At 40.3% G+C, this 58,212-nt stretch overlaps 4 protein-coding genes across 6 annotated transcripts; all 4 read left to right on the plus strand.

Annotated features, from left to right (window-relative positions):
- Positions 1–9,341: 9,341 nt before the first annotated feature.
- Positions 9,342–10,835, plus strand: LOC108668841 (mucin-5AC-like). Its single transcript, XM_018156096.1, has 2 exons — positions 9,342–10,658; positions 10,831–10,835. Exons 1-2 carry the CDS (start codon positions 9,365–9,367, stop codon positions 10,833–10,835), a joined length of 1,299 nt encoding a protein of 432 aa, XP_018011585.1. The 5' UTR covers positions 9,342–9,364.
- Positions 10,836–10,847: 12 nt separating this feature from the next.
- Positions 10,848–21,575, plus strand: LOC108668845. The gene is made up of 10 exons (XM_018156100.2): positions 10,848–12,760; positions 13,221–13,352; positions 14,662–14,895; positions 15,533–15,620; positions 15,815–15,901; positions 16,305–16,467; positions 17,654–17,771; positions 17,964–18,096; positions 18,633–18,877; positions 19,281–21,575. The coding sequence occupies exons 1-10, from the start codon at positions 11,225–11,227 to the stop codon at positions 19,638–19,640; spliced, it is 3,096 nt and encodes a 1,031-aa protein (XP_018011589.1). The 5' UTR covers positions 10,848–11,224; the 3' UTR covers positions 19,641–21,575.
- A 3,422-nt stretch (positions 21,576–24,997) lies between these two features.
- On the plus strand, positions 24,998–33,044 carry LOC108668843. Its single transcript, XM_018156097.2, has 7 exons — positions 24,998–25,073; positions 27,899–28,162; positions 30,496–30,648; positions 31,043–31,161; positions 31,348–31,492; positions 31,765–31,982; positions 32,835–33,044. The coding sequence occupies exons 2-7, from the start codon at positions 27,904–27,906 to the stop codon at positions 33,042–33,044; spliced, it is 1,104 nt and encodes a 367-aa protein (XP_018011586.2). The 5' UTR covers positions 24,998–25,073; positions 27,899–27,903.
- A 7,396-nt stretch (positions 33,045–40,440) lies between these two features.
- Positions 40,441–42,555, plus strand: LOC108668844. 3 transcript variants are annotated; one of them, XR_001930625.2, is made up of 6 exons: positions 40,441–40,586; positions 40,833–40,972; positions 41,213–41,307; positions 41,548–41,685; positions 42,214–42,408; positions 42,443–42,555. XR_001930625.2 is itself a non-coding variant. In XM_018156098.2 (5 exons), the coding sequence occupies exons 1-5, from the start codon at positions 40,522–40,524 to the stop codon at positions 42,268–42,270; spliced, it is 495 nt and encodes a 164-aa protein (XP_018011587.1). In that variant the 5' UTR covers positions 40,441–40,521; the 3' UTR covers positions 42,271–42,461. The 3 variants fall into 3 exon arrangements, 1 of the variants encoding a protein (XP_018011587.1); XR_001930626.2 differs by having other exon boundaries at positions 42,214–42,374; XM_018156098.2 differs by having other exon boundaries at positions 42,214–42,461.
- The last annotated feature ends 15,657 nt before the right edge of the window (positions 42,556–58,212 follow it).

Consider the following 58,212-nt stretch of genomic DNA (forward strand, 5'->3'; position numbering starts at 1 on the left):
TGCCTTTACCCTCTTTTGAAGCCTCTCATTGCCTTTACCCTCTTTTGAAGCCTCTCATTGCCTTTACCCTCTTTTGAAGCATCTCATTGCCTTTACCCTCTTTTGAAGCCTCTCATTGCATTTACCCTCTTTTGAAGCCTCTCATTGCCTTTACCCTTTTTTGAAGCCTCTCATTGCCTTTACCCTCTTTTGAAGCCTATCACGGCCCTTACCATTTTTTGAAGCCTCTCATTGCCCTTACCCTCTCTCTTTTGAAGCCTCTTATTGCATTTACCCTCTTTTGAAGCCTCTCATTGCCCTTACCTTCTTTTGAAGCATTTTATCGCATGTACCCTCGCTTCCCTCATTTTCTCATCGCTTCCCTCGAGCCCTCGTTATCGTTTTAATTTTTTATTTCGGCTAGCGGTATGCACATTTGCATTCTTGTGACCTTGAAGGCTGTATGTTCTGTTTCAAGGTCAAGACGCGCCCCTGCCTTACGCGTCGCGCTTGACTTTACCCACATGCGTGTAGTTCGTGTTGTTCGTGTGTAGTTCGTGTGTAGTTCGTGTTGTTCGTGTGTAGTTCGTGTGGTTCGTGAGCCACGAACGACGAATGCAACAGCATAACGAAAACAATTGTAGTTTCGCAATAAATCTCCCCCTCCCCTCACACTTCTCCCCTCCTACTCCCCCTACCCATGCCTGCTCCCCCCTACCCCGCCCCCCAGTTCAAGCTTCCGCGTTGACGGCGTCTCGTTTCCTCGTCGACGATCAGGGCCGTCGTATCGGCGGCCAACCTTCGCCGCCCCATGGCCGGCCAAACGCCGTACTAGCTCCCTGCAGTGGTGGCAGTCACTGCATGTGTGCAGTGGTGGCAGTCACTGCATGTGTGCAGTGGTGGCAGTCACTGCATGTGTGCAGTGATGGCAGTCACTGCATGTCTGCAGTGGTGGCAGTCACTGCTTTTTTAACGTAAACTAAAATTTAAACTGAAAATTTATTGAATATCAAATGCAAGATGTGGACCAAGCACCGCATTATTGCCAACAAGTTTCCTGCCTTCAGGTCTTCAAAAATTTGTTAAGTTGTTAAATTTATTTCTTTAATTTAAAGCCTCGTAATTATTATCAAAAGTTCAAGCGCTGCACTCTCTAAAACCAATACGCGAACGTGCCTGCGTAACATTATTTAAGCGTATTTTTGTTTGATGTTCAGGTGTGTATGTCACCGTAATGACTGACTTATATTTGTATTTGTGTCAGTTTTAGACTCAACTGAGCTTTTTTAAAATTTATTTTGTCATTTCTAGTAAGTTATTAGCTTACCAAGTTCTGAATACAGCGGTTTTATTATTTCATTGCAATTGTCAGCAAAGCTCCTGTGGTAAAGTCTTTCAAATTTGAGTGTAATTTGAGCAGTAATTTCCTATTCAATTAAATATAAATTTCATTACCATTCATTGGTTACTTTCCGACGTATCCAAGTAATCCACGTTCAGAATGGTATTTTGCGTATTAATTACAGGATTATTATCATTAATGCGGATTATTTTGAAGCGCATTTGCATTTGCAATTTCCTGGTGACCCGAATGACATTAAGACTTCCGGTCAATATTTTATTAATGATTTTTTTTTAAATTTTAGTTGATGAATAGATGCAATTGAATAATTTAAAGATTTGCATGGGATAAAGATATCATGATTGTGCGAGGTCCATGAATGGGCACGCGTCATTGGAATGATGCTTCTATTAATAATTAATATAATAATAAATAATAATAATAATAGTTATTATAAATGGGATGATTATTATAATAATAAAGAATTTTTGGGGTTATAGATACGCAGGACCATTAAGGTTATGGATGATTGGTCCCGTTTGCATTCTATTGTCTTACAATGTCTAGTGAGTGAAAATTTTTACTACTTGGAGTGTTTGGGACAACATAGATGATGTCGTAAGGGAATGGAGGGATGAAGAGGGATGTTTGACATCCCTCTTACTCCCCATGTCATGATGACATCCCTCTTACTCCCCATGTCATGATGACATCCCTGTCACTCCCCACTTCATGATGACATCCCTCTTACGGTACTCTTCATCTCATGATGACATCCCTCATACTCCCCATGTCATGAAGACATCCCTCATACTCCCCATGTCATGATGACATCCCTCTCACTCCCCATGTCATGATGACATCCCTCCTACTCCCCATGTCATGATGACATCCCTCTTACTCCCCATGTCATGATGACATCCCTCTTACTCCCCATGTCATGATGACATCCCTCTCACTCCCCATGTCATGATGACATCCCTCTTGCTCCCCATGTCATGATGACTTCTCTCTTGCTCCCCATGTCATGATGACATCCCTCTTACTCCCCATGTCATGATGACATCCCTCATGCACCCCATGTCACAATATTCCTAAGTTCCTTCGTGGTCACTTCACTTGTAGGTTTAGGTAGGTGAACGGTTTAATTTATGCTAACACTCGAAATATTATTTTGCTATTTTTTCTCTTTTATATAAAGTTTCTGAACCTTATTCATCAATAATGATTGGACAGGAAAATTTTGCGCATAGGCGTGAAAAAATTGAGGGACTGTTGTACTTTTTAAAACGTATATCGCTCTTAGTTGTGGGTATTGCTACACCACGCGTATCCGACCGTTCCTCACACCAGACATTCCCCAATCAGACTCCAAGTTGATGATGTTTCCGCCGAATCACTTGGCAATTAGTTGATCCAAAATGGCGTGCCTGGTTCTATGATTAACGATGGTTGATTTCTGTTACCGGCAACAAGGGCTTGCGTGAATGCGTTGACGCGGACTATACTGGGATGACCATTATCCCAGTATACTGGGATGATGGTCAGTATACTGGGATGATAGTCAGTTTCTTGGTTGGAAGTTTCTTACTAAACGCAGTGAATCTTGGACATCCAAAAGTGAATAATTTTTTTTTCTTGTTCCGGCCGACCGCTGGCCATCCTTTGGCCGCATGTAAACCGTCCATTACTTTCAAACCGCGTAATGAAGGAGGTCTGGTTGAGGGCAGCACGAAACCGAGGGAAGGGGCGAGGGAAGATGGAAGGGGTGAGGAAAGATGGAAGGGGTGAGGGAAGTTGCCGTGGGATGAGGAAGAGGGTGAGACCGAAGGAATAGGGCGAGAGAAGAAAGAAGAGCCCAAGGATCAAGAAGGGGACGAAGGAAGAGAGAAAGGGGTCGAGAGGAGAGAGAAGGGGACGAGGGGAGAGAGAAGGGGACGAGGGGAGAGAGAAGGGGACGAGGGGAGAGAGAAGGGGACGAGGGGAGAGAGAAGGGGACCGAGAGGAGAGAGAAGGGGACGAGGGGAGAAGAAGGGGACGAGGGGAGAGAGAAGGGGACGAGGGGAGAGAGAAGGGGACGAGGGGAGAGAGAAAGGGGTCGAGAGGAGAGAGAAGGGGACGAGGGGAGAAGAAGGGGACGAGGAAAATTGGAAGGAGAGGAGGGAAGAGTTCGAGAGGCGAGGAAGGAGGTAAAAGAAAAGGGAAGAAGCCCAGGTATAAGGAAGGGGTCGAAGGAAAAGAGAGGGGGCAAAAGAAGAGAGAAGAGGAAGAGGGAAGGCGGGCGAGGGAAGGGCACGAGGAAAGAGGGCGAGGTAAGGGGCGAGGGAATACAGAATGGCCGAGGGAAGATTTAGAGACTCCACCCGTGAGTTATTTGTCGCATTTACTGAACCCGTGAGTTGGTGTCTCCACGCCAGCCTCTGCGTGACGTCTTAAAGAGCAAGGCCGAGGTCATGCGTGCTCCCACGTGTACGTTCGTCGCGTGTGCATACGTCGCGTTTTCGTGCGTCGTATGTGCGTGCGTCGTGTGTGCGTGCGTCGTGTGTGCACACGTCATGTGTGCGTACGTTGTGTGTGCGTGCGTCACGCACTGCACCCAGTGACCTCTAAGATTTTCAATTGATGAACCTTCGCTTTTCACGCACCGCGCGTTGTTTATTTCCCTTTGCCATCAGCCACCGCACGCTTCATTTCCCTCTGCCATCAGCTGCCGCACGCTTCATTTCCCTCTGCCATCAGCAACCGCACGCTTCATTTCCCTCTGCCATCAGCTGCCGAGTTTATGTTTCAAGCTCTTATTTACAATTTGTAGAACAATTATTTATTTACAGTTTGTAGAAAAAATATTCATTTACAATTTGCATCATCCGTCATTCATGTGATAGATGCATTCATATATGCGGCGATCTTTGGTAAATGCTCTCCAGCGACCTTGAGACGCTGATCTCAAGGTCATAAATTACACCGTGGGAAAACGAACTCCAGACGAAATGCTGCCAGACTTACCAGACTTGCCCTCAGCCTGCCAGACTTGTCCTCAGACTGCCAGACTTGCCCTCAGACTGCCAGACTTGCCCTCAGACTGCCAGACTTGCCCTCAGACTGCCAGACTTGCCCTCAGACTGCCAGACTTGACCTCAGACGGCCAGACTCATCACAAATATCAATGATGATACCATAATATGTGTATAACAAATAACAATTACTACGAAACCCACTTTAATAATTCAAATTAATAATAATGATAATAAGCCTCATGATCATAGTGGTAATAATGATACTAATAACACATATTTTTTACAGGCCGAGCTGCCAGGATGCACTTCAGGGACCAGACGCAGAGTGAGTACAGTTACTGTGATGTGCTGTGATGTGTTGCGATATGCTGTGCTGTGATGTGTTTTGATGTCCAGGAATTTAAAAGCAAAGAAAATACCACAAAAATTCACCATATCTTTATAAAAGAAAACGTTTCGGAGTCCAGCTCCATCGTCAGTTCAAACCACAAAATTCTGTTCAGAAAAAGTTCAGTCCTAGAAACACAAATAAATCAATTAGTAAAGTAAATGCACTAAAAATAAATAGATAAGACACATGAAAATAATGCTAGTAAACGTAAACGGCCTATCTATTTACTATTTCAAGAGGAAAGGAGCTAAAAGCGGCATTCAGACTAGGCTTCTGTTTGAATATAAACAGGGATTCTAAAATTCGTAGATCACTAACACCGGATGCGGAAGCTAGAATTTTGAAATCACTATCAGATACAGAGGTGTTGCATTGCTCGGCATGAACACGTACAGCTGAATGAGGTGGATGTGCAAGTAGGTTCCCTGTTCTATAACTCCTGCCCTTATGCTCAGCCAGCCTAGTATAGAAATTGCGTGCCGTCATACCGACGTACGCTGATGCGCACTGCGCACAACTATATCTGTAAACTAGTGGCGATCGCATAAGAACAGGTAGGGTATCCTTATACCTGAAAAAAGAGCCGATTCTAAAATTGTTAACCAGCAACACATGAAGATTTACATCCGGAAGATATTTGGCAAATAAAACTTTTAATTCCTTTGACATAGTCTCAGATGCGGGTCCAAAGTAGGGAAAAGAACAGTAAACAACTTTCCTATTAGTTGTGATGTTTTGTTATGTGCTTTGATGTGTTGTGATGTACTGTGATGTTCTGTGATGTGCTGTGATGTGCTTTGATGTGTTGTGATGTTTTGTGATGTGCTGTGATGTGCTGTGATGTGCTGTGATGTTCTGTGATGTGCTGTGATGTGTTGTGGTGTGCTGTGATGTTCTGTGATGTGTTGTGATGTGCTGTGATGTTTTGTGATGTACTGTGATGAGCTGTGATGTGTTGTGATGTTCTGTATTGTGCGCATCACACCCGTATTTGCAAGACACACAATACGGTTCGTCAGCTACGACAAGAATTGAACTCTTCACCCACTGCTTAAGATCACCGCATAGTACGTACGATCCCCGTAGCAGCACACACCGTGACGTGTACCGTGGTTGCCACACACACACAAGGAATTTAACTGAAGTGTTTTTCAGTAAGTTTTTCGACAAAGATCATAAATGTCAAGTTTTTTTAAACTGATCGTTGGGTTGAGAATCTCAAATAAGGAGTGAGGAACTGTTGACATTCACAGGCATCATACGTCATCACGTTTAACTATCGTCGCCGTATGCACGGCCATACATTCCGCGGCCGCCGCCAGATGCGTTATATTAAGGAAATTTCGACGCTGCATAGGGAGTGATCTTTTGGTTTGTCGGCCATGTGGGATCAAGGGTTCCATCAAACGGCCGAGTGTGACCAAGTGCCTGATAAAGAGTTAAACTAAGCGGTCAAGTGGGATGAGGTGCCTGATAAAGAGTTAAACTAAGCGGCCAAGTGTGATCACATGCCTGATAAAGAGTTAAACTAAGCGGCAAAGTGTGACCACATGCCTGATAAAGAGTTAAACTAAGCGGCCAAGTGTGATCACGTGTCCAATAAAGGGTTCCATCAAGCGACTAACAAGCCACGTTCCACCAGCCAGAAAGTACGTGCGTCTGCCGCATACATTATAGAATTACCGCAAATTTAAGTCACTGAGAAGTGTATGTTACCACGCTTTGCTAATCTTGCGACGGGTAATACTGCAAATGCTATTCCAAACACTTCTTTGTTTCTTAGTGCCGTTCCATTTGCGTATTATTCTGCGGGCCTAAAATCGGACCGCATTGTGGACCCCGCTGCGGACTCGAAAGCGGATCCTGTTGGGAACTCAATAAGGAGGACCTTACAATGGACCTAACCTAAGGAGGAGGTAACCAATGGACCTAACCTAAGGAGGAGGTAACCAATGGACCCAACCTAAGGAGGACCTTACAATGGACCTGCGTAAATTAAAATCTAACTAACGCATAACTGATCAAAGCTAACCAAAAGTAATAGACCCAACAAACGACTGGTAGCAGCGTTTCGTACGAGGAATAGTAGCTAGGCAAAACTCAATCGTATCCTCTATTAAGCCCTTGGCTTATGCGAAGGTTACATATTGACGGTCTTTCGGACAACATAGTTTCTGCTAGTCGTAGTACAGAATTTTACCAAGGAAATGAGTGTTAAAGATTTTGATAAAGGATATAACCAAAACTAATTTCATAAATTATGAACGAAATGAAGCTGTAACGTTTCGCTCGTAAGGCACATCTTAACTACAGGTAAGACATGAACTGCCAGGTAAATCTCACCCCAAACAGAACGAGTGACTGAAGGTCTAAACAAAATGTTACTAGGAGAGTTTGAAATTTCGATTAGTCTCTCTTCTATGCTGTCTAGCCAATGCAAAACCATCTGCGATCTCTCACGTATCTTGCACTTGGCACAAGGTACCATTTCCATTTATTCCGAATATATAAGCTGAAGTTGTCTCTTATGAAAAAGCTCAATCAATGCTAAAGATTTGTCTTCTTACATGAAACGAGTTTACGGACTACAGTATTATGGATTTTGAGCCGCTTACGGCTGTTTTTATACCACTTAGTCGCGTCACGTAAACGCATTACGTTTGACGTAATTTGCTACGCCATGGTAAGAGCTCTGAGCTTACGCAGTGTCTAAAACGTAAAACCTAACGCCATCTGAAAATTAATATAATGCACTTTGAGTGTCTTTTGTCTGAGGGGGCGTTACGCTTTGTGCTCCAGTACCGCAGAACAACGTTGTGTCACAAATTTCGTTGAAAATAAGACGTATACGTAACGTCACTCAGTGATGTTATAAAAACAGACTGCAGCTGCAATTTTGCAGGAGTTAACCTTAACATCGCGCCTGTGACGCCACTAACTCCGCAAGCGACAGGCTCCTAGGACCTAGAACAAACACATGGGCGGCTATGAGCACAACAGCGTATTGTTTAGGTTAGGTAAGTTTGGTTAGTTAGGCTAGGTTCAGATCGCTGCTCGACGCGGCTAAAGTTGCAGGAAGGAGCGTCCGGGCAAATCATTTTGACGGTGGAGGTTGCGTTAAGGTTAAATCAATGCGCATGATTTATTCAGATGCGTCAATCATGCATCACACATGATTCACGCATGCGTTAAACGTGCGTCACAGATGCGTCAACGATACACATTTGATGCGTCTCTCATGTGACAGATGCATTCCTGAATCGTGACAGAGGTATGCGCCGTTGATGCGTCGGATATGCGCAACATATTTACGTTGCGCACGCGTTTCTTTCGCCTCGTGGTTATTGGAAGCATGAGCGCAGGAAGGCAGAACCAACCCACGGGTCAGCGCTGACTCAACATCTTCGTCTGACTGTGCCGGGAAAATTCCCGGCGGCTCAACTGGTCCCGTCATGGTACTTTACCACTGCTGTTGGCTGGGAGTGTAAGCTGCAGAAGAGTTTACCGCTGCTGTTGGCTGGGAGCGTAAGCTGCAGACGAGTTTACCGCTGCTGTTGGCTGGGAGCGTAAGCTGCAGACGAGTTTACCGCTGCTGTTGGCTGGGAGCTGGCCTCATATAGCGCGGCTGCTCATCGACCAATGTCTGCTCTACCGCAAATGGATTTACTTGGTTTTGGTTTAATTTTATATTAATTTTAAGCTCATTAAACCACTAATTGGTTTATTGAGCTTTAGATTTATATGTTTTCGTGAAATAAGCTCGAGGTAAATAAACTTGATAGGAGTGAACATACCGCAATTACCTGCAATTTACCACATACCAAACTAACATACCGCATTGCCATTTACAAACTCAAGCATTCATTTGTTATTCAGATCTCCATTATTCAGGAACATTCACGTCTTGTTATTACTCTTTTTAATACCATTTCCCTCACTATTATTCCTGCGCGGTTCCCTCCCCCCTTGCCTCCCCCCTTGCCTCCTAGCCGCAACCCCTGACGGGGGGAGGGGGGTGGGGGGGGGTTGTCTTTGATGCTCTGACCTTCGCGTTGCCGACTTCGGAGAACGCGAGAAAAAGTGCAAGAAAATTCGTCGCAAGCTGCGGCGCTGCGCTGAAATGCAACGTCGCGCTGGAATGCAGTCCTCTGCTGATATGCAGAATTGCGCTGAAATGCAATGTTGCACTGAAATGCAGCGTCACGCTGGAATGCAGTCCTTTTCTCTATGCAGAATTGCATTGGAATGCCGCGTCGCGTTGGAATGCATTCCTGTGCTGATATGCAGAATTACGGTGAAATGCAGCGTCGCGCTGATATGCATCCTTGTGTTGAAATTCAGCCGATGCATGAACACGTTACTTCATGCCTCTGTCAAGCTGCTGCTTCCATCACTGCCGTGAAATTCAACATTTCATTTCATTTCTAATGCGTACTTGAAAAAGTCACTTATGGCTGTACATCTATCCTGTCCATTTTTTGTTGCCCACTCGTTGGTTATCTTAAAATTGAAAAAAATATCACCGTGTAGTGCAGACTACCTTCAATTTTAGTCTTGATAAGTAGAACATTTGTATTTGTTTTTCTAATATTAGACAATTTTCCAGGCTACGGAGTGGAGTCAGGAGCAGCCACAATGACGACAGAGGAAGAAGAAAATGGCGACAGGTCTCCCCCCGCAAGATACATCCTCGTCTTTATGGCTTTTCTTGGCTTCGTTAACATCTACATGATGTATTTAAACTTAAGTATATCCATGCCCCTGATGCTCAACCACACCGCCATCCACCTCAAGTATCTCAACCGCAGTGCGTTGGAGGATCAAGCTGGCGTGTTCTTCGACACAGCTTTGCTCGATGACAATACCATGCCCGTCGATGGCATGAAATCCATCAAAATATGGGATGGAACGGAGATATTATCTAATGGGGAGGTGAAACTACCCACAAAAAAGCATAAAGGTCGGAATAAAAGTAGCGATGACGATTATGTGACCTTGGTCGACGAAGACCTCGATATTGGAACTAATATCTCTACTGTTCGGGTCACCATGTTAGATCATGCTTCAATATCCAATACATCAACTGACAAACACAAACATCATCATCATAATCGACATCACCATCATCACACAGACCAGAAATATACAAAAGATCGTGATTCAAATGAAACTAAAACCTTTCCAAGTCTGGAATCAAACAACAGACCAACCGTCATCATCAGCAATGGTGAAGATGGTAATTACCTTGAATTGACCCGGAATGAATCAACTACGAAGAGACGTCGGAAACGAGCCGAAGGTTCCTCCATAATAGTACCTGAGAACACCAGGTCAACAACGCTAAACCCCGTAGTAAGCGAGAACTCATTAGTAAGTGATACCGCAGTAGTAAGTGAAATGCCATCCGTAAATGATACCCCATTGATAAGAGATACCGCATTAGTAAGTGATGCCCTATTAGTAAGTGAAACCCCATTACACAGAGACATCCAAAACGTTTCTACTGGCACATCCAGTGCCTCAGTAGAGATTATTTCTGCATCCACAGACCAAACCAACGCAGGAGAAGCTGAACCAAATACTCTGACGATGCCTGATACGTCAGAGAAGACTGATCTAGAAGAAGCAACAGATATTGAAGATAAGACAACAGATAATCCGATTAGAACAGTAGATGACAGTACTCCTCCGACCGCCACAACAGTCACTGCTCCATCGTTATTAGACTCGACGCCCACCACGACTAACACAGTGACGGAGGAAAAAATCCCATCTAACAATAAAGTTGACAAAATTTTACATTCTTCTGCAGTGGTTTCAACCGAAATCAGCGCTACTTTTCCAAGTGACACCGCATCCTCTGTGGTGGTGCCAGAAAATACCGAGTCAGTTATTGGTATCGATGCCAAACCAGAACTCGCAGAGTCAAGTGGGACCTCTGGTAGGGTTAACGCAACAAAAAAATTAATTTTTGAGGACACGAACAACTCTGAGATTGAAAAAGAAGTTTTTCGAGAAGACAATTCAGAGACAAACATCGGAGTGCCTCTCGAGGTAGGTCTTGTAAATAAAACTATGTTCGAATCTAACGTTTCGCTCAGGTTAGACTCAGAAAATAACTCATCCAGTATAGATCATTTGAAATCGCCGAAGTCAATACCGTTTGAAAAATCGAAAGACAATTCTAGTCAATTAAACGTCATCACAACCAATGCTGCTGATCAGACTACTGACTTCAACCCCAATTTTCAATCGACTACACTTCCGACTTTGATCCTGGTAACCAAAAAATTTCACGTTATTCCTAAAGTTAAAAACGTTGGATTGTTCTCAATCCACGCCTACAATGAAAGCGATGATGACATCATACACACTGGCAACGTCACTATCGGCATCGATCATGACCTCTTCAGTTTCATTTCAAACGCCACGAACGACACATCGCGTGGTCCGGACCACTCTCATCTCGAGAGCTTTTGGTCTTCGGTGCAAAAAATGCAGGAAATGTTTTCACAGAGCAATGCATTGTCCAGCACACCACGCACAAGATTAAAGGATTTCTTCCCTACCACAACACCTGTCCCAACTTACGCGTCTGATGTGAAAGTCAATATTTCGGAAAGTTTGAAAATCATGTACATCGAAAAAATCTTCGCGGAGCGTTTGAATCACAAGTTAAAAAGACGAAGGCCCATTTTCACCAATTCAACTAACATGACGATTTTCGATTCTAGTAACCGTGTGTTACTTTTCAACATGACAGGGAGTTTATTTTTGTCGAACACAAGTACTAATGCAACTTTCACTACATATGCTAAGAATGAATATACTTTCGCGAACAATAGTGGCGTTCTCAGGGTAGTTGAGTTAGGACTGGTAGAGATCAACAACGTAACTGGAAACCTCGCTATTCACGACACCATTAGGAACTTGACTTTGACCAACATATCTGGAAATTTGACAGTGAAAGATGTACGTGGTAACTTAACTTTGAACAATATTACGGGTAATGTGACTATCACAGATTCATGGGGTAATTTAACGGCGAAAAATGTCATTGGTGTTCTTACAATTGACGATATTTTTGGATCGGTTATAGTTGATCAAGTCATAGGCAACCTTAGTATCGACGAAGCCGGCGGTAGCACGACGATTATGAACGTTACTGGTCATGTAATTGTTGACGAGGTGTCCGGGGTGATGTCGATTGTGAACGTCAGTGGTAACGTTTTCGTGATCGGAGTTAGTGGTCGTTTACACGTCCAAAACGTGACGGGTAATTTAACGGTTATCGGTGTGCGCCATCGCGGGGATTTGATCGTGGATGACGTAAAAGGTGATCTTACAATTAACGACGTTATCGGCAACGTTCAAATTGGTCACGTTACAGGAATGTTACGTCAGTTGAACACCATACGGAGGGGAAAACAATGGCAAAGAAGATATGGTGATCACCATCATTATCAAGTGCGACACTCCTACGAGTTGGAAGAGGATGATGAAGAAGATGAAAAGGAAGACGAGGATGATGAAGAGGAAGAAAATGAAGAAGATTATGAGTATGAGTACGAAGGAGCAGAACAGGAGGATGAAGACAGTGAAGAAGAGGAAGAAAGCAACGAAGCTCATGAAGATCTTCAGAAATACTTATTTAAAAACAACTGCACCACAAGATTTAACGCGACCCCAGAGGATGTCGACATTTTGTGTTACGTAAACGGAAGCTTGACATCACGACTGCTCTCTGATATTGATTTAGGATCAAGTTCCAGCTCTAGCTCAAGTTCCAGCGAAGAAGGAGATGGCAAGTCTGAAGATGATAATTCTGAAGAGGACCAATCTGGTGAGTTGGAAAGAGACTCCGCCATGGAGGACGACCGAGACGGGAACCTCATCAGCGAAGAAGGGTTATTGTCTAATGAACGTTTGAGTGAATTGGGAAACAGAACCCGTCAGGCTGGCGACAACTCAACCAACAAACTCCATTCTGATGTCTACGACACAGGCCTGTCTGAGGAGTATAGCTCTGAGGTACGTGCGGTGGGTTCGCTATTGCGGTTACGTACGAGTATTCGAGCAACAACTCGGAGGTATAAGTGCAATGGATACTAGTATAGGGTTATTGGTACAATGGGTACAATATGCAAGGGTTTATCCATTAGATGGAGGTGAGTAGTAATATGTACGGTAAATCGGTAATTTGACTTTCAATCGACTTCATAGAGTATGATTAGGTTGACAGTAAGTTGACACCTCTATGTAAGGTTAGGTCTTCGAAAATATATATCGAGCTCCTTTGCTATAATGACTCTCTATTTAATGAGGTCATGTTAAGAGGTCATGGTCATAAGAAGAAGTATCGAAGCCCAAGATTGATCCAAAAAAATTTCTCCTTTAATTTTTTTATATTTTTTCAATACTACTATTTGAAAATATAGCACTGAATTTGAATTTTTTCACTGTTTCAATCATTAATCTTGATTTAATCCAGGAACTGAACATTATCGGTGGTATCGACGTTGGGAGCGCCCCCGCCACCCACGGGGAGATCAGACTCAATGATGAATTCCCGTCCACGGTGTGCTATCACCCACGCATGGTGGAGCGCATCACCCACCCCCTGGTGAGTGCCCTCCACGGTGTGCTATCACCCACCAGTTTCCTGTGCTCATGTGATGACTTATACTCTTCACCCGCTTCTTCATGTGAGACGGTACTCTTCACCCTCTTCTTCATGTGATGACGGTACTCTTCACCCTCTTCTTCATGTGATGACGGTACTCTTCACCTTCTTCTTCATGTGATGACGGTACTCTTCACCCTCTTCGTCATGTGATGACGGTACTCTTCACCTTCTTCTTCATGTGATGACGGTACTCTTCTCCCTCTTCTTCATGTGATGACGGTACCTTCACCGTCTTCTTCATGTGATGACGGTACTCTTCACCCTCTTCTTCATGTGATGACAGTCGTCTTCACCCTCTTCTTCATGTGATGACTTATACTCTTCACCCTCTTCTTCATGTGATGACAGTACTCTCCACCTTCTTCTTCATGTGATGACGTTATTCTTCACCCTCTTCTTCATGTGATGACAGTACTCTTCACCTTCTTCTTCATATGATGACGTTACTCTTCACCCTCTTCTTCTTGTGATGACGTTACTCTTCACCCTCTTCTACATGTGATGACTTATACTCTTCACCCTCTTCTTCATGTGATGACAGTACTCTTCACCTTCTTCTTCATATGATGACGTTACTCTTCACCCTCTTCTTCATGTGATGTCTTATACTCTTCACCCTCTTCTTCATGTGATGACAGTACTCTCCACCTTCTTCTTCATGTGATGACGTTATTCTTCACCCTCTTCTTGTGATGACGTTACTCTTCATCCTCTTCTTCAAGTGATGTTTTATACTCTTTACCCTCTTCTTCATGTGATGGCAGTACTCTTCACCTTCTTCATGTGATGACGTTACTCTTCACCTTCTTCTTCTTGTGATGATGGTACTCTTCACCCTCTTCTTCATGTGATGACAGTACTCTTCACCCTCTTCTTCATGTGATGACAGTACTCTTTACCTTCTTCATGTGATGACTTATACTCTTCACCCTCTTCTTCATGTGATGACAGTACTCTTCACCCTCTTCTTCATGTGATGACAGTACTCTTCACCCTCTTCTTCATGTGATGACAGTACTCTTTACCTTCTTCATGTGATGACGTTACTCTTCACCTTCTTCTTCATGTGATGACTTATACTCTTCACCCTCTTCTTCATGTGATGACGGTACTCTTCACCCGCTTCTCCATGTGATGACGTACTCTTCACCCTCTTTTTCATGTGATGACGTTACTCTTCACCCTCTCGTCACCCACTCATCACCCACTCATCACCCTCTCATCACCCACCCTCCTCCTCCCCCAGGACGGTCAGCTGTTGTGGTCACCCACAGAGCAGAAGCAGATGACGTCAGCGTACTACTGGGGGCTCCTGGTCTCCCAGCTCGCGGGGGTGCGCCTCGTGGGTGTCATGGGAGGCAAGATGCTCATGCTGGGGGGCGTGATGATGGGGGGTATACTCACCCTTCTTCTACCCCCACTCGCCACCCTCGGCCCCTATTGGGTGTTCACCCTGCGGCTGCTCATCGGCATCACCCAGGTTTCCGGAGACCACCTCATGATCCTCGCTTGTCTCTACGTTGCCATTAACTTAAAAATGAAGTACATTGTTATTTAACTTAAGAAATTAATATATTGTTATTAACTTAATAATTTAACTTAATAATTAGGGATATAATAGTTCGCTTGTAAGGATCTAACAGTTCGCTTGTAAGTATCTGATAGTTCGCTTGTAAGGATCTAACAGTTCGCTTGTAAGGATCTAACAGTTCGCTTGTAAGGATCTAATAGTTTGCTTGTTTTAATAACTGCTTCGCGCACCACACATAATGGTGTTCACACAAGGCGTGTGTTCACACCGGCACCTCCACGCTGTTATTAACACATGTGTTCACACAGGGTGTGTGTTCACCCCCCACACCCCCACGCTGTTATTAACACATGTGTTCACACAGGGCGTGTGTTCACCCCTACACCCCCACGCTGTTATTAACACATGTGTTCACACAGGGCGTGTGTTCACCCCCACACCCCCACGCTGTTATTAACACATGTGCTCACACAGGGCGTGTGTTCACACCCCATACCCTCACGCTGTTATTAACACATGTGTTCACACAGGGCGTGTGTTCACCCCCCACACCCCCACGCTGTTATTAACACATGTGTTCACACAGGGCGTGTGTTCCCCCGCGGTGCACGCGCTGCTGGCCGCCTGGGCGCCCCCCAGCGAGAGGAACAAGATGGTCGCCTTCACCTACTCCGGTGGGTGCTCACGTTTCCTGTTATCCAATTGTCCTAAGTATTTCATTGAATTATTGTTCAATTCACATGATTTATCAAGTATTCATGGTATTTGATAGATTCTAGGATCAACTATTATATTTACTTTTGCTTGCAATAAATAATTTAACAATAATGATAACTTCTCATTGATTAACACCATTGATTACTTGCAGGCATCGGCGTGGGGGCGGCGGTGGGGGGGCCTGTTGCCGCGTGGCTCGTGCGCTCCATCGGCTGGGAGTCGCTCTTCTACCTCCAAGGTGAGTGCACGTCGCGTGTCCGCGCTCCTGTCCCATGCTTTGCGTGGTTGTCATTGGTATTTAAGTTATTGGCCACTAACCGCTCATAAAATAATATTTTGTTTACTTGGCTCTAAAGCCTAGCGGTGTTACTTTGATTCATAAAAGCGTCTTGTTTATAGGACGACACTTATATAAGTACTATAGCCTTCATCAGGCCGTTAGACTTGCCACCGATTCAGAAGATCGCAGAATTTTCACAGTTTGTTGCGGGTCTCGCACATTCAACTCTTTGGCTCAATTTCGGTATCCTGAACTGTATCCTGTTCAGGATACATCAGTATCCTGAACTGTCCGAGTATCCTGAACTTTAACCACTGGCCCACGCTGCCACCCTATGTACTAACAAACCATTACGACGCAGGCGCTCTGGCCGTGCTGTGGTGCGGCGCGTGGTACATCATGGCGCACGACACGCCGCACGACCATCCGCGCATCGGCGCGCGGGAGCTACGGCGGATCTCGGCCGCCGTCGCCCACCACCACGCCGGCCGCTCCCTCCCCATCCCCTGGGGGGCCATCATAAGGTTTGTTGTGTGGGGCATGTTGGGTGCCGTGATGCCATGCATCGGTCGGGGTGTGTGGAGGTCGTGTCACTTAAATATCCTTGGTACCAGTACCGCATATATTTCGAACGTAGCTGTCCCAGGCCTCAGTATTCAATCGAGCTAGGCACTGACGGGCAAGATGTTCTCGTCGCCGAGGTCTTCGGGGCCAGTTCTTGACTACCGCGCATCTACCCTCAGTTCGATCTGCTGATACCCTCAGTTGGACCAGCTGATACCTTCTATTTGACCAACTGATGCCCTCAGTTGGACCAGCTGATACCTTCTATTTGTCCAACTGATGCCCTCAGTTGGACCAGCTCATGCCCTGAGTTGGACCAGCTGATACCTTCTATTTGACCAACTGATGCCCTCAGTTGGACCAGCTGATATCCTCAGTTGGACCAGCTGATACCCTCAGTTGGACCAGCTGATACTCTCTATTTGATCACCTGATGCCCTCAGTTGGACCAGCTCATGCCCTGAGTTGGACCAGCTGATACCCTTAATTTGACTAGCTGATGCCCTCAGTTGACCAGCTCATGCCCATGGTTGCGCCAGCTCGCGCGCGATGCTGTTGATTGCTTCTTGCCGCTGGTAGTGATGCAGAGGCGGACGATCAGGGATTGTGCCTAGGAACACGTCCAGTATTCTCTTGAAGATCTCAAGGGTGAACTCCCCCCTTCTTAAATCCTTTGGTAGGACGCTGAACAGCTTCGGCCCTGCTTCGGAAAGAGATCCCTCATACTGAGATTGAAATCTGGCTGCAGTTTTGTTGCGTAGTGGGGACGTCAGTCTCAATCGCATCTCATTTTGGTATTTTCTAATCCTGGATGTTTCGCTTTCGAAGTTTGGTGTCAGTCTGGTGTACAGAATGACATACCTCGCCCGTCTTCTCTGCAGTGAGTACAGACCTAAGCGCTTCAGCCTCCCTCACTAGTCAAGCTCCTCCACACGCCTCACACGATACGCCGTGTGAGGCGTGTGGAGGTCATGGTACAGTGCACCGTGTGGGGGCCGTTAGACGTTGTGGCATGTGGAGTTCGTGATGTATAGTGCGTCATGTAGCGTATGTCGCGTATGCGGCCAATACGACGGCGCATTGTGTGGCGTGAGTGGCGTGTGTGCCGTGATGCTTGTCACCTAATCATCTTTGTGATGTTTGCAGGTCGAAGCACGTGCTTGCCATCATCCTGGCACAGGCCACAACCTCGTGGATGTGGTACACGCTCTACCATCACGTACCATTCTACGCCTCCACCGCTCTCCATGGACCAGTCGCGCAGGTTCGCTGATACCAAGTATGGGTACGCACACAGTGGAAGCAGCAAATGGGCTTAATTTTGTTTAGATAAATTATTGCTTTTTACAATCTACGAGCCAGCTTTTTATATAGCACCAAGGACCAGGTCCGGCCTATGTTTATTATTTAGACGTGTATTTTGTCACGCCATAACAAATTGAAATTTTGCCCACAGGTTCAGGTGGTGTGGCTGGCGGCGCTGATGGCTGGCTGTGTGGTAGTGGTGGCGTACGCCGTCCTGGCTGACTGGGCCATCAACCACCGGTGGACGACCATTGTCGTCATCCGCCGGGCTGCCAACTCCCTATGTCAGTAGCGCCATCTGGCCGCCATGTTTAGGCTGAATGCAAAAAAAAAAAAATCTTGACAGGATTTCAATTACTAGATTAGTTTCACGTATTGGATCACCTAAATGTTGCCACAGGTACAATGATCACTTACGACGTTTCCATAGGTACAAGGCTAAACCTAAATGTTACCACGGTTACTGTGATTAATTGAAATGTTGTCATATGTACGATGCTTACCTGAAACGTTGCCGTAAGTATGATGATCACTTGAAACGTTGACTCAGTTACGACGTTCATCCTAAACGTTGCCACAGTTATGAAGTTCACCCTAAACGATGCCACAGTTATGACGTTCACCCTAAACGTTGCCACAGTTATGACGTTCACCCTAAACGATGCCACAGTAATGACGTTCACCCTAAACGATGCCACAGTAATTACGTTCACCCTAAACGTTACCACACTAATGAAGTTCACCCTAAACGTTGCCGAAGTTATGACGCTCATCCTAATTATGGCCACTCGTACGAAGTTCATCATAAACGTTGCCACAGGTACGGTGATCACTGTGGCGTGTCTGATTGGTCTGGCTCAGGCAAAGTGCCACTACAACGCCGTATTGGCGTGTGGCGCGCTGGCTCTTGCCATCGGCATGCCGGCCGTCCTGGTGGCCGCCCTCAGCAACAGCCTCGACCTGGCGCCCAACCACGCGGCCGTCATCCAGGGCATCGCCGGCACCGCCGCCGCCGCCGCCAGCCTCATGGCGCCCAGCTACAAGCGCTACCTCATCACGGGGCAGGTGGGTTGGTGGTGTAGGGGCAGGTGGGTTGGGTGATGTTTGGTGCAGGTGGGCAGGGTGGTGTAGGAGCGGTGGGTTGGGTGATGTTTGATGCAGGTGGATGGGGCTGGTGGGCGGGGTGGTGTAGCCAGGAAGGTCGGCTGGGTGGTGAGGCAGGGCGGGTGGTCTGGGGTGCTGTGGGGTATAGACCCTAACTTTCAGTTAGGTTCAATCGAACCTAACTAAATTAGTATTTAACCTGAATTTAGTAATGAACCTAACCTTCCTGTGCCCTGTAAGAGTCTAGTTGTCTACCCTCCAAAAAGCCACTATGACTTCTGTTTAGTCTTATGGGAACTGCCAAACTAACTCTGCTAATTTATCATTAGTATTTATAAATAAATACATTTTGTTATTGCACCAGGCGACACTGGAACGGTGGCGTACTCTCTGGTACACAGTGGCTATCTTTTTGGTACTTGGCAACTGCCTGTACTTCCTGCTGGCGTCCGCTAAGGAGCAAATCTGGAACCGTCCCGTCATGCTCTCCATCGTCACCCGTCCTGGTAATGGTCGACCAGAAAGTAATGGCATATCCCTACAGAACGTCAATACCTTCAGGAATAACAACTATACCTCTAGCGAGTTTACCTCTGCCGTGACCATACCTGCTGAGCGCAGCAGGGCGTATGGCAACACTGCAGCAACAGCTCGAAGCAACAACAACAACAGTCGAGGCTTGTCCAACGGTTGCCATGACAACGCCGCGTTCACGCTGCAGTGAATGCCTGTAGCATATTGTAAAAATATATATTTTTGTAGTGTGTAAAGAATTTATTGTGCAATATGGTGAACAGTTTGTTCCTAGTGCGCAAGGCGCGTGACCAAAAAAAAATAAATAAATAAATAAACGGTCGATAAGTCACATGGAAGATTACATGATGCCTAATTGATAATGAATTAAATTTTTGAAATACTGAAATTAAAATGAGGTTTATGAGCACTCATAGAAATGAGTGAGACTATCTCCAATGGCGATGCACGTATTGTACGTGTGTGTGTCACCATGACCTAGTTTGACTCGGCAGAAGCGTGTATCAGTGCTACGTCCGTCTGTGCTCGTACTGTGGGTAAAAATGGGTGTCGTTATACACGACTGTTCAGTAAATATTGTTGAATATTAAACAATATTCATGTACATGTAACAAACAATCTGTTCATATTTCTGCGTGGGTTGAAAGAACCCGCCAGCATGTAGGTTTTTGAAGCGATAAATAAATGTAGGCGCTCGTCCACAGTCGAAACTGGACAAAAATTCGTTGATTTGGTCAAATCTTCTACGAATTCATGTTAAAATGACGCAGAATTCAATTATTAAACTTGAGCCATTTGTAAAAAGAAACTTATCTTAGGTGTGCAATACTTGAGTAAATATTTGTCTTAATCAGATTTAAAGTAACAAATGTGTAATTAGTGCAAGTGTTGTGATAAAGGACTATCCTACGTTGTTATCGTTACCTGTATATACGAGTACTACTCTTAACTATAGGCGTCCTATTACTTGTGAATATAACTTTAACGATGATAAGTCTTGTATCAAAGTATCTCAAGGTCAAACCTTGAACAATTAATGTAAATAACATTGATTTATAAACTACAAGGATGTATGCAGTTCTAATATAATACTCGGTATGTGGATAATGGAAAAAAATGTTTAAATAAGCCCTTCTTTTCGGAGGAGTGAGTAGCCATTTTTACAACCGTGCATTCAGAAAAATAATGACCTATAAAACTTATGCATCATGACCCATGCATCATGACCCACGCATCATGACCCACGCATCATGACCCATGCATCATGACCCATGCATCATGACCCATGCATCATGACCCACGCATCATGACCCACGCATCATGACCCACGCATCATGACCCACGCATCATGACCCATGCATCATGACCCACGCATCATGACCCATGCATCATGACCCATGCATCATGACCCACGCATCATGACCCACGCATCATGACCCACGCATCATGACCAATTCAGGGCCCTCTTATCAAGCATAAATTGTATTAATGGTTATTGATAATTGCAAGGGTAATTAAAGACGTTGTGTCAAGGGAGAAGACTTCAGCCAAGACTGGGCTATAACATCAAGACGATGTTGTAACAAATGGTTGATCTGTTATAAATAGTCTTGATACTTCATTGAATGTTTACTTGAAAAAGTTAAAATTAAAGGGCATTCTGTACGGAGCGCTTAATGTGGGTCATTCCAAAGACTCGATGATCGTACGTCCTGCGATGATGGAAGGCACTGGTTCGTCATATTCATCAGCCTCGATGACCCTCGAGGCTGATGCATATAATTAGCATTAGCATATAATTAATAATTATACTAGTGATTCAAATGCCCTGTGGATGTTCGCTCGAGTTTGGTTGTAATTTAGCTAAAAAATTCGGAATTTTATAGAAAACAAACGATTGATTTAGCGGCACAATTCAAGCATTTCGATTAATAAATTCTATTGCTTAGAAATCTCCAGACTGATACGAGAATAATATACATGATATACCGTCCTCAAAATATAGGATATACTAAATATCTTTGTAAATAATAAAGATTCATTAGTTAATATGCAATAATGGGTATCTCATAAGTAAGTGTAGAATATAATTTGTATATATTTATTACATAGAGTCCTTTGGAATTTGTATTGTTTTCATTTCCTTTCATTCAGAGGTTAATCTGGTAGAATAGATTAAGTTATTGCACTAATTACATTTAATAAATAAAAAATATACACGAATACTATTTCTAGGACATGAATATACCGTTATAAATACGTCATCCCGAATAAGTTTGCCATCCGCATTCATTTATATAGAAACAAAATATATCGTTCACTCGAGGCCTTTCATCACATTCACATTCACTGCACGCACGGCCTCCTGTGCGTACATGAGACCGCTTGGTTCCAAGATGCTCACATCCAAAATGATTGCGTTAAAAATGATTTTGAATCCTAGATGATTGAATTAATATCAATCAGCAACGTTGTTGTCAATAAAGTCTAGGTTTCGAAGATGAAGTGTCCTTTTAACGGACTTATGGCGGCCTTAAGCTATTAAGCATCAGAGTACAGAGACAACAGTAATAGTACAGAAGCAGTAACAGTACAGAGGCAGCAGTAACAGTACAGAGATAACAGTAACAGTACAGAAGAAACAGTAACAGTGCAGAGGCGCAGTAACAGTACATAGGCAACAGTAACAGTACAGATGCAACAGTAACATTACAGAGGCAACAGTGTCAGTAGAGGCGGTAATAACAGTACAGAGGCGATAGTAACAGTACAGAGACAACAGTAACAGTACAGGGACAACAGTAACGGTACAGAGGCAACAGTAACAGTACAGAGGCAACAGTGGCAGTACAGAGGCAGCAGTAATAGTACAGAGGCAGCAGTAACAGTACAGAGGCGACAGTAACAGTACAGCTAGAAGTAACAGTAACAGTAAAAAGGCAGCAGTAACAGTACAGAGACAACAGTAACAGTACAGAGGCAGCAGTAACAGTACAGAGGCGACAGTAACAGTACAGATGCAACAGTAACAGTAAAAAGGCAGCAGTAACAGTACAGAGACAACAGTAACAGTACAGAGGCAGCAGTAACAGTACAGATGCAACAGTAACAGTACAGATGCAACAATAACAGTACAGAGGCGACAGTAACAGTACAGAGGCAGAAGTAACAGTACAGAGGCAGCAGTAACAGTACAGAGACAACAGTACAGAGACAACAGTAACGGTACAGAGGCAACAGTAACAGTACAGAGGCAACAGTGGCAGTACAGAGGCAGCAGTAACAGTACAGAGGCGACAGTAACAGTACAGAAGTAACAGTAACAGTAAAAAGGCAGCAGAAACAGTACAGAGACAACAGTAACAGTACAGAGGCAGCAGTAACAGTACAGATGCAACAGTAACAGTACAGAGGCAGCAGTAACAGTACAGAGGCAGTAGTAACAGAACAGAGTCACCAGTAACAGTACAGAGACAACAGTAACAGTACAGAGACAACAGTAACAGAACAGAGTCACCAGTAACAGTACAGAGGCAGCAGTAACAGTACAGAGACAACAGTAACAGTAGGTCACATAACGGCAGCAGCACCACAACAGCAGCGCTTCTCTGGCTGCTGAAGATCAGGTACCAGCTCGGTCCTGTGCCTCGCATTATAAATGCAGTCATTCATAGCGCTGACATGGTCCAGAGACAGGAATTTAGAATTGATTGACTTTTGCAATCGTTTTTTCTATGTATCACATCAATGAGACCTGGAGCTGCAACAGAGCATCGCACTTCGGATTTGTGATGATCAGAATATATTCTTTTCATACCTGCTTCGGCAAGATTTGAAGCTTACCTCTATGATTATTATTTATATAAATTTTCTGCAAGCCTCATCAACTTCTCACTTGAAATTTATACGTCCATACTGGCTTAAAAAAAATAACCTTTTCACCTTGCATAGTCAAATGCCAGGCTTAAATTGATGAATCTCTAGAAGGTTAAATGGTTCAATGGCTCTCTGAATAATGAGGTTTTGGGCATTTAGTGTTCAATGGTATAAATGTCCATTGCTCAAACGGACTTACACCTACAAGGCCCAGCATCTAAATTCTAAATGATTCAAATATTCAGGTACTAAATGCCTGCATGGTTCAATGGTAGTTCAGTGCCTTCATGGTTCATAGCTTGAATGATTCACGGCCTAAATGCCATACCGCAAGCTGCATGGAGAGGTGAAGACAGAGGTACACTTGGAAAATGATACCAGACTGGCATGCAACTTTGAAAGTGAGACATAGACAATAGTGACATGACACAACGAAAGGAGGGGGAGAGTTTGCAGGATATCCCCAGTTAACAATCGATCTGCAGCCAAAGTTCAGACTCTTTGGGACGGATTTTTTTCCATGGCTTGACCGAGGCTGTTCAATACCATGCTAAATGACCTGAGAGGAGGGGAGTTCTCCCTTGAGACTCTCAAGAGACAACTGGATGCCTTTTTTGAACAAGATCCCGGATGTTTCGGTTATCTCCCTCAACCCTCGGCAAGGGGCAAACAAGCAGCATCTAGCATCCGCTGGCTCAAACGAGGGCAGAAGCAGGGTGGCCACGTTCAGCGTTAACTCCGACCACCGGTGGCGGGCAACCTGCCTACCGAATGCTTGGGAACGGTGGATGACGAAGGCTGTACATCAGCGTGACCACGGACGAGTACGTCATCAACTTGACGTAAAGGACATAAGGAAAGGAGGTGTCGGGAATGATTGTTTGACCTAGATATGCCCATGTGCGTGCACGCGTGTGTGAGTGTATGAGTATGTGTCGCAGGTCTCGTGCATTGCTGTTCATTTGGTGAGCCTGATTTTAGGATACCATACAATCTTAACCGTTACCTTCCGTACAATCATGCCTGTTGCGAGCCATACAAATGACTTTAATAATCTTGCGTGTAAGTCGCTTACCGTTCACTGGGGAAGAAACCGCGAACACTAAAAGCAAAATTATATTTTATCAAGTCTAAACGAAAAAAATTGATGGGGTATATTTTCTAAAAAAGTTACACCTTTTCTTGGCCATGGCACGAGCTGAGAGCTCACGTATGGACGTAGCGGATGTTCAGTTGTCATGGCAAACTGGGTCCTGATGAGCCACTCAGTCGCAAAATGTTCATTGCTATTCGGGCACAGCTTCAATAATTTCTTTTAGTATACAGCACAATTACTGACTTATTTCCTAGATCTCCGCAAATAAATTGATGCACTTTAAGCTTCGTGTAACTTCCTGCGAAAAAGGCCGGATTAGATTCCGCATTAGGTGTCGATGCCTACATTATAGTATCATTATAAATCAACACTCGAATTTAAAAGCATCAATCCCGTTACTAGAGGCATGACGAAGCGTTCGCTTTCTTCTCCATACTAACAGGATTCCGACAGGAGTGTCGGCATAGAAATGGAACCGCTAGAAATAATTGTTGCCAGTACCACGGGCGGTGCGGTTGCCGAGCGGCGGTATATAAAGGGTGGGCAGCAGCGGCGCTGTGGCATATTATCTTTAACGCTCGTGGCGCGCGTGTGAAGTGTGTCGCTGCCGACAATATCCTACGAAGTCCTGCTCTGCTCAACGCTTAACATGTACGGCAGGTTTTATTCGTTTCAAATACTTGCTGGGTAAAATGAATAGTTTTAAATAACGGCACTGTTGGTAATAATACTAATTAGTTCAACACACATGTTTGTTCAACCTTAAAATAGGATGACTTTTTCGAAAAAACATCGGTGTTGAGTTATGATGAAAATCTTCAGTCGATAAAACATATCCTTTTCGATCGAGATAAAGACAAAGTAATGTTGAATATTTATTAGTGTCATGTAGGTTTTAATATTTAGTTTAAGATAGCAAAATAATCTTGTTTAAACACATGTGGTTAATGACGAGAGAATTCATTGATTTCCATTTTCAGGGTCGAACAATATTCTTCAGATAACGTTGGTTGATCAAAATGCAGGTTCAACCCTATACCGCCGTATGTCACTCCTCCGGGAATATACAATTATACGTAAACTATAGAGTGTAGCAACCTGAGGACGTTTGTACACAACAGAGAACATTTTAAAGTTGTACGTAGCAGCAACCATCAGTGCGTCATTTTACGCTCACTAGAACGTATCCTTTTTGGGAAGTAGCAAGTAGACTTGTGAAAATATTTATTAACGACGTTGCGAATGTTACAACATTCATTTTCAAGTAATAGGAAGCATTGAATGCAAAAATTTTAGTGGAAATAAGAACATGATATATGTAAATAATATACAACACGAAAATTTGGAATTGAGAAAATAACTCCGAAACAATCTCGAAGTTCAGAAAATCCGGTAGTCGTGAGATGGATAGCTGGAGTCCAATGCGTAGAGATGAGGGTATCAGCTATCATCGGTCGGATGATGTCGGGCCAATCCATCAAGAAGATGCTGGTGGGTTCCTCCAGCACAGTGGGAGTGACAGTCACGTTGTTAAGGGCTCATTTTCAACACAGCCTGTTGAATTCGTTGCGGATATAGGGATGAAGTTGCTCGATTTTAATGCTTTGAGACCTGGTGTGGTTGCTAACTTGTTTCAGGGGGCAGGATTAATCTCTGCTCATGTCGTTATAGCTTCTCCAATTGCTCCATTTTATGTCATCTGAAGAATATTGTTCGATCCTGAAAATGTAAATAAACTAATTCTCTGGTCTTTAACCACATGTGTTTTGATATTCGTACACTCACAAACGTAAGATGATGAGTCCATTTAAAAAACAATTTGATTAAATTAGCTTGAATGCTACTAAAAACTCCTCGATCCACTGTGAATGAAATGCTACATCGCTTGCACGAATAAATCCTTCCACTAGAGACAATGAGTTGAACTGATGATGTCCTACGAAGCATTAGTCAGCACGCAGCCGTCCATCGTTGGTCCACACCGCTTCTCAACAGTGCATGAGACACGAGATCCTAGAGGCTAGAAATGCCTGCTACATTCTCCACACCAGCCCTCAATCTACAACAAAGAAGGCTAATTTGCACAGACTTTAATATGCAATTATTATCAAATAAGTTCTATACAATTCAAATCGCGAGACAGTCTCTTCCAGCAACGACAATGCCGGGGAAGTTTCCCGAGTTGAGACGCCTGCATGAGATAGTCATGGAAGATCGGTCGTCGTCTCGCTGGTTAACTTTAATTACTGGCTCCGTAACTTCCGTCTGCGTTACTTCTACTGGTCTATAATGTTGTGCCAGGACTTTAGAAGCTTTCCGGATGTCTTAATGAGATTGTTTTCTTTGATAAATTGTAGTTTTGATGTGTAAGATGGATGAACGTAGCACTCAGCGAGACCTCATTCCTGCTTAGCCATCGTCCAGATGTTCTAAGGCTCTAAGCGATACGAGCTTCTGTATCGCCCAATGATTTCGGTGCAGCTGTGGTCCGACTGTTTTCTTAGTTTCAAGTGATCCGGAAACTTGCTTGATATGTTGAGAGCAGCCTTTCGTAAGCAAAGATGAGGAGTAACGTCTTCCGCTTTTTCTTTTATTAGTATGATTTCCCTTTTGACAAAGTGCTAAATTTCTCAAAAAATATATTTAGCGTGCAAAATTGTCGAAAAACATAATTCCCGTTTCGCCCGTACGGAAGTGGTTAGGTTCAGCAGGACATCCATCTTTGCTTGCGAACTCGCCAGCAACTGGGAGCTCCCTCCAACAGCCATAGTTGGCTGCTCTCAACAAGAAACGCAGTGACAAACGCGGATCGTGTTTTGTAGGGCAGTTAAATTGTGTCATAAAGTAGGAGACGGCCCCTCATATTTGATAGGCTCGTTTTCTCAATCATTTCCTCATAATAAGTTGCAGATTAGATTAGGTAGAATTTACGGCGTATTGATGGAAGAGGTTAAGTAAAGCTTACGGCGTATTGACGGGAAAGGTTAGGTGAAGCATACGGCGTTTCGATGGTGAATGTTTGGTAAGGCTTCCGGCGTATTGATGGTAAAGATTAGGTAAAGCTTACGACGTGATGGTGACCTAGGTAAGGTACATATAGCTCACGTCTCGGACTGTTCTTTTCAGTATTTTGTAAGAAATTTTCTGTACAATGCAAATTTCGGCACGTTTCGTCATATAACTCACGAATGAAGGCGAAATTGAAAAAAAAATGTCACGAGCTTGACATCACCGTCAAGCCATATTGAATACGTGTACCAAATTTCATCGAGCTACGTTCAGCACTTTGGGAGATATTCGATGTACACTGAATCTGGAGTCCGGCCGCAGGTCCGGCCGTAAATTTATCCGAGACGTGTATAGCTCCTGGATGTTGATGTTTGGGACTCGTTACACATAACTGCGTGTTATTGGTTAAGGTTTGGTGGAGGGTACCGAGTCATTCAAGTAATTCTTGTGTGAATTTTTCCCGACAGCCAGCATGCGCCACGCACACGTGTTCACGGCGGTCACGTGTCTCCTCATGACACGCACCGTGTCCGGGGTCCCTCAAGGACACGGTATCCTCACTGACGTTCCCGATACCGAAAGCGTTCGAGATTCAACGAAATATTTCCCTTCGTCAGCAGACCACTCATCCTCGTCAGCAGATAATTTCCCCTTGTCAACGGACCATTTCTCCTCATCAACGGACTCCGCCCTCGCCGTGTCGAATTCGAGCAAGAGCAGAGATGGCAAACGTGAGTATGGAATGAAAAAATTTCAAATCACCCAAAACTAATATAATAGAAATACGTTTACATAGTTTAATGTTGTCATTAATTTTTCCAATTATTTTTAATCTCCTACCTTTTTTATTGATTTTATCTATCACGAATGTATGAATGCGAGAAATTAAATCCGTTCAGAGTGGAAAGGACCATCGTCAAACATTAATGGAGAATCCCTACCCATGGAACAAATAGCAACTGGTAATTCAACAACAATCGTCAACTTGAACGGCTTACTTTCGATTTACCTCATTATTATACGGTTAATTAAAAGAGGGTAAGCTTGTGTTGTTTCACCCCTGTCTCAATTAGGACATTAAATGAGAAATGAGTTCAATAATATTTACTTCTCATTGTCCGTCCTTATTTCCATCAGCACCTTATAGAAGCCTATAGGTTAACCTTAAACTTCTGGGTAAAGCGCCGCGGATGCAAGTGGCGTTTTAACTTTTGCTAAAAGCTGACGGAAAATTCAGCAAAAATACAAATCTCTAACGGCTTTCAGGAATCGATGGGGTAACTCTCTTGCAATGTTGCTTGTTCGAGTCTCGATAATGTGACAAATTAGGAAATTGAAGACAATTATTACTTTAATTGAATTGTTTTGCCCCTAATCGTGAGTGTCGTCCTAGCGCATCATAACTCCGCTCACGATTACCAGGATAATTAAATTAAATACAGTAAATAATTCACAGTAGACGTTCATTCATTTATACGGTTATTTTTCATGCACTGTACGCAGCGCAAGCTATCGCTGCCATCTTGATTTCTCGCTGCATCGCCGCACGTCTCGAGAGGTCAGACGTGCTCCACTTGATTGATGGCTTAGAGATCCGTCCTGTTCATGGGTACATCATATATAGGGTTGGTGTGCGTTGACCCAGTTCTTAGAGAATTCTCGGCGTATTTGTGGGGTCGACGACCCGCTGCCGCTGACCATGTCCTAGAAAGTCCCGCGTGCAGTAGGACGCCGGCGCTGATCAGATCCTAGAAAGTCCCGTTGGCGGGTCCAGGAGAAAGCGATGAGGCAGGTCGCAGGTTGGGGCCACCGCGGGTTGCCGCAGCTTCCTTCACGCGCTGCACAGAGAAACGAAGAAATGAATTATCGGTTTAAAAATTATTTTAAATAACAGAACATCAGTCATTAGGAGGCCTAATATTGATAGTTACGAGTGCAAGGTTATTTTACGTGGTGTTTCTATTATAAAAGTGGGTATACAAAAATTGTATTGGTGGAGAACATTGGGAAAATGTAAGCTTCTTATTGCTCGAAAATGGAAAAAGGTTTTTTGTCGAGAGCGAAAACAATTAGTGGTTTCATGGAAAGGCATTTTTTTTTAATTTTCTGGCATAAAATATTTGGTCGAATGTAGCAGAAACTTAAAAATTGGCAAAATAAATACTTTTGGGAAAAAGCTTTAGGTGGAAGGCTTACGGACAAAGCTGATGCATATCGCAATGCACTCGACGATTAATATTACATTTTTACTCGATGGCTAATTTAACACTCAGATTAATTCGAGGTTACATTGCCTAAGTCGAGATACTATTTTTGCTTTTGTATGCATCATCCTCACCCATGCAGTTAGGTCAAAAGGACATGTCAGAGCTACGTTCGCTATTTTTTCGTGCTCATGGTAAGAAAGTGTGTCATCGTTTGGACAATATATGACCAATTCTTTTGTCTGACTTTTGAGTGAAATTTAACAACGAGTGCTTGGCCTTCTTACAATTCTAAATTAGAAGCCCCTCTACGAATTTCATCTTCTTATTAGATTTACTTTAAGGAGATCGGAAAATCGTACTGTTTAAGGGTGATTTGTTTTGTTGATAATCCGTACAAAATTGAGTATATAGTAGTTATTGATTGCTTTTATAACCAATTAGTGGCAACCAATTTTGACGTGGCGTAATAAAAAATGTGTGATTTATCGAAGCAACTTTTCCTGCTACTGATCTTTGGAGTAAGACATATAAATAAATAATATTGTCTATCTCGGCTCTGTGCTCCCATTAAAATTTCTTTGATAATTTTTTTAACGGTCTTAGCCGATGGCATACCCATGAGCCATCTAAGCAATGCTGATGGCGCAGTCAAGTTACCCAAAAAAAAACGGCCGTGCAGATGCAGGTCATGCCATCGATGCACTGTGGCGGAACCCCAACAATGGTTTGCCGCTATTCACCAGCAATATAGCATTCATGCTACACTAATATGTTTATCGTAATGATCTGTTATGCAACGTGTAATAATGTGGTTCAATGCCACGTATTTCAGCTGCTTGTCGCCGTTCTGTTCGCAGTTTTTCCGGTGGTGAAGATCGTGACGTTCGATAACGGGCCCTGTAACGCCACCAACGGGCAAATGGGCACGTGTTACAGCGAGCAAGAGTGTGTCAAGATGGGCGGTGTCAACGGCGGCTCTTGTGCCAACTCCTACGGCACCTGTTGTGTCAGTGAGTCAACTGCCTGTTAGGGTATGTCAACTCTGTGCAATGACCGTGTGAACTAAAGATATGGCATTTAAGAAACCTTTACGGGAGCATCGAGTGTTAAGATCTGTCACCTGTCAGAGCGTTTGAACTATCTAACTCCCTGTTAGGATCTGTCACCTGTCAGGGCGTTTGAACTCCCTGTTAGGATCTGTCACCTGTCAGGGCGTTTGAACTCCCTAGCTGTTATGGCGTTATGAATTCACTAATGATTCGTCGATATTGATACACGTTTTATTGACTCCACGCTATTCCTGAAACAGCGATCTCCTAATTAAAGACACTGTCAGCAAACACATTCAAATTTAATTATACAACAAGCACTTAGAATATCATAATGCATCAATCTTGCCTGCAGTGAGAGCAACCTGCAACTCTGTGATCGTTAGCAACAACACCTACTGGAGTAACCCGGGCTACCCAAGCTCATACTCCTCGCACGGGGGGTGCATGTCCACGATCAACCCGCCCCCCGGGGTGAGTGGTGTCATACCCTTGCACATGTTTTAGTTAAGTGTCTTAAATAACTGCAGAAACCATTTTAAAGGGTGAGTAATAACGTACCGGTATTTACGCATTGCTTTGGTAATGTCCTGTCGTTTGTCTAGTAGAGTCTTGCAAAAATATTAATGGCAGCTCTGACAAGAGCTGACGTGTTTACAGACGTGTCAGATCCTGCTGACGTTCATCGTCTTCGACATCGTGGGTCCCGTTGGCGGAGACTGCAACAACGACTCCTTCATCTTCGTGGGGGGCAACCCGGGGCTGCAGATCCCCATCTTGTGCGGGCACAACGGAGGGCAACACTGTAAGAAAATTGCTGCTTGTCAATTGCTCTTAGCATACCTGGCAGGTAAAACGGAGTATAAACTGTGATTGTATTGCTGCTTGTCACTCAACTAATCTCGCTAGCAAAACTGAGTGAAATTTCATGTGCAAATAAAGAAATTTGTAGGTATACGAGAAGTAATTACTACCGCCAGGTAGTTTGCTATAGTAAGATTACGAAGGCATTCAGTGGACTTTAACCAGCTAATGCAAGCAGGCAGTTGGCTCTAACAAACTATCGGTTTGGTGCAGACTACGTGGATGTGGACGCGTCGAAACCTCCCTACCAACTGATCATGTCGATGTCCGGCATCAGCTACCCCCGCCTCTGGAACATCAAGATCACTTTCTTCACCCTGAACAGCCCTAGCAAGGCACCCGCCAGATGCCTGCAGTACTTCACAACACAGACGGGTTTGGTGTCTTCCTTCAACCACGTCGGCGCCAGCGCACAGATGATTAATGACCACGTAAACACCGAGGCTTCTCGTTTAGTGTTTACTCAAAAAACCTAATTTATTCGTGAGAAATTATTTTTTCAAGTAACCTTGACTAAAAGTTATGTAAACGAGATAAATCTCACGGACTTTGTTGTAATGATAGTCCTGAAAGTAATTCTATTTACGGCCTCTGAGCAATTGAATCATAGCCGAGTTGATTTAGTCTTAGTTTGAAAAATTAGCATGAACATTTGGGTAGATAAGGATGAAGTCATTGCTTGTGCCACCAATTGTGCGTTTGAATGCAGATCCCGATAGAAAACATAATATTTTAGGATCCATAAAAATATAGAATCCTACCATACGTATTGTGGAAGACGACTAAACAAATAGAATTTATCAATCGAAGTCCTGAAATAATCGCACCCGAGGTTGTAGCGTGCCGCTTAGGATCCGTAAGACTAGGTTTAGTAAAATGTTAAATTTATGACACCGGCGCTTGGAGACGAATTCTTTGCTGAAAGTGAGATTGCGGAGTGATTAAAACAAATTCTATAATTTATACTCGTGAAATCGTGATTTTTGAACTGGTACTTCTTTTACATGTATCGAGTGTCGTGATTCAATGATTGGTAGAAATAAACTAAATCTTAAGAAAAAAATCTTAGGAGTTTCTTAGTCAGTCAGTCTAATTTTATAGATTCAGATGATTATTCGCAACGCTTTCATGATTTCATGCGGGATATTCATTTATGATAGTTCGATAAATCAACTGCAGATACCTATGATAAAAATTTGAAACCATTTTACCGAAGTGGGTTTAACGGTTCAATTGGATAATCACACGAGAAAAAATATATGTTCCCAATTATCACCTGGCAGAACTACGCGATATGCTTCGGCTGCATCCCCTCCTACTGCGCCGTGAGCGTCAACTTCGCGCCCCTGGACCTGGGCCACGTGGGGGCCGCGTGTGGACACGACTACGTGGCGTCCGGAGCTGAGAAGTACTGCGGCCAGTACACCTCATCGTCTATGGTAGGTGACGTGATGGTACTGTGGCCAGTACACGTCCCTCATCGTCTATGGTAGGTGACGTGGTGGTACTGCGGCCAGTACTCGTCCCTCATCGTCTATGGTAGGTGACGTGGTGGTACTGCGGCCAGTACACGTCCCTCATCGTCTATGGTAGTTTCAATAAAAATTACGTCACTCGAGAAAAATAATCAAATTCAAGACACGCCTGAAGTAAGCTTTCAATCTTTCGCTTGGGAAAAAAAGTAATAATAATAGAAGACAATTGCGATACTTCGCTGACAATATTTTTTCCGGTTTATGCATTTAGATGACTGACACACAATCTTGATTATGTCCCATAACTAAAAGTGTGACTGATATGATTCTCATTTTGCAAAATTTAGTCTGGAGTAAACTATTATTTAATTTGAATTGGGATTTTATCTACATAAATGATAAATATAATTACAATAAATGCAATTATATACGGATTCCAACAGAAGTTCTCTAAAGTGCTCATCAGTTCACCCAATTGTCCCCGTTAACTTCCATGACTCCCATTATACGTCAAATGCCCCCTAACCTCCGTACGTCAAATGCCCCCTAACCTCCGCACGTCAAATGCCCCCCTAACCCCTGCACGTCAAATGCCCCCTAACCCCCGTACGTCAAATGCCCCCTAACTCCCGTACGTCAAATGCCCCCTAACCCCTGCACGTCTAATGCCCCCCCTANTAACCCGCCATGTCGTCCCAGTTAACGCGACAGGCCCCCTCATCCTGTGGGTGCGGTCAGACGCCAACAACGACAACTTGGAGAAAGGCTTCGTGGGAAACTTCCTCAGGATTCCCTGCTGATCAAAGAAGCCTTTTAGTGATCCGCTTTCTTCTATGAGCCATTTTAATGCACTTGTTCACCTGTAAAAATTATCATTCCAGTGCAGAGTCGTGGAAATTTTTCACATTTTTTGAAATTGTCCTGGGTATTTGTCGAAATTTATTTATTTATTTTAAATACAGGGAATTAAACAGATTTTGGATAAACCTACGGAAGAAAAGCATAGCGGACCAAGCGAATATTATTATCAGCGGCTCTTGATGGGATGGCATTCTTCAGTGCATATGTATTGATATGTATTACATATTAATACATATGAGTGGCATATGTATTGATTATATACATATGTATGTTTGGAGGGTTTCAGTATAAAAGAATGATGTTTGTGCAGCAGTTGGCATTTTCCATCGAAGATCTACTTTGAACAAAGAATTAAAGCGTTGGTTGAAACGCATGTTGAATCCGTGTGAGTGAGGCTGTACTGAATCAATCAACAAATAATTATAATCAATGATACTCAATCGTCAATCCCAGGTGACATATACAGTAACACTGTAACAGGCTGCATGGCTGCGTTAGACGTTATGAGTCAATGTTAAATAGAACTGGAGGTGATGCAAAGGTCGCTATTTATGAATTAGAAATAGATATATTTCCTCTAAAATGGTTGTTGTTTTCTAGTTTATGTGTTATGATGTTCTTTGAGTTGGGAAGAAAATTGACGAATTTATGTGGAACCTGAAATATTTTAGTTTCTCCTGACAATATTTTCTTCAAGAAAGTTTCTACAGTTCTCGATTCGTAATTCACAGGTAAACAGTGCAATATTTATAAAACCTCAATTATTGTTTAATTAAAACGTATAGAGATGAAAATTAGCTAAATTATCTCGTTAAATGTTGATTATCGTTTATATGTCCTGCCTGGAGTTCAATAAAACTATTATCATAGGTTCGGTTTGCATTTGTAATTGAGGCTAATTCTAAATAACTTATTTATTTATTTTAAATTTAAGGTAATTTATAATTAAATATAATTTATTTTCCATACAAAATGAAATGGCGCATAAATCGCTGCTTCCGCCAAGCTCAAAGAAATGTAAAATCAATTCTTGTTGTTCATTAAAATTGTTAACATTATTATGACAGCTTTGACGCCTTCTTATTGTCTTGACATTACGAAATTATTTATGATCTATTACACTGATGACACTGGTGCCTTACAATGATACTGTCACACTGGCGAACTACAATGATACTGTCACACTGGCGACTTACAATGATACTGCCAACACAGGCGACTTACAATGATACTGTCAACACTGGCGACTTACAATGATACTGTCAACACTGGCGACTTATAATGATACTGTCGACACTGGCGACTTACAATGATACTGGCGACATACACTAACGTTGGCGAACAACACGCAGTTGACGGCAGTTTCGCTCATTGTTTACCTGTCCTCATTTAATCTGAATCATATCAAATCACTAAAGCAATACAGATTTTTGTTTGGTAAATTGTAAAAAAATATAAGTAAATTATAAAATTATGTTATGTGCGTTTTGTATAACTTATTTTTCCTCGGCACAAGTTAGGCAAGTTTCTCGGCACAAGATAGACAAGACTCGGCGAGAGACGACCCAACTTCAAACTAAGCTTCATATTCTTTGTCCTGACCATGTTCGCACGAGGCTATAATAGCCTGTGTAGTTAAGGGCTCAAAATCACGGGAGCCGTGAATCCTTATTATGAAGCAGGGGCCGTGTTCACAAAAATTAATTGTCCGGTGTCAATCGATCTTAACATGGCCGCCTGATGACATATAATTATGAATTTGAACCTCGTCGGCTAATCACTGACGGCTTACCAAGCTAAACTCACCAATCATTGACGTGAAATCAGCCGCTACATGTACCTAGGCCGCTACATGTACCTAGGTCGCTACAAGCTACATGTACCTAGGCCGCTACATGTACCTAGGCCGCTACATGTACCTAGGCCGCTACATGTACCTAGGCCGCTACATGTACCTAGGCCGCTACGCGTACTAAATGAGGACGCTATGCGCACCTATAGGCCGCTATGTTTATCTAGGCCGATACGTGTCCCTAGGCCGCTACATGTACGTATAGTTTGAATCGAAAACTAAGCAAAGTAAAAATTTGTGTCGATTCCTACGGCGGAGTCTGCCTATTAATTAGATATATTTTAAATTCAATGCAGATACGTTCTTAACTGAGGGACTTGTGAGCTGTTCAGTGGAGCAATTTATTGTTATAATCGAAAATAAAGTGACGTTAAAAACCTATAATAATTCCTCTCGCTACGCATTTCTTAGAATAATTTAGGAGTTCAATTTCACTCTGGCCTTTCAAATTTGCTAGATGAGTAATAAGGATGCCATTTTACATAATAATATACCTGAAACATTGTAAATAATTTTGACCAGATAATCTCCAAAACAATTCATTATTGTAATTACATATTAACTAGTCTCGTGATGTCTCGTTACGTCACATAATAAAAGATTAAAATTTCAGAAAAATTTAAAACCCCTATTTTAACCGGGAAGTCTCGTCTCGTCGCGGTATTGTCCCGGAATTTCCACGGAGTGCGGCAAATTGTCCCGGTTTTTATTGTAAACCGGGAGACACCCTGTTTTCCTGTCTCCCATGGAAAAAAGCCCCAAACGCATTATTTTGGAATAGATAAGCAGGATTTGGAACATAAATCTCTTCCATTAAGGTGGTCATGGGCTCTTACACCGGGCGAAAGAGAGACTCTGCAGTGGCATGAAATGAACTTGTGACAGTTCAGGCATGCAAAAGAGAGACTCTGGCATGGCAAGGGATGAAATTGCGAGTACCTTCATCAATGATTGCATGTTAAGGGCCACGCTCGCATCACAATATCGAATCAGAATCGTACCGGTCGTTTCCATTGCACCAAAATACTTTCACTAGGCGTCCTGCCTCCACCCCTGCTCAAGTAACTACCAATATAGCTAATCCGAGCGACAGTTGTAGCAATCGAGCATGGGTGACGCTCATCCATAAAAACAACGCACACCTTATCATCCAATAAACCCCGGCGGGCCCGCTTGAAAAAAAATGGAAGCCCCCGGCCTTCCTCCAAGTCTCGAGGGACTCATCCACAACCTTCACCCTCATCATCTATCATCCATATTATCATTGGAAAATATCCCCCAATAAATTCCAAAAAATCTAAAAAACGTAAACAATGATAACAAAAACGAATTGTATGTATATATAGAAGGTATGCATCATTTGTCTTTCTGTTTAGCTACACGCAAAAATATGAATACTAATAAGGGTAATAAGGAAACACCCCCCCACCCTCATTATACTTCTTGTGCCCTGAAAGGTTTACGCCTCCTCCTCCTCCTCAACCCCAACTAAACATCTCACACCGAAAATCAACCCAGATTTGCGCAATGGGGCTTTTCCGTCCCTACGGCCCTTCCCATTTCTCCTTCCTCTTTCTGACCACTCTGTGCGACCTCGTGTTCTCTTCCGCTTTCCTAGTGGCACCACACCACCACCGCAAATAGATAATGAATGCTTCCTAAATAATTATGTCGGCAAATCAAAGCCTAAGTCTATTCCCCACCATAACATTGACGAATGTTTCCTGCGCCACCAGCAGCAGTAGCTTACTGAAGATGGCAGTTAGTAGTGAACGCATCCCTCTGGCGCTTCAAATTTGCTCTCATTTGAAAGTTGAGCAAAAGCGAAATCATTTTATACAGTTAAATACCTCTAACATCGAAAAAGGATAGAATTCTGCTCAGCAGATAATGTCTTCATTATTTAAATTTCACATTAAGGATTAACTGATTCATATAGTATAATTAGATGTAAAATTCAGAGAAGTTTTCAAGATATTATTTTATCAGAGATGCTTTGTCTCGTCATCTCGGTATTGTCCCGAAATTCTCACGTAGCGCTGAAAATTGTTTCAATTTTTATCACTAAGCGGGAAAAGCTTCTCGTCTCGTCTCCAATACAAGAAAGTATCAAGCGCAGGAGTCTATCGTATACTTTGTCCTCTCCATCAACATCAACGCTCAATATTATCAGTTTCAGGAACACGTGTGCTGCGCAGTGAACATAAAATGACTGCGACATCCACATTTTATAGAACGCTGGCCGTTTTAAATTTCTGCAACATCAATATTTAACCCTATAATTAGCTATATAAACCCCTAGAATATTTGACACATTATGATGAAAATAATTATCGGCACTTTCTTCTTAAATACAAAGTTGTCCTTTTATAATGTGTAATGAAGTACTATGAAAATTTCCCACCACTGACTATCAGACCGCAAAGGTTAAGCAGGACCAGCTCTGACGTAGGCGGTAAATTGGTTTAGACCGTCAGGTAAGCAGCTGATCCGGACTTGCGTACTGGTTCCTCTTATAGGATCTTGACTCAGACGCCAGGGTGAGTTGCGTGCGATAGTGGTGAGATTTGATTACTTAGTGAAATATCGTGGTTATTGTGAATATTAGGATTTGTCATGTGTAGGTATTTACTTTTGCTTTCTGTTGTAGGATCGTGCGTTTTTTCTCAAAACTCCGTGCTATAGCTATAGGTCTCTCCTCGCATTTTAGCTCTCTCCGCGCATTCGACTTGAATTAGCTCTCGTGTTCGATTTTTTAATTCTTTGAGGGATCCGTTTTGTTGATTTGTTAAACCCGTTGTATTTGAATTGCTGTAATTTATCGTTTATCTAGAATAAATTTAATTAAGCTTGTTTTGAGTTTCCAATACGTCCAGTCCAAGCTACTGCTAATCAAGCCAATAGGGAAGTATCTTTAAAATTTCGGTCATTGGTGGGCGTGACAATTAAGACCATCCGAACTTTTAAGGTGACACAATTGGTTACTCGGAAAGTCAAGGCAAGTTCGTCACATAATGGCTGCAACCAATATTGATAATAATTGGTCTCTTTGAATATCAATTAAATTTACATCATAATTTTACTCTACCGAATAATTTAGAATACAGTTTCATTTATTTTGGCACATTTATTTGCAAGTTTTCAGGACGAATCAAAATAGCTGTAGACATACAAACCACTAAATAAAATTAATAAATGGCAGTGAATACTCGACAGTTGAATAGGAAAGAACATTAATCTGGAGAATATTAATCATGGAGAAATAAAACTTAGCCTGTTCCATTATAGCTGTTATTTGCTGTGTAATTATCAGTCATTTGTCAAATCATGTCTTTTGCCAGCCGACATGAGCAAACGTGTGAGCAAACGTATTTACTGTGTGATCATCAGTCATTTGTAAAATCATAAATCATTGGCCTGCCGGCATGAGCAAACGTGTGAGCAAACGTATTTACTGTGTAATTATCAGTCATTTTTCAAATCAAAAATCATTTGCCTGCCGGCATGAACAAACGTGTGCTGGATAAATGGATCGCACTTATATACGACCTAACGCCCACACAAATAATTTCTATATTTTATTCATGCGCCTAATAATATCTTTTCATTTAGCAGTTGTAGTGTAAAATATGACATACTGTTGAAGGTTATCCTAGCGTTTCCTAGGCTACATGATTCCTACTATTCTATTGTATTATTCCCGTAATTCCTATAATACTGTTATTTGTGTTATTTGCAATAAATTATACTGCAAATGATTATAATAAATAAATAATTGGCAGCAGGGCTCCATAGATGATGTTGCCAGTGAGAATCTCCAAATTTGTCATCAAAATTGTTAGACAACCCAAATTGTATAATCATTTGGTGAAATTTTTCGAAATTTAAAACTAATTCATTAAAAATTATACATTACCACATTCGAATTAAGTTCAAGCCATTAAACTTCACGCTTATCGAACATTAACATACTAAAATTCTCTGACTTTAAAAATTAACAACATAAACCTGGTGCATGTCGAGGTCAAGTTCAGCTGAACACACTCGGACTGCGATCATTAGCGATCTAAAGTCATCAGTCACATTGTCAGCTTTGATGCCTTTGCATATATGAAGCATCTGTTTAGGAGCTTCGCCACTTCACCTGAACCAACGTTGAGCATACGGCGACGTGGAGACAAATGATCTGTCATGTCGAGGTACAAGTTCAGCTGAACACACTCGCATTGTGATCTTTGCGATCTAAAGTCATTAGTCACATTGTCAGCTTTGATGTCTTTTAAAATATGGAGCATCTGTTTAGGAGCTTCGCCACTTCACCTGAACCAACGCTGAGCATGGAGGATGTGGTCTTATCAAATATACATACATGTGGGATGAAAATATTTTGTTCGAACACAAATTGAGGTTCTTCTAGCAAATAACTTTCCATGGAAAAAAAACGCATAAATTGAAACAAAATTCAAGCATTTTTACTTATATTTTCACTTTTATTTAGATATTTTCTAACCTGAAAGTTTCGATTTTCCTAACAAACAGTCCACTCTAAATATCAACATTTGATTGTGGAGCTAGATGCCATTAGCTGTGATGACGGATGATGTCTGACAGACAGCTGTAGGCACACTATCTACAAATAAAACCAACTGTTTCAATAATATCATAAAGCTATAAAGGCAGACCATGTATCGTACCAAGTCATAAGACTTCTAACAGCCTTTCGTTCACGACGCGTATTGCCTCAGCCTCTTACCACCGCCTATAAGCCTTTACGACAAGAACATGATGAAATCTGTCGGTCTTTTCCTTCTTCTCATAGCAGCCTTTGCCTACTCCGGTGTTGAAGGGTAAGTGAACTCAACAATTGCATTCGTGCACTGTGCTCTCTTCTCCTGTTCACCTTTATCCCATATTATAAATAATTATATTATATTGCTTTGTGCTCTAATTTTGTATAGCCACTATAAATCATTGCTGAAAAAGTTGCATTTAGAACTATGACTATTACTTGCTTTCCTGACTAAAATGGGAAATGTTCATTTATTTATTAGACTCACCAGGTGTACTTATTCGTATTCATTTCTCCACCCCAGAGCAAATCCGTGCGCAACGGCCCTCAAAGCCGCATGGTTGGATTATACAATAGCTAGTGGAACACTTCGATTCCCTAATTCTGCCACCTCCGCCTGCGGAGCAGATCCAGCGGGACATGCAGCCATTGATGCCCTCAGAGGTTAAATATTGCAAAAATTATTACTCTAAATAGGTCGATCTGAAATTTTCTACCACTGCGCTACTCTATTTATGGGCTATTCGCCCAATTGATACTTTTTTTTTGTTTCCATAACTCAGTTTTAGAGTTTTTCTTTTAATTATTGGTGTTGTGCAGAGACGCATCCTGAAATAATGAGGTAAACCATCGTAAATTCATGAGAGTTCTAAAACAAATAGTAGCAATTTACGTGTTCTACAGGTGACTGCCAGAGCTATAACTTCAGTGTAGGCGATCTCAAGTGCGATGTTGTCGCAGCTCCCTACATGAAATGTGTTGCGGGAAAACTTGGATACGTAAGTCAAGAAATATTGAAAATATGCCTCTTTATTATCTGTCATAAACTCCACTTTGAATTTTAGCAGACACTATTTGTGGTGTTGAGCGTGACAGCTCATAATGTGACCAACGCTATATTTAGTTCAGCATCTGAGATATCTATATGACTATATCAAACGATTCATTAGTTATTAAATTTTAATATGAAGTTACAATCCCTGTAAATGTGAATAAAGCATTCATTCATTTATTCCTAGTTGAACGACGATGGCTCCATCAACACCAAGAAGATCTTCGCCCAGTACAAGGCTGACGCCACCAGTGGCCGCAAGTGCAGCTTTCGTCAGTACGACTTCGCTGTGGCAAAATGTGGCACCAACATCGACAACTACGCGGTAAGTGGCACCAACATCAACAACTACGCGGTAAGTGGCACCAACATCAACAACTACGCGGTAAGTGGCACCAACATCAACAACTACGCTGTAAGTGGCACCAACATCAACAACTACGCGGTAAGTTTTTCTTGCCGTGGCGAGACACTCATAGCAGGGAAATAAATTGAGAAAATTTCGAACTGAATTTATGTCAAATGTTAACGTGATAAGTGAGTGATAATTTGGTTTACGAGTGTGTAGAAACTTATGCAAATCATTCATAGTTCTTGTGAAAATACGTGTCAAAATTTCAGACTATACAGCAAGTTTTTCTGATCTGGTGATCCCCTTTTCTGATGCCAATGTGACATATGGTTACCTGTGAATCTGTGTCGTATACAATTCTACTTCTCTAATTTATTTGAATTATGTTGAATAAAGTTATCACTACAATTCTAAGCATTCTTTCATTTCTTTCCACTACAACTGAAGCATCACTTCATGTCATGAACGTTTTCTGTTGATTTAATGAACTACCGCAAACAGTTCCTAAAGAAAGTCCAATGCATCATCACGGCGACTGACAAGTTCACGGCCGGCTGACCTGCGCAATCTGGCCCTCATTTCTTCATCTGATTGGCGGCTTTGAAGTGTTCACTACATTACATACAAGGTCTGAAACAACAGGTGGTCTGACAACATACAAGGTCTGAACAACATACAAGGGGAACAACATACAAGGTCTGAACAACATACAAGGGGAACAACATACAAGGTCTGAAACAACAGGTGCACAATAATAATTAGGGGACCTCTTTCTCCAGGCAATGCATCCACGTACAGTAAAAAATTTTTAGTTGGAAGTTCATGTAAGTTGTAAAACATTAAATTCAGTAAAATCCTGCTCAAAATCAGTTTAATAATTATTATTTTATTAAAAAATTGAAAGTCTTCTGTAGAAGTGAAGCATTTTGCTTTTTACAAACATATTTTGCGTCAATAAATTTCTATTTAATGCACTTGACATTATTTGTATTTTTCACAAAAAAAATAATTTGACAGGATCAAGGTAATTTGGCTTGAATAGAAGTTTAAATAAATAAATAAGCGTATGACGAATCATTGTGCACTTAAGTATAACCAGAAATCCTAATAGGCTAAACGTTCTTTGCCCTGCTGGCGAAAGGATCTCTGCGATCCTCTGCACTTGTTAACACGTTTTTCTTAGCTTAGCTTCGCGTTTGTTTGTTTGTTTGCTTGTTGTTAAATATGTTATGTTATGTTATGTTATGTTATGTTATGTTATGTTATGTTATGTTATGTTATGTTATGTTATGTTATTTTATGTTATGTTATGTTATGTCCAATCAATTGGAAATTTTGCACACTTGCGTAAGGTTGGAAACAATGCATGAATGAATTGACAGAATAAATAATTTTTAAAATTAAAAATTTTTATATACGAAAAATTGAAAATTATTTTTTTAATATAGGAAAATAAAATTAGAAATTCATTGTACATGTGTAACATCGGAGGCAGTGGCTTCTTTAGAAGTGTTGTCTTTAAAAAAAGAAAATTTTAAACGCATATTTTATTTTAAGGCAGTATACTCGTAACTGGGACTTCGGAATAATCATTTTAATAGTGTGTAATAAAATGTAATAATTCAGAAAATATATAAAAAATATATTATGAAGCACCAATAATTTAGGCAATCACTGGATATACAAAATCGATTTAAATAAATAATTTTACTGCGCATAATAAATCTTTGATAGATAATTTGATAACATATTTTGACGGCTATCATCGACGCTTGATTCTAACAACCACACAACTTTTGATGAAGTTTTGGTGAACAATTTTACTTTCGATGGTTTTTCAGTGAATTTATATAAAATGAATTTAATTTTATTGTGTTTCCTCGTGAGGAAAAAATGTTTTATTGACATCTGGCTGATATTTTCCAAGTTATATATCTGTTCATTAATAATATATATTCGCTTTGGTATTAGGGCATGAAGGGGCAAAAACATCCATTATATTCATTCAAATTTTAAACACTATTAATAAATTATTCCATCAATTTCTACCAAAAACATGTCGATGATGGGAAAAATTTCTCGTCAAATAATGTAAAAGAATTTATTAGAAAGAAAATAACTGGCGATCACTTGATTTTTTCCAAAATTTAACTAGTATGGTTTAAAATCATCAATGGAAGATTTTCAGAGCTAATTCATAGATGCATTATACATATTAATGAGGATTAAAACAGCGCTCAGTTTTCACATTCCTTCAGTAACTAGTTTTCTGCCAACGAAATACCGACGAATGGTTGGAAGTATTACTTTACCGTAATGCTCCTATAATGCATTATCTTATCATTTACATTTGGAGCTCAACGATATAGTACAATAAAACACAGTACAATGCAGAACAAAACTATACAATACAATGCAATACAATACAACACAATATTATACAATGTAATGCAATACAATATAATGCAATACATACTATGCAATAAAATGCAATACATTACAATACCATACAATGCAATACACTTCAGTACAATACAGTTCTAAATTCACTTTATACATCCAAGGTTGACCAATTATAGTCCCAAGTTGGGCCACAATGTCGATGGATCCATTATGTTGATGAACAACCTCTCGCGATAGAATATGAAATGTCATTAGTGGTTTGGTGAGACTGAATTATATATGTTAACTTTGGCTGGACGGTATTTTTCAGTTAGATTTCGAGATCCCATCTTCATTGATCAAACAATGCGAACTTCAATCACTAATGTAAATAATCACCAGGTGAACCGAGGCTCTTTCGCTGTGTGCGCGTCAACAATAAAATACCTCATTTATCCAGTATCTCTGTGGCGCCCCCAAGAAAACAACTGAAGAAAATGCACTCGCTCAAGGCAATAGAATATTTGCTGAAAGTTTTAGGCTTGCTGCGCTTCGACTGTTATAAAAATCAAGTGAAGCCAAGCATCCCGTGCACGTTGTACGGAATTGTCGTTCACGCTGTGGCTTGTTTCGGTTTGTGGTGTGAGCCGCTACGTGAACTCGATTTTACGGTGGGAGGCAAAATCCTGAAATTCGCAGACGTTTGCACCTTTTTAAGCGTCAGTTTTCTGTTTATAAGCTCAGGCGGCTTGGCTGTAGCATTGAATTTCTTGAGTAAAAATGATCTCCGACAGGAAGGTGGAATAAATGCAAGGTTTCCATCAATTGACAGATACTCATTTGTTTTTATTGCTGCATTCTCTGGTTCAGGTGTTCAATACATGGCAAATGTATTTACAGACTCAAATGGAGCTAGTAGAATTAAACTTCTGCAGTTTATTTCAATTGCCGGATGCGGTGCCTCGCTGGTATTTTTCCGCTCATCGTGTCGCAGCATTTTTGGAGTTACCGACGAAAAATGCGGGTGCATCCTGAGAAGAACGGCAGAGAAATGTACAAGAAAGAAGAGAGTGGAAATTTGCAGAGATTTGCTGCAAGAAGCTGTGAATTTCGAACGATTCCTCTTAGAGGTAAGTTGTTAACTATAGTCTATAGGGAACTAGAATAATTGGTTTATTGAGCTCTTTCATTTTAAACATGTTTGTAAACGTTACAATTGAAAGTTACGCATGTTAACGCTGTAATAATTCAGAACATGCGATGAATATAAGATGATAATTCACGAACTTCAGATTTTTGCTGTATGGGCACAAAAATTCTTCACGGAGCTAGATATTTGTTCGAAATTTAATAAAGATTAATGTCAAATGATTATGGTTGAAGATTAATGGCATTCAAAGTTGTCGTCTGAACACCATGGTGTTTCCTCTGAACTAAATATTCGCACGGGAAAAAATATTCAGTAAGAAAGAAAATATGCAGTTTTTGTCAAATCATCCTTCCCTATTTTTTTTTCTCAGCATCTTTTTTGGAGTTCTGAATATTATTCACATGAATAACTTTAATTTTTATCTTCATTTAATATAATTGCAAATTCATGAAGAAATCGAATGAAACATTAAATGGAACATTACTTAAAGCAAACCTATAATAAAAATAAATGAATTTTGAACTTAATTTTGAAGGCTGGAAGGGTTAAGGACGAGCTAACTCGGAGCTACACCTTAAGCATGACATTCATCATAGTTGGCAGCGTGAGCAACATGACATTCTTCTGTTTCTCGACGCTCACGCTTCATTCTAACCAAGGGCTCTTGCCAGCCGCTGTCATTGCAGCGCTTCTGCTCTTCATCTATGACACAGGCGATGAGTTTACACGCAATGTGAGTCATGAGTGAAAGATGGGTCAAGGTTTTGACTAAAATTTAGTAAGAATATTAGCATGTTATCCCTTGTCAGTCTGTATAATTTCACAGCGTTACATTCGTACCGAGTAAAGGTACTCGTAGAACTGAACCCATGCAATCCGATAGAGATAGAAGAGGGAGATCAGTTAACGCGAAATGTGAGTCATGAATCGAATGTGGGTCATTGTTTTGAGTTTTTACCTGAAATTCGAGTATCCGAAAATTGGAGACCAGTTACGGCTTAATATGAGTCATGAATGGAAACTGGACCATTGTTTTGAGATTTTTCAGTGCGGATTCCTGCATCTTGGTTCGGGAAATTAGGTAATTACATGAAACCTTTAACGTGCATTCAAAAAGAATATATTCAAAAGGAAGAAATAGGGAATAATTAATCCAAAAGGAATCTCACAAGTCCTTCTTAAGTAACGAATTTTGCCAGCTCGCAACTACAAAAAAAACTACTCCCAGAACTCAACATAAATGTACTTCCTAAATGAATGGTAGAGAATTGACTACGTGAATGGTATATTTATGCACAAAATATGTACTTAACAAAAAAAATTATCTAACTATTCTGGTAATATTCTTTCCTACGGAATTTTGCAAAATAATTTAAATAATCGTAATAATTATTGTTTGCATTCTAGTTGAACAAGTTAGCCGATGCTGTGAACGAAACTTCGCTGGATGCGCATAGCCTGGATCTTTATAACCAGGTACATATATAAGCTAAGAACTACAGCAATGCGTTCATTAAATAGTGTTATTTTTCACTAGTTCTAGCTTATGTAAAAATATAGTACACCCATATACGAACACTCATTCATATGATACACAACGTTTATAGAGGCGTTGCTGTCGTAAAACCATGATAAATTTGTTATTTATGATTTAAAGTCACTGAGAAAACTCTAACCATTTGATAATGTCACGCTTCAAAAAACAATAACAATATTTAAAAACTGAAAAAACGCTCAAACGATTAATCTGCTATTCCAATTAACAGTAAAGGCAACATAGTAAATGTTATGAGTGATTCAGCAACCTGGTGATTCTCATGGGTTTTTCAAATTTTACTTCTCTACAAAAACCATTACACCCCATGTTATAATAACTCAACAATTTCGTCTGTATATAGCATTATAATCTCATTAGTTTGAGTTACTTTAATCACTATCGAAATTAAAAGCATTAAATGCTATTTAGAAGTTAAACTTTCTTATTATTAGTCTGAAGAAAATGTATATAGTACGCTGTTTTGCCAAAGTCGGGGTATGATTTCTATAATTATTATATCTTGTTGATACATTGAAGAACTTGGCTTTGCAGGTATAACAGTAAGAAATATTTATAGAATGCAGAAATACAATTTCTGATCAATTTTAAATCTCAATCATTCAGATTTAGTTTGATTATGATGAACTGAGATTCTCCCATGCTACATATAACATTAAATTATCATTCGCTGAATCATAAACTAATTTCACCAATCAAACCAATTCTCTGAAGCAGAAATTATCATTCTCAAAATTCAATGCTCATTAATTCGAAATATTATTGTTTAAGTTGTCACACTGGTTAAATAAGTGGGGAAAATGTGAACAATCTCTTTCGCCACTCATAGGAGTATTTATTACGTGGGTAAAAAGAAAATTTATATTATATTTTGAAACCCAAACTTAAAATTTAATTTAAGAAAAGTTTCATCATTTGTCGAGTGTTTCACAGTTTGCTGAGGATTTGAGTTTAAGAACTTCGAGATCTTTGTCATATAAAACAGTAGGACTATGAAATTTTTAAATTAAATTGTAAAATATAATGCTATTTTTGAATAAGCTATCAAAACAAGATCTACATGCTGGTTCAAACGAATTTTTTACGCTTGAAATAATAGCTTATCAATTTTAATTTAATTAATTATTATTATTCAATTATTACTTTAATAATTCTAATAATAATTAATTTATTCTAGTTTTTAATTTTAATTTATTAATTCAATTTAATGTAATAATTATACTATTTAATTATTGATTATATATTTAATTTTAATTCAATTATATATTTTAATTTAATAAATTTGTTACCCAGTTGCTGCGAGTTCGAGACCAGCTTCGCAAGATGTCCACCATCACGATGGGTGGCGCGTACAAGTTACAGCGAAGCTCATTTATTGCTGTGAGATTATTTACAATAATTTGTGTGATATAAAAAACTTTTTATGGGTACGATTAATGACCGAAGAATGCATTCCAATTTCATTAAAATTTTTCATTTTTTTCTAATGACACGCATATCAGCAGGAAAATTCTGCCATCTAATGCAAATTTATGAATATCTTACAGCCTAAAATTGCATTCAAGTAACATGTAGAACACAATTTTAAACATTTTACATCTTCTGATATATGGAAGCATCTTCATTGCGCCAAAGTTTCAGTTATTATGTCAATAATTGTAATGATAAACGTAATTTAATGATGGCTGTTAAACTTATGTATTGCTAACATATACCAAATTTTGAAATGACGAATTCGTTGTCCAGGTTTTGAACTCGCTGCTGGGTTTCGTCATCATCCTCATGCAGATGAAGGACATCGTTGTCAACCCAGAGAAAAATAATCCAGAAATGTTCAAGGGAGGAAATAATGAATGAAACTTAAATGAATCGCTGCAAAAATGCGAAATAAAAGATACATTGCGCTCAGATTTGAACAAGATGAGCGCGCCATGTTGCCCGTGAAAATCAAGTGGCCTGTTGTTCAGTCGCCTACAAGCGGGCGTGACTACAGGCAAAGAAATTATTGAGCCTTTGTCCAAATTATGATGCACTTTTTGCCCTTGTGCAAGTCATCCTAACTCAGTTTGGCTGGATGAATGGGCGTATCTGTGATACGTCCGCTCCCTGCTCGCACTGTATGTAAGAAATTCAGTCAACATTCGGACAATAACACCCGTTAATTTTATGCGTGTAGCGTGGAACACGGGCGGACGGGTTTAAATATTGTCTTAATTTTCTTTTATTTTATTTCTTTCTACTTTTAATTTTTTACATTTTCAGTACAGCCGATAATTAACATATCTAAAATATGAATTCGAATTTACTAAAGATTTTGGAAATTTATTTATTGGTAATTCTCCGCTTTGAGAATTTCATTTGAGAAGAACATTATTGAGTTAACTTTCCTGTCAATAACTTCATGCTTCAAGCGACCTGACTGATAGGCAGCTCACTTATTCTCGTATTCTAACCATTCGTGGTTGTAGTTATATTAAATGTTAATTAATTAAAGTCGTTGATTTAATATTTAAGTCATGTAACTAGCCGAGTTTGGGCTTAAATGGAGAATATTTTTAATAGCATTGATGTTAATGAAAGAACACGGATGCCGAAATATCTGAAGTTTCTGACTTTTTGCGCTGATGCCGGAAATCTTCATATAAAAATGGAATATTTCCGTTGCAACTGTTTTCTGTGTTGAAATGTATATGTATTGTTCCAACAAATATGTACGTATTGTTCCAACAAATCATGAACCTCTCTCACATTGTTTTTTGATGCCTATCATATGAGTAGTTATAGTTAAAAATTTTAATCTAGATCCTGCAGTAAACTGTGCACAAACTATAAAGTGTACCAATGAGTTAGTTTAGGCACATTTTAAACTTACCTTGATCAGCAATTGGAGACGACATTATGTTCACGGACGCTTTAATTTACGATATAATATTATTTAATATAATAATGGCATGTCAGCCACACCTTGGCCTGCGCACAAGCCAAAATTTGGACGACGCGGACTCCGTTTATCATCGCTTTCCTCCACCCAGGATCGCGGAGATGAATTTTTACTGTATTTTTCCTGTAAACACAAATTATTTGAAATTAAATAAAGTATTAAATTTCCCTTGATGTGTCACTGTCAATCGGTCGCCAATAATCTTTTGTGGGTAAAATTCTAAAATATTTAAAAAATGGCCTCTAAGTAGCTTGAGAATTGAATATTTTCAGGAATAATTGCGTTCATATTGCCCATTCTCCTATGCTGACATTAATAAAATGGGATGAAGTGATTTAAATAATTAATAAAAGCTATTTGGCACGCTGCTCATGCTAAACAAAACTCGCGCAAAACTCGACTGCATATTTTTTGAAAAAGCGACGATTGCATTTGGGAGCCGATGATGCTCGAATATACTTATACGGGCTGATTTATAAGTGTAGTATTAAATTAAATCTATAAATAATAATACAGATAATAAAAGTAATTAATAATTAAAATGATATAATTTTTTAAAAACTAAAATATTACAATTAATTTATAATTTAAATTATATAATTAAATAAATAATAATAAAAAATATGAATTAATAATTGAACATTGAATGTTGAATTTATAATACTGATAAATTTCCAAAAAATTTTTGTACTAGTGTAGAAAAATATGTATTGATTTTGTTCTTAAATTCGATACTCCAGATAAAACAAATTTGTTGCTGAATTACTTAACTTAAAAAAATGTCATTTTAAATGAACCTAAAATTAATTTTTTGAAACGAGGGATGCTTCCTATTTCTGGGTAAAGTAATCTATGGAGAGTATTTATAAGATCAATTCATTCATATAATTTACTGTAATATAAAAAGAAGTTATGTGCATATAAGTTAATATAATATATATAAGTTTATACATATAAAATATAAGTTTACCACCTAAAAACGGAAGGAAAATATGTTAAACCGGAATAATTAAAAAAAGTAAAGAGCCTTTCACGACTTTTCCTCAATCATGAAAACGATCCTGAATAATACGATTGATTTATATCAATCCACTATGGTAGAGTCCATGTAAAGTTTCAACTCAACCCTCGTAAAAATGAAGAATTAATAAGTTTTGACTCTAAATCTCACGCATTTGAATTAAAGGCAACATTTCATAATGCAGTTTGCAGCCAAAATAGAAATTTGGTTCAAAATGATTTCTACAATTATTATCTGGAGCTGAAATTAGTGGCGAAATGTTACAAAACATTCCACCCCAGACATCGTCAAATAAAATTATACTGAGGCAGGGAAGCATAAGAAGTCACTAAAACCATACACGAAATTATTTAGATATAATTAGAATTATAAAATTAGAATCAACATATCAAAAACTTTTACTGAGCCAAAAGACTACATTGCACTCAATACATGTTTTGTTATTTTCCATTGGCCTTCTCTTGGAGCTAAGTAATGCATGCATTCGAAATTATTGTCTTCATCTGGTAATTTTTACGCCATTGATATCTGTAATATGTAATATTAAGTCTCATGCAAGTGTGAGCTGAGGAACTGAATAGGAATAAGTCTACGGAGCTCAGTCGTAACATATCACTAACTCATGGGAACGTATGAATATCCGACAAAATAACGACATGACTTTACTTGAAAATTAATTAGTAATTTTGCCGAAATTTTTCTGGAATGAAAATATATGGAAATTTTAAACGTAAGTGCAAACTTATTTCGTTGATGGGAAGACATCCTCAAGTCTTTCATCATTATAATGTAGTTTGAAATTTATGGCTTACGCAGTTTACTTTCAAGTTAAATTTCAGGTGCTAAGATAATTAAATCAATGAATTTGAATGCATATAATGCCTTTGTTTTCGATGTAATTTCACATGTACAGCTACTATATATTTGTTTAAGTTTATTTGCTGGTTGCTTGTTTGTTTGATGCCAGGCGCCTCACTATTACCATGGCTATTGGGGCGCGTCTCTGCAATAATATTACGGGGACTAAAAATATAATTTTTGGCGTTTTTACGAAGCATCGCGAAACGTGAGCTATATTTAAATTATTGACAGTTACTAGTTATTTCATAATTCAATTAAAAAAACATGTTCAAAATTAAAACGAGAGTTTTTAGGTCTCTGTAAATGTTGTTGAAGATATCTTCATTAAATTTGAAATAATTTAGTTTCAAAACTATTGTGAAAGTTGGAAAAACTATAACAATTCGATTACAAGGGCATGATTAACGGGGTTTAAAAACGGGGCGAGAGAGGGGTTTAAAAACAGGACGCTATAAAAAACATTATAAAATTATACAATCTCATACATTGTCTATCTCCTGCTTGTTTTTTAGAATTTCTTTAGCTTATAGAATTACACATTATACAACTATTAATTGATAGAATTCACCCATCATACATGAATATATTCCCCATTTGGGCAACATAATTGATGGCAACGTTGCACCCCTGACGTTATTTTTGCATTCTCCTAACGTGAAAAAAGCACCAATTATTCTTAGTTATACATCGAAAATTCCCCCGGGAATTCTACAAATATTCGCTCATATTTTTCGTTGATAATTCTTGGCGTCAACCTGCTTACTAAAAATTCGTTAATGAGCTCATGAAATATTTACAGGAGCCCATATTTATTTGAATGAATCTAATGATAATAAATATTACTTCTTAAAAAATACCATAAATTTTGCTGAAGAATATGGCAAAGAATTCAAAAATTGATATGCTTTCTGTTGCTGATATCTAATCTGAATGACAAATTAACGTTCTCTACAGACCACCATGTCATATTCAAGGTCCGCCATATTTATGGCAACGCATGTTATTTGTTATTTCTCAATGAAACAAACATTTGCATTGTTTTTTATTGGATGAGCTAGTAGCCAAGAATTACCTAAACAATTCATAGACATATTTATTCGTTATAACCACTCTTATTTTTAATGACGGCCTCCAATCTACGCGGGAAAGCTTCACAGGTGACACGCAGCATTTCTTGAGGGATCAAGTCCCTTTCTCGTGTCAATTTAGACTTCAAACTATCCAAAGAATCATGAGGTGTTCTGCAGACCCTACTTTCTAAATAGCCCACTCAGAAAAGTCGAGAGGATTCAAATCAGGGCTTCTTGAGGGCCATTCATTTTTGCTAATGAACGCTGGGATGTGACCCTGAATCCAGTTTTGGGTCATGTTTGGGCAATGCGGCAGAGTCTTGTTGAAAACTCCATGGTGAGCCGTTGAAGTGTTTACGGGCCCAAGGTAACAACACAGCTTCCAAAATGTCCGAAATGTATCGCTGACTGTTCAATTTCACTCCTGAGGGGATAAAAACGAGTGGGGACCTCCCAGTGGCGGTTACCGGCCGCGGCCCAAACCATCACGGACATGGGATTTTGACGTCGTGTTGCTGTTCTGGTTGCCACATATCCATACCGACTCCAAACTCTGTCATTTTGACGGTTAACGCTTTGTTCAATGTAAAATTTTTTCTCGCCACTGAACATCAAGTTGGGCAGCGTGCCATCCTCAATGCGATCCAGAATGTGCTGGCATCTTTCGAGCCTCATTCGTTCATGACGGTCTGCTAGTTCATGCCTTGTTTGCATCTTGTAAGGGGAGGTTCTGAGGTCATCTTTGAGGAATCTACGCATTGATGTCTGACTGGCTCCTGCTTCTGCAGCCAATTTTGCAGCTGAGCGACGAGGGTTTCTCCTCAACTTCTCCCCCGTGTTTTTGACCAATTGTTTTGTTCGGACACTTCGTTTCCTTCCTTGACCAGGTCGATTGCATGTTTCACCTGTTTACTTGAATTTTTTTTACCACCTTCCACTCAGTTTCACGACGAATTTGGAGCTTTTTTGCAATGACTGAATTACTCTCGCCCTTTTCATGAAGGGTTACAATTGCATTTCTATCTACTACCAAAAGTAATAGTAAATTTAGTCACCTAAGACTTCTGCAATATAAAATAGATGAATTAATAGATGATATTAGGCTATAAAATAAAAGTCTCCTAGAAACCAATTTATTTTATATAGAAAACTTCCGTTGCCATAAATATGGCGGACCCTGTATATAAAATTTAAAATAATTTATTAGTTTCCCTGAAGTAGCTACGAAAAAATTACTAGGGTAACTTTCGGAACTTTTCCTGAAAGGCCAGTTTTAATTTAGGCTCATTAATAACATAATCGAAACCAAAACAATATCATGAATACTTTCCTCGATTCAGTAACTAAGCCTGGAAAATGATAGAAATCTTCAGCGTAAACCTCTTCCAACATATGACTGCCGCGACCTCTAACGGCATTTTTACATTGATTATAATATCTGACGCGCATCAAAGACCGTGAAAAAGTGCCGTGCATCAAAGACAGTGATACAGTGACGCGCATCAAAGATAGTGAGACAGTGACGTGCATCAAAGACAGTGAGACAGTGACGCGCATCAAAGACCGTGAAAAAGTGCCGTGCACCAAAGACAGTGATACAGTGACGCGCATCAAAGATAGTGAGACAGTGACGTGCATCAAAGACAGTGAGACAGTGACGCGCATCAAAGACAGTGAGACAGTGACGCGCATCAAAGACAGTGAGACAGTGACGCGCATCAAAGACAGTGAGACAGTGACGTGCATCAAAGTCAACTACATAAAAAAATATGTTAATTTGATCAAAATAAATACCTATGTAGTTTCACTTCCATGACACAGCGCCGCAAGAAGCTCATCAACGTATCGATGTTCGTGGGCAAGTATTTGACTAAAAAATATGCAGCCTCTGAATGGCTGATGGTGGTTCTTCTTGCTGCAAATAATAATTAATTATGACACTTAGTGATTGATTTGATATCATATTTAAAGTTTTTAATTTTTGAAATTATTAGCTTTGTTTGTGGTTCAGTTCTAAATGAAGGCATTCCTACGGCAAAGTACCGAATATGTTCTTAATTTTATTTTTTATAATTTTCAAGCGTCAATATACAAGTGTTATTCTGTCCTGTTTCTATGTATCTTATATATCGAATTTTTAAACCTTTAAATTGTTATTTGTATCGTCAAAAGAACCATCGACTCACGGGTTAACGATCAGATCTTCAACGTAATAAACAATTGTCAAGTCTTACACCCCGAAAAAATAATTACATTTTGATGTAAACTTTATGCTTTCGTTTTATTAAGTTATTTTTACGAGAAAAACTTGATGCTAATGAAAAAAATATCATAGATTGCTGCAGCCTCGGAGTGATTTTCACAAACAACATGTTTGCAATTAGTTAGTTCATGATCTCCATTTTACGAGGCGTGGCGACAATAAATCGTGTAATCTTCGGTTCAATGACAACTGAACCGAAGGCGACCGGTATGTTCGATCTAATTGGAATGATCTATTCTGTTTTAGCGATGAATCATGGTAGTTATGAAATAATTAATTTGGAATATTAACAGTAGGTTAAAAAGTAAAAAAGCATTTCTTAGTCTCGACGTCGCCTTTTTGGTAGTTACTAAAAAAAGGATTCCTTTTGAAATGGAATTGATCCCATAGAAATACTGAGATTATTTTCCGTGAAATTTTCATTTATTGATGTTATTTCTATATACGTGTTTGGATGTCTATTTGCTTGGAGCTTTGTATCTAAGTATGCGGGTGTAACCCTAAAATGTGATTTTTAATTGTATTTCACGATTTAATCCATACATGAGCAAGAAGTTTGGAATCGAATATTACCCAATCGAATATTATCTTAATTACAGCTTATTGGTAAATTTAAAAGTTTTATTTTCTTATGTTGATGAGGCAGTGGAAACAGTTTTTTGAATGTATTATGTTGTCAAAAATGCCTGTCTTGTAAATATGTTTCAATTGCTCAGACATTTTGTAAATTTTCTGAAGTAATTTGTTAGAACAATCCATAAATTTTTATCTCAACTAAGAAGAAAACTTGAAACTATTATCTTGTTTGATTCCATGGACTGGGAAATAACTTAAGTTCTTTAGAGTTTACGACAAAAATGAACGCGATATCAAGTGAACTAACACGTGATCTAACACCAAGTACTAACATGTTATTACTCGGCTGCTATACCCACCTCTTTGCTGCTCTTCTTTGTTTATAAAATTTGAGGCAAAATCTCATGTAGGGAATTTTCCCTACACAGGAGGCAAGCTTTTATTAGAATATCCAGATAATAACATCCGAAAGGATTTCAAAAAAGTAATACAAGTTTTAACCAGGATTTTCTTAATCATCGATGAAGCAGTAGAACTGGATACATAGTCTTTCTATTAATGGATATCTATTATTATCTTAACAACTTTAAAGACTCGAAGAGCCAACTCTTAATAACTTTCTCCAACTCCAGAACGCAAGATACCAGGAGGCAGGTTTGAGTCCGGGAACTGACTGTAACGATGTATACTGGGCGAAACAATAACGACCTTAAAGCCAACAATGGCTAAATATAGTCACGAAGTGTACAGCAATTTATTTTAAACATTAAGATCATTAATTTATTTTAACTCCAGTCAACTTATTCGATTTAATATAACTGCACTAAGATTGCATTTCGAAGAGCATAAACGAAGGCCAATTTACTAATCAGTAACAACTATAAAGTCACCAGGATTAATCTTAACACCATGACCCAATATTTAAGTTTGGAAGGAACGAAGGGATTGAAAAATTTATGGTCGACTTCTCGGGAATTACCGAGTAACAATTTAATTTGGCGGGCGTGCCACAGAGTTGATAAAGTCTCAAACAGGAACCTCGCCTCGCACAAACGTTCTGCACATCAAATGAAGACCAATTTTAATATAGCCAGAAAACAATTTAATGAAATAAGAGGGTCCAAAAATAGAACAGTACTGCCACACACAATAGCACACTCTCTAGCCAGGAGCTGCGGTGATATGTATTATGGTAGCGCTCACTTCTTCTTCCGCGTCGCACTTCAAGAAAGCTGGTTGGGAATTTTCCCCGTCACTCCACTCGTCGAGCTTTGCCCATTCGACCTCAACGGTGGGCGTCTGAGAAGGAGTGTCAACAGGCGTTAAATATTTGTAGAGTTTCTTATACGGAAAGGATATAAATTCATACATTATTGAATGATGTTGATCTCATTATTAAGTTGATCTCTCAATTATTATTATTGAATGATGTTGACGTCGTTATAATCTTGATCTCGCATTTGTTGTTATTGAATGATGTTTATGTCGTTATTATGTTGATCTCTCATTTATTATTACTGAATGATTTTGATCTCATTATTATGTTGAATTCTCATTTATTATTATCGAATGATGTTGATCTCATTCATCTAAAAAGTTATCGTTGATGCGAACGCTCCTTTTTTGTTCGTTCTATTGCAGGTTAAAAATTCTAGGTTCGATTGAAGTCTCTGCCAAAAAGGCATCTTAATTTAATTACAAATTTGTATACTGATGTGTATAGTTATGCTTTATTCTGGGCGACTCGCTACCATGAGTGCGTCCTCTAAACATGTGTCCTGAATTACCATGTATGGAATTTTAGCTCCACGGCAATGGACGCTGTGGTCGCCGATCCTTTTTTATTCTTTGTATTTGTATTTGACGACGATCAAGTAAAAAAAAACACAGTACAGCTCTTCTAATTGTTCGGAAAGTTTTTTAGCCATCAATTATGCGTTTGACGGCAGATTCCGGTAGAAAACATAATTTATTAGGATCCAGTAAAGTATGTATTCCTTGGTACTGTGGAAGACGACTCAATACGATTTTATCAATCGAAGTCCTGAAATCATCACAACCGAGGTTGTAGCGTGTCGCTTAGGGTCAGTAAGACTAGCTTTAGTAAAATATTAAATTTATGACAACGGCGCTGGGAGATGAATTCTGAAAAATGAGATTGCGGAGCAATTAAAACAAATTTGTTAATTTATACTCGTGAAATCGTGATTTTTAAAATGGGTAATATTTTTATATGTCACGAGTGCCGTGAATCGAAGATCGGTAGAAATAAACTAAGCAGATCATCTTAGGAGTTTTTTAGTACGAAAAATTTATAGACTCGGATGATTATTCGCAACGCTTTCATAATTTAACGGGGATATAGTTGGACAAGTCAATTGCAGATATTTATGATTAAAATGTGAAAAATTTTACCGAAGTGGATTTAACGGCTCAATTGTATAATTTAACGAGAATAAACAAATTGTGTTCCCGATTATCACCCGGCAGAACTACGCGATATGCTTCGGCTGCATCCCCTCCTACTGCGCCGTGAGCGTCAACTTCGCGCCCCTGGACCTGGGCCACGTGGGGGCCGCGTGTGGACACGACTACGTGGCGTCCGGAGCTGAGAAGTACTGCGGCCAGTACACGTCCCTCATCGTCTATGGTAGGTGACGTGATGGTACTGCGGCCAGTAC

This window comes from Hyalella azteca, unplaced genomic scaffold (assembly GCF_000764305.2).
Source record: "Hyalella azteca isolate HAZT.00-mixed unplaced genomic scaffold, Hazt_2.0.2 contig3514, whole genome shotgun sequence".
NCBI classification, from domain to species: domain Eukaryota; kingdom Metazoa; phylum Arthropoda; class Malacostraca; order Amphipoda; family Hyalellidae; genus Hyalella; species Hyalella azteca.

Bases quoted from the DNA above. Each gene is read 5' to 3' on its own strand.
- LOC108668841 (XM_018156096.1), top strand. From the start codon at position 9,365: ATGACGACAGAGGAAGAAGAAAATGGCGACAGGTCTCCCCCCGCAAGA.
- LOC108668845 (XM_018156100.2), top strand. From the start codon at position 11,225: ATGCAGGAAATGTTTTCACAGAGCAATGCATTGTCCAGCACACCACGC. The intron at 14,896-15,532 runs GTTTCCGGAGAC...GTGTTCACACAG, and splicing joins TGCTCATCGGCATCACCCAG to GGCGTGTGTTCCCCCGCGGT. The intron at 15,902-16,304 runs GTGAGTGCACGT...ATTACGACGCAG, and splicing joins GTCGCTCTTCTACCTCCAAG to GCGCTCTGGCCGTGCTGTGG.
- LOC108668843 (XM_018156097.2), top strand. From the start codon at position 27,904: ATGCGCCACGCACACGTGTTCACGGCGGTCACGTGTCTCCTCATGACA. The intron at 30,649-31,042 runs GTGAGTCAACTG...TCTTGCCTGCAG, and splicing joins CTACGGCACCTGTTGTGTCA to TGAGAGCAACCTGCAACTCT. The intron at 31,493-31,764 runs GTAAGAAAATTG...GGTTTGGTGCAG, and splicing joins GCACAACGGAGGGCAACACT to ACTACGTGGATGTGGACGCG.
- LOC108668844 (XM_018156098.2), top strand. From the start codon at position 40,522: ATGATGAAATCTGTCGGTCTTTTCCTTCTTCTCATAGCAGCCTTTGCC. The intron at 40,587-40,832 runs GTAAGTGAACTC...TCTCCACCCCAG, and splicing joins GCCTACTCCGGTGTTGAAGG to AGCAAATCCGTGCGCAACGG. The intron at 41,308-41,547 runs GTAAGTCAAGAA...ATTTATTCCTAG, and splicing joins TTGCGGGAAAACTTGGATAC to TTGAACGACGATGGCTCCAT.